Source organism: Mus caroli, unplaced genomic scaffold (genome assembly GCF_978045245.1).
Source record: "Mus caroli unplaced genomic scaffold, Mus_caroli_1 scaffold_8, whole genome shotgun sequence".
In the NCBI taxonomy this organism is placed as follows: Eukaryota; Metazoa; Chordata; class Mammalia; order Rodentia; family Muridae; genus Mus; species Mus caroli.
The window spans coordinates 42,642,609-42,714,697 of NW_028227263.1; the positions used below are offsets into that span (position 1 = coordinate 42,642,609).

Sequence of the window (72,089 nt, forward strand, 5' to 3'; positions counted from 1 at the left end):
TCGAATATTTTATTCTCTACTCAGAATCACTGCTCCCTCTCACTCTGTTCTTCTGTGTTGTCATTTCCTCTTTCTTGGTTAAGTTTTAATTTTCAGTTGCAGTTTTAAAGTGCATCTTTTATCTACTTTCTATTTTCTTTTCAAATATATCCTGGTATCTTACTCTGAGGACAAAAAGATAAATGATTCTCTGATTCTTTCCACAGTTCAAATGAATTATAGGGCAATAATTGGCTTTTAGGCTAGGACAATAAGGAAGACTATATTTTGCGGCTAAATTTTGTCTGTCATAGAATAATTATTTTTTAATTTTTTATTTATTATTTTTTCATAGAATAATTCTTATCAAAATTGACCAATAGAACCCAGCTGCCATTTTACCTATCTTTGAAGATTATAACTGTAAATTCCATTTGAAATCGGCCTTCAGCATCTTGTATTGTTGCTCTACTTCATATTGATGCCTCTTCTGTCTTCCCACAGCTCCTGGGCAATTCGATCGTGATTGTGCTGGGCCACCACCTGGGCAAGGAGTTCACCTCTGATGCACAGGCTGCCTTCCAGAAGGTGGTGGCTGGAGTGGCCACTGCCCTGGCTCACAAGTACCACTAAGCCCATTTCCTGCTATTGTCTATGCACAAAGGTTATATGTCCCCTAGAGAAAAACTGTCAATTGTGGGGAAATGATGAAGACCTTTGGGCATCTAGCTTTTATCTAATAAATGATATTTACTGTCATCTCAATTCTGTGTTTTAATTACTCGTGTTTCTTGCAAGGATTAATGTGAAATATTTATTATATAAAGCAGTTGGGGCATGCTGGAGGGATGGAAGTGAGGGTAAAAGTCATGTCATTCTATTTCAGTTAAAACCATTCAAGGATAAAATACCAAAGAAGAAGTGAGAGTTCAGAAACAAGGTATTCACTTTGACTTCCTGGTAATTGACTTCTGCAGCTTTGTGATAAGTGGTGAGATAGTAAGTGGCTATTCCGTCAGCAACCTTCCCTGACATCCATTTCTCAGAAAAAGAAGTCAAATAGGGGTTTAATTTACTGCATAGACTTATACTATGTTTTATTGTTTCTGTATTGTTCTAATTTTTCTCACAAATGCCCCTTGTTTTTCTGCTTGTTATCTAGTATCTCAGAGACTTCAGTCTAATTTCTCTTGCCTCAAGTATCCATCACTCTTTTCTTTTATCTATCTATCTATCTATCTATCTATCTATCTATCTATCTATCTATCTATCTAAAATATATATCAAATATATAATTTTTCTTTTTTATTATTTTCTTTATTTACATTTCAAATGTTATCCCCTTTCCTAGTTTCCCTCCAAAAATCCTCTATCCCCTCTCCCCTCCCCCTGCTCCCCAACCCACCCACTTCCATTCCTGGTCCTGGCATTCCCCTATATTGGGGTGTAGAGCCTTCACAGGACCAAGGGCCTTGATTACTATTCAAGGGTGTGTTCCTTGCTTGCTTTTCTGTGAACATTATCCATTTTCTCCTGACCTCTGTTATCTTAGAAACCCCACTGTGTTACAGAGATATGCTTGAAGAGGAAACCCAGGAGCTCTTGAGCCCTGGTCCCCAGCCTCTCCCATTAACAATGATAATGAATCTTCACATACTCACAACCTCAACTAGAGAACAGGAGGCATTGATGAGGGGTAAATAAGGACTATGGAAAATATGAGCAGAAATGTTTTGTTCTTTGATAGTCTTTGCAAACATAGGAAGCTTTCATGGGCTCATAGCAAAGAGAAGTTCATTTCCCCTAGTGTGTCTGTCTTGAATATCCACTAAGGAGATGGAGATTGGACTCTCTCTGGACTGGTCTCTGTTGTTTCCCCTCCTAGTTTTGTAATTGTTTGTATTATTCTTGGCAACACTTCATGTTTGCAGTTCCCCACTCTTTAAGCACTTGTCTCATGCTAAATTCTGGAGACAAAATATGAGTTTCAAGTGTTCCTTATCCTGAACTACAAGGCAATGTTGTTAGAGTGATACATATGATACATACGAGTAGTTAGAGACCAATTATGAGATTACAGGATAAAGCCATCAAAATGAAATCAAATTAAACTGTCCCCTTAAACTCAAAAAAAAAAAAAAAACCGAACCAAAGCCTTAAGATATAAAAGTGCAAAATATCTAGAATGAAAAGAAGGGCAAACTTTATTACTATTGGCTGTGAACCAGGTTTGTAGTGCATGCCTGTGTTGCCAGCCCTCGAGGACCTGAGGCACAACCATAAAGTCTGCCTAGGATACACGGTGAAAGGTTTGTTTTAATAGACAACAGCCACATTGAACATTTTAAAGAAAGATCTACCACCAAAAGCTCAGATAAGAAGGACAAAAATGGACAAGTAAAATGGGAATAATAAAGTTTCTGCATAGCATGGAGAATAATCAACAAAATGATAGTTAATTTAAAATGGGAGAAAGTATTTGTGAACTAATATCCAACAGTGGATTACTATGCAAAGTGTGTAAGGAACCCATGCAACCCACTAGAAAGAACATGGAACACAAAAAGGAATAAAAAAATATTTTTTCAAAAGAAGTCACACAAATTTCTAACACATTTATGAAAAAGAACTTAATATTAGGGCAATGCAAATCAAAACATATCAAGAGATATCACTGTATTCTTTTGGAACAGTTGTCATCAAGGAGGCAAAAGACATGTGTTAGAGCAGATGTAACTGTGTATATGAATGTTTAGTATATAGATAGACTAGCAGCTAGTAGTGCTAACATTGGCATCCTCCCAAGGTAGTTTTGTAGATGAGGCATTCTTCTGTCTTTTCTCATAGTGCATGCAATGATTATGCATGGGTATGGTGAGACATTTTAGGGTTTGTGTGTGTGTGTGTGTGTGTGTGTGTGTGTGTGTGTGAGAGAGAGAGAGAGAGAGAGAGAGAGAGAGAGAGAGAGAGAGAAAGAGGTGGGGGAGAGGGAGAGGGAGAGGGAGAGGGAGAGGGAGAGGGAGAGGGAGAGGGAGAGGGAGAGGGAGAGGGAGAGGGAGAGGGAGAGGGAGAGGGAGAGGGAGAGGGAGAGGGAGAGGGAGAGGGAGAGAGAGAGTTTTTACTGGAAGTCACCCACATTCATACAGCCCATCAAAATCCATTCAACTGCAAAAAAACTGACCTGGTAAAGTATTATGTCTTTACGTCTTTACTAAGTGCCTTTAGTAGAAAGCCCCCAGTTAAGAAGTGACTCTAAATATAAACCAGCAATCAAACTCTGCAAGCTCTTTTACAAATGGCAGAACATCACTCTAATATCAGTTAAATAAGGACAGGAACCAGCTGAACACTGGGTTAAAAATAATTCAATGACTTGATCTGCCACTCTCTCAGAAAAGAAGGGGAGAGGCAATGCAGGGAAGGGCTGTGTGAGGCGAGGACTGGAAAGGGGGTATAATTGGGATATAAAGTGAATAAATACATTAATTAATGGAAATAAATGTATTCCTACTAAGAAAGCCACACTGCATTTATAAAATGTGAACCTCCTGTGAAAGCCATACTCAGTTTTTCTGGAGGCAATGTCTTCTTGTTTCATGTGGAATTGAAGATTTTCACAACGTTCCACTAATTGACACAAGTGGACTTTCTAACCTGACAAGGAGATTAAACAACCTTCACACAGCAGCTGAGCTGTCTGGCCAAATTGTCAGGGTTCAGAAGACCACAAACAGACACAGACTGATAAGAAGTAGTTCAAGTCATTTAAGAGTGGTACCTATAGAATCCACTATTGTAAAATATATTATCTCTGGTTTTGTCAAATGGTTATTGTTAATGCTTGGGTTGATTTCATCAGAAACTCCCCACACCAGTTTTGGAAACTGAACTTTTATTCAGCACACAGAAATAGACATTCTGTTCCCTTACTTCATGTACTGTTAGGAAACACACTGAGAGGAAAACAATAACAACAACACAAAACAACTGGACCCTTATGATGAATTTTACTGCACCAAGAATATAACTGGAAACAAGTTTTTTTTCTCTCTTCCTTCCTCCCTTCCTCCCCTCCCTCTAATTATCCCATAGGTACATATACTTCAAAGCCCAAGAATGTAGGCAAGATGTGTTTTTTTCAATTGAAGTAGCAACTTCACACCAAACAGCTACTCTCTCTTATCAGCAAAGGCAGTCCTCAATGTGGTGATGTGTTGATATGAAAACACTACTCATTACAACTTCATCTTGACATAATTTGTTGATTCAGTACTCTGAAGTACTAGAGAGAATAAAGGGGAGAAATCTAAAACAGAAACACCAGTCACACAGAATAAGGGTTGGGGAACTGAAATGTTGATAACTCAGGGGATCGAAAGACTGGGTCACAAATAGAAATGAAAAGTAAGACACATAATTTCATGATCCAAGGGCACACCTTTTGGGCAAATTTTATGTAAAACATTTTAAATTAAGGAGAAGCATATTATGGGGAAAATCTGTATTTGGCATTGAACTTTAATTTTCTCTCATATTAACTCATGTTTTATTATACAAATTTTCAAATTTCCCTTTTCTTTTTGTCCATTTATAAATGTCACAAGAATTTCTAAATGTAATACCAAGAAAAGAAAATGTGCATTAAACATTGCTGATAACCTAACTAATAAGCGTTAATGAAGATCTATTTAGCCTAAAATGTTAGGGTCCTGATTTGGCAAAACCCATAGTATCCAGCTGATCATTCATTCCCATTTTGACATCATTTAGGAGAGTAAAGTAAAGAAGAAGAAAGAGCAAATTAATCATAGAAATACAAATTTTCTCTTTTATCTGAAAGCTAAGTAAAATTCACTCTTTATATGGAAATGAGTCTTGCATTTGGGCAGGCAGTCATACACTGCACCAGAGGCATAGCTATTCATAGTAATACATAATACAAACAATTAATTATATGCAGTGGCATTTAAAACAATTAGAACTTCTTAGGCAAATGGATGGATCTGGAGGATATCATCGTGAGTGAGGTAACCCAGTCACAAAAGAACACACATGATATGCACTCACTGATAAGTGGATATTAGCCCAGAAGCTGAGAATACCCAAGATACAATTCACAAAACTTATGAAACTCAAGAAGAAGGAAGACCAAAATGTGGATACTTCATTCCTTCTTAGAAGAGGGGACAAAATACCCGTGGAAGGAGTTACAGAGACAGAATGTGGAGCAGAGACTGAAGGAATGACCATCCAGAGACTGCCCCACCTTGTGATCTATCCCATATACAACCACCAAACCCAGACAGTATTGTGGATGCCAACAAGAGATTGCTGACAGGAGCCTGATATAGTTGTCTCCTGAGAGGCTCTGCCAGTGCTTGACAAATACAGAAGTGGATGCTCACAGCCATCCATTGGACTAAGCACAGGGTCCCTAATGAAGGAGCTAGAGAAAGTACCCAAGGAGCTGAAGGAGTTTGCAGCCCCATAGGAGGAACAACAATATGAACTAACAAGTTCCCCCTGAGCTCCCAAGGACTAAACCACCAGTCAAAGAAAACACACAGAAGGACTCATAGCTCCAGCTGCATATGTAGCAGAGGATGGCCTAGTTGGTCATCAATGGAAAGAGAGGCCCTTGGTCCTGTGAAGGTTCTAAACCCCACTATAGGGGAATGCCAGGGCCAGGAAGTGGGAGAGGGTGGGTTGGTGGGCAGGGGATTTTCAGGGTGTAAACCAGGAAAGGGGATAAGATTTTAAATGCAAATAAGGAAAATATCTAATAAAAAAGAAAATATCCAATAAATAAATTAGAGCAAGAATTGACCTTCAATTATTTTTACCTTGTAAATTTGTTTAATAAGCTTATCAATATTCTAGGCATCTTTAATATTTTTTGTTGTTTTGCGTGACATTAAAATAAATATAACCACTAATTTCTTATAATTAAATGAGAAAGAACATTCACACGTGGATGTCATGGGACTGGTATTGAACCTTTCACAGTTAATCTAGCTAGGTGAGTTAATAGAGAGCACACCGAGTTTCTATTTCAAGAAAAATGTCTTTCTGGGCTTTGGATGTTGTTACTGGCTGGGTTTGTCAGAGTGAAAAGTGGATATTAACTATGATAGCAGAATAGAGGGGTGAGGGATGCCTTGCCAAGATGCAAATAATAGAAAGAGTATACAGGATCATAAAACAAGCCAGGATGTGAGCTGTACAAGTTTTGAGAGCTCTGAGGCATATTCTCAGTCAACCTCAGGGGGCAGTATTGAGCTTGGAATCCAGTATTAACTCTTGGAGAGGTAGATTTTAATGGATGGGAACATTACAGAAAGTTCTTGATCTTATCTTTCTTTTAATAGACCACTCACAGATGAAGGGCATGCCTATGTACCAAACGGCTCATCTTTAATAGCTCTGCCTGATGTACAGCTGGCAGAGTTCCCCAGAGTTTGTGGGCTGCCTCTTCCCTTCATTTGCAGTCTCCATTGCTGAAGAGAAGTTGTGAAATTTCATGAGTGCTCATTTGTCAATTATTGGTCTGGAGGACCCAGAGTCTTATTCAGAATGTCTGTCTCTTGAAGTGTTTCCTCTTTCCTTTAGAGATTTCAGGGTTTCCGGGTTTACATTAAGTTGTCTGATAAATTTGAAGTTGATTTTTTTTTTCTGTATGAAAGAAAGGGTCACGTTTCGTTCTTCCATACATAGAAATCAAGTTTCCTGAAACCATTTGCTAAAGAATCTGTCTTTTCTCCAGGGAGAGATTTTGGCATTTTTCTCCATTAAAAACATCAGGAGGTTAGTTCATATTGTTGTTCCACCTATGGGGTTGCAGACCCCTTTAGCTCCTTGGGTACTTTCTCTAGCTGAGGTCCCTGTGTTCCATCTGATAGCTGACTGTGAGCATCTCCATTGGGGGCCTTGTGTTCCATCTGATAGCTGACTGTGAGCATCTCCATTGGGGGCCCTGTGTTAAATCTGATACCTGACTGTGAGCATCCACTTCTGTGTTTTCCAAGCCCCTGCGTAGCCTCACAAGAGACAGCTATATCAGTGTCCTTTCAGCAAAATCTTGCTACTGTATGCAATGGTGTCAGCGTTTGGAGACTGATTATGGGATGGATCCCTGGGTACCTCCGGAGCTCACGTCTCTCTACCTGCATATATATCAGCAGATGGCCTAGTTGGCCATCATTGGAAAGAGAGGCCCCTTGGTCTTGCAAACTTTATATGCCTCAGTACAGGGGAACACCAGGGCCAAGAAGTGGGAGTGGATAGGTAGGGGAGTGGCGGGGGGGGGGAGTATATGGGGGACTTTTGGACATTTGAAATGTAAATGAAGAAAATACCTAATTCAAAACAAACAAAAAACAACAACAAAACATCAGGTGGGTATCGACGCATGTGTTTATTTTTTGGTCGTCTATGCTAGCTAGTTGATTTGCACGTGTGTTGATGTTGGTCCTTCTCTTGTTTCTGTTATTACTGGTTTGTCCCATCAAAAACTGACACTGGCACTCAACAGAGAATTTTCTTTTTTTTTTAATTTTTATTTTTAATTTATTTTTTTAAACTCCATATTCCATTCCCTGCCCCCCATCTACCCTCCAATTGTTCCACATCCCACAACTTCACCCCAACCCATCCCACCCCATCTCCATGTGGATGTCCCCACCCCTCAACCCACTTGATCTCTAAATTTCCTGGGGCCTCCAGTCTCTTGAGAGTTAGGTGCATCATCTCTGAATGAACGCAGACCCAGCAGTCCTCTACTCTATGTTTGTTGGGGACCTCATATCAGTTGATGTATGCTGTCTGTTTGGTGGTTCAGTGTTTGAGAGATCTTGGAGGTCCAAATTAATTGAGACTGCTGGTCCTCCTACAGGATTTCCCTGCTCCTCGGCTTCTTTCAGCCTTCCCTAATTCAACAACAGGTGTCAGATGCTTCTGTCCATTGGTTAGGTGTAAATATCTGCATCTGATTCTTACAGCTGCTTGTTGTGTCTTTCGGGGCATTCTTGATAGATCCCTTTTGTGAACTCTCCATATCCTCAGTAATAGTGTCAGGCCTTGGAACCTCCCCTGGAGCTGAATCCTACCTTGGGCCTGTTGTTGGGCCTTCTTTTCCTCAGGCTCCTCTCCATTTCCATCCCTGTAATTCTTTCAGACAGAAACAATTATGGGTCAGAGGTGTGACTGTGGGATGGCAACCCCATCCCTCACTTGATGTCCTGCCTTCCTGCTGGAGGTGGGCTCTGTAATTTCCCTCTCCATACTGTCCTCCAGCTGTTCATCTAAGGTCCCTCCCTTTGAGTCCTGAGAGTCTCTCACTTCCCAGGGCTCTGGTGCACTCTGGGAGGGGGTCCCCCAACATCTTATTTCTTGAGATTGCCTAATTACATTTTTTTTCTGTTGGCCTCAGGGCTTCAGTCCTTTTCCCTTACCCAATACCAGACCAGGCTCCCCTCTCCCTCCAACTCCCCCTCCCACTCCGTCCACTATCCCTCCCATGTCCTTCCCTCCCACCATACTTGTGATTGCTTTCTTCTCTCTCCTCACTTGAGCACTTCAGCTTGTTGAGGTTTTTGGGTTCTATGGACTGTATCTTGGATATTTTGTACTTTTTATTTTTATTATTTTTATTTTTATTTATTTGCTAAGAACTACTTATTAGTGAGTACATACCATGCATGTCCTTTTGGGTCTGAGTTACCTCACTTGGGATGATATTTTCCAGTTCCATCCATTTGTTTGCAAATCTCAGGATTTCCTCATTCTTGAGAGCTGAGTAGTATTCCATTTTGTAAATGAACTACATTTTCTGTATCCATTCTTCTGTCATGGGACATCTAGGTAATTTCCAACTTCTGGCTATCACAAATAAGGCCGCTATGAACATAGTGGAACATATGCCCCTGTGGCATGGTGGGGCATCTTTTGGGTATATCCCCAAGAGTGGTATAGCTGGGTCTTCAGGTAGACCTATTTCCAATTTTCTGAGGAACCTCCAGATTGATTTCCAGGTTGTTTGTCCCAGTTTGCCATCCCACCAGCAATGGAGGAGTGTTCCTATTTCTCCACCTCCTTTCCAACATTTGCTATCACTTGAGGGTTTGGTCTTAGCCAATCTGATTGGTGTAAAGTGGAATCTCAGGGTCATTTTGATATGCATTTCTCTGATCATTTGAACATTTTCTCAAACATTCCCAATTCTTCAGTTGTGAATTCTCAGTTTAGTTCTATACCCCATTTCTTATTAGATATTTTCTTCATTTACATTTCAAATGCTATCCCCTTTTCTAGTTTCCTTTCCAAAAGTCCCCTATATCCCCCACCCCACCCTGCTCCCCAACCCACCCACTGCATTTTTTGATTGAGTTGTTTGGTTTTTTGGTGTTTAACTTCTTGAATCGGATTCAGGGTTAGTGAAGGGTTTTTTTGTTTTTTGTTTTTTGTTTTTTTTTTCCAATCTAAGTTGCCAATTTGTCTTATTGACTATGTCTTTCCCTTTCCCTTGTAGGAGGTTCTTATCTATATTTTCAGCTCTGCCAAAACCCTAGTTGACCTGACCAGTTTTAGAAGTAGGTTTGTTTCATGCATCTTTGAAGAAAGGGGGAGAAAAATCAGTGGAACACTTCTGCCCCCTACTGGTATGCAACAGGATCATTAGAGAAATGACCTTAAAACGGTGGTGATGCAGTTTATCCCAGTTAGCTTTAATTGACAACCTGAGGCTGCTTAGAGTAATCCTAGAAGATAGTCTCAATTGAGAAATGGACTAGATGAGATTGGCCTGTGCGCATAGCTCTGGAAGATTGCCTTGATGGTTAACTGATGAAGGAGAGCCCTGCACACCGAGGACCCATATTTAAGCAGGTGATCCTGGGCTTTATAAGAAAGCTAGGTAATTGGGCTAAAGTGATGCCTGGGGTTCAGTTCCCAACATCCACATTAGCCTTATAATAACCCTAAAGGTGGAATAACAATATGAACTAACCAGTACCCCCAGAGCTCATGTCTCTAGCTGCAAATGTAGCACAAGATGACCTATTGGGCCATTATTGGGAAGAGAGGCCCCTTGGTCTTGCAAACTATATATGCCCCAGAACAGGGGAAAGTCAGGGCCAAGAAGTGGGAGTGGGTGGGTAGGTGAGGAGTGGGGGGAGGGTATAAGGAACTTTCGGGATAGCACTTGAAATGTAAATGAAGAAACTATCTAATAAAAAAATGAAAAACAAAACAAAATAGAAGCTCATAATGACCTTTAACTCCTGGTTCAGAGGAAGCTGATGCCTCTTAGCTCCATGCAACATATAGTCACATACAGACACACTTTACAAAAACAAAAATTAATATCTTAATTAATTGTTAAGTAAATAATATGAAGCTAAAATAATAAAAAATATTACTCAAAAGTCAAAAGAGATTTCTACGTCATCTTTTTGCATTTTTGGACACTTCTAATCCTGAATAATTCTGTCATGTAACCTAGGGAACAGAAGGAAAGACAAAGAGACTTAAGATTTGAAGGAACATGTGATTAAAAAAAAAAAAAGAACTCATTCAGCACTTCTTCCCTAAATGATATTTAGAGCCCTGTTACAGTAGATTCCTCCAGGGCACAGGATATGATTGTGTTAGTACAAATCTCTGACATGCAAAGAAAACTGGAATATGTATTAATTTTACTGCCTGGGAATGCTAACCAGAAGCAATGTTTCTCAGACTGTGGAGGAGGAGGAGGTAAGTTCTCAAGAGAAGAGCCAGTACTGGACATTTCTTCTATGATCCAACTCAATGCTCTTGGGCTAAACGTCTAGGGCCCAAGAGATGTCTAAAAAGAGGTATAAATAAATGATCCAGATTTGTTGTTTAGGCTCATAGAATCTCCTTGCCTTTACTCTTTCTCCTGTTAAATGTCTTCAGATTTTAAACAGAAACAAGTAAGTGCAAAGTTATGCTCAAAGGAAGCTTGAAGCAGTTGACAGAAGAAACTAAAGTCATGTTTTCTGCAGTTCTGACCCGTAGACTACAACACCTAACTTAGTCAAGTTGATCTGCAATGGTGGTGCACTTCTATTTTGAGTGATTTAGTCATCAGTCACAATGACTAATTTCCATATTTATACTGTATTTATACAATGGCCTCTTATTTTTCTATCAGGATTTGAATATAGGTGTGATAAATTTCCAGTGTTTAAAATTAAGCTTAGTTGTTTAAACATTTTAGTAAAGACTAACCTTATATATTCAAGAATGAATTCAAGAACATGTTCATAAATATATAGAGCCTTAAAACATCAGGTACCAGTCCTGATGTGTATTTAAAAAAACTGAGACTTGGAGATGTTAACTCTGAAAAGTGATGATGGTCTTATATTGGTAGGAACGGCCATCTAATTTAAAGTGATGCCTCAGTCACTGGCTATTATAAACACAATTGATAATTTTAGACTATCAATTGTTATAGACAGGATAAGATAATGTATCTTGGTTTGGGGATTATGTTATAAACAAATTTAATCTGAAGCCCAGAAAGTTAACAATTGTTTAAATTAACAATGATTTTATTATTAATGTTGGTAATTTTATGTGTGCTCTTATGTCATTTGTTGCTGCAATAAATAGAGATTTATATGATTTATGTAGTTATTATCCTGAAATGCTAACCTGAGAATGGGTTTACAAGGGTGCTAAATTTTTAGGTAATTTATCAGCAAGAGAACTAAAATTCAGGTAAGTAACAGTCTCTGCACACAGCCAAGTACATCTTAGTTGATAGTGCTCAGGTCCAACTGTGTGCAGGTTCAGCTGGACTGTGCAATCAATATAGTCATAGTGCATTTTACAAAGAGCACAGACCAACATTTTAATTAATTCCAAATCTTAATCCCACAGTGCAAGACAAATTAAATAAATGATTAGTGATGGCTAAAGCTCCCCACCAACCGGGAAAATCTGAAGGGTCTGTTTGCCTCCCTTACATCTTTACACCATGATCCCCCCCCCCCCCATGGAGACTGTTCTACTTCCCAGCTAAGTCCCATTCACCAGATGGTTTATGTGAAGGGGACAGATCCATAAATGTTGATTGTTTGTAAAGAGCTTCATGCCAATTTATGCTAAAGTCATATAGGCAGATGCTGCCTGATATATTTAACTGTAATTAAATAAGAAGTGCCTAATATTTCAATCAGATAAAGGAGGCAACTTTGCATATAGTAACAAAGAAAGGTGGCGACAATACAGTGCCTTGGTGCACAGTTATGATGCCTAATTATAATGGAAAGGACACAATTGTAGTGGAATTAAAGTACAAAGAGCATCTGCTACTCTGTTAGTTATTGTTTTGGTTAAGCACACACAAATGTATTTTATTGTAACTTACCTACCTAGCTCTGCCATTATATTTAGTTCTGACTATCTATATCGTTATATGCAGCTCCATCTATATCGTTATACTTAGCATACCCACTATCCTTCCCATCCCCTGCTTCCCTGCACCCCACATAGTCAGGTCCTTTTGTCTTACCAAAAGTTTTCATATATATTCATGACATAGCTATTCCACAATCTTTTTAGCACCATTTCTGCTGTCTTTATATCACTTCCTCCTCTCTCATAATACTAACTCTATTTTTTTCTCCACCAATTTTTATTTATTTAAGTTTGGAAATAAAAATAAATTTACAATGATGCATGTTTCCTCTGATACCAATTTATCTTACAGAATTTGGACTATTTGTTAAACTCAATAGATCAACATGCATTTCATTCTCTTATCTATGAACAATACCACTATTTTGATGACCTACATATCTTAAACATATATACATCTATATGCAAATTTAAACTGATATTCTACATATGACAGGAAACATGCAATATTTGTATTTCTGAATTTGGCTTCCTTTGCTTAACATGTTAGTCACAAGTGGCATTCACTTTTCTGTGAAAGTCAAAGTATCACTTATCTGATGGAGATTCAGGGAAACCTTAAAATAGTTTCCATTTGTATTTTCTTGATGGCTTAGAATGTTGAACACTTTCTCAAACATTGTCCCTTTTCTCCTATTGATCACTGTCTATTCCGTCGAATAGCCCATATATTTAATTGAATACATTCTTTTACCATGTTTATATTCTTGAGCTCTTTACATATTCAGAGTACTAATTTCCTGTTGGATGTACAGTTGGCAAAGGGTTTTCTCTATTAAGTAGATTGATAATCATTTTGTAACTCCATGTGCCATTTTGGGAATAAAGATTTTTGCTGTCTGCATTGGGAAAATTTTGGACCTGCCTATCAATTTGCAGTCACATATTGATGTCTATGCTGTGTGTTACCTACACACACACACCATACACACACACACACACACACACACACACACACACACACATGTACGCATGCACCTAGTCTGGCAATGTATTGCCTTTTTCTTTTATTCCCTCATGTAAAACTTGTAACCAGCAAGCCACCTTTCTTCTTTTTATTAATGAACTATGCATTCTTTACTGTGATAGGATATATTTGATTTATAGCTATCACCATTTGCTTATGTTCTGAACTTGATAATATAAAGGTATATTGTCTAATTTCCAATAGAAGCTTAAGTTGCCTTTTGTAAAAGAAAATTTGACTACATAGTAGCCTTGTTCATTTCAGAGCCCAGTAAAATCTGGTATTTTAAATAGTTCAGATCTTTAAAATCTCACACAGATTTTTGAGAGTTAGGTAGTAGGCAGCCAGGGATATATTTACTTCATTTTTGTGATCTTAATGGCTAATACAAGGCTTAGCATCAATTCATTGATCATTAAACATAGAAGAGGGCATGATATGCTATAATGTTTGAAATCTACCCTATCATACTTTATTTTATGAGTAACAAATCTCAATTTCATATCTGTTTTCTTCAAGAATATGATGAGTGAGAGACTTTATGGCATACATATTCTGTGTCTAGTTTTATTTTGAAATATGGATGAAGATGACTAAGATTAGAGCTAAAATTTTCTCTGTCTGAGTTTTTGATTAAATGAGTTCTGTGGAAAGAGACTCAAAGCTTATGGACTCTTCCTTTTCTATCCATGTGAATAATAGTGTGGATGCTATAGGTTAACACAGAGACCATTCTAGTAGGTCACCATAAGAACTTTATAGGCTTATATATGTAAAGTGCTTAAGTACATATTAAATATTTATTAAATGACAACCATTTATTTCAAGAGGCAATAATTAATTGCTTGATCAACAGCGTGCATATTTAGACAATTTAATTCTCCTTAATGCTTACACACAGATGCAAATATCGGGGAAGAATATGATGAGACTTCATCAAGCCTTGGATGTATTCCTAAATCTTTAATGCTCTAGTGCCAGTGTAAAAGAGCCAAGGCTGTTGTATATAATGAAGGTGGCCTCTTCCTTTCACAATCACACCAATCCACAGGATGTGTGGTATGTTCTGATTGGAATTCCAGGACTAGAAGATCTACATTCCTGGCTAGCTATCCCCATCTGTTCTATGTACATCGTGGCTGTCATAGGCAATGTTCTCTTAATCTTCCTGATAGTGACTGAACGCAGTCTGCATGAGCCCATGTATTTTTTTCTCTCCATGCTGGCATTAGCAGACCTCCTGCTCTCCACAGCTACAGCCCCCAAGATGCTGGCTATCTTCTGGTTTCATTCCAGGGGTATATCCTTTGGTAGTTGTGTGTCTCAAATGTTCTTCATCCATTTCATCTTTGTGGCAGAGTCTGCTATTCTTCTGGCCATGGCATTTGACCGCTATGTGGCCATCTGTTACCCACTGAGATACACCACCATCCTTACTTCCTCAGTCATTGGCAAGATTGGCACAGCAGCTGTGGTCAGAAGCTTTCTCATCTGTTTTCCATTCATCTTCCTGGTATATCGACTTCTGTATTGTGGGAAACACATAATTCCCCATTCATACTGTGAGCACATGGGCATTGCCAGATTGGCATGTGACAATATCACTGTCAACATCATATATGGGCTGACAATGGCCCTCCTGTCTACTGGGCTAGATATACTACTCATCATTATTTCCTACACCATGATTCTTCGCACTGTTTTTCAAATCCCTTCCTGGGCTGCCAGATACAAGGCCCTCAACACATGTGGCTCCCACATCTGTGTTATTCTTTTGTTCTACACTCCTGCATTCTTCTCATTTTTTGCCCATCGCTTTGGAGGCAAAACAGTTCCTCGCCACATCCACATCCTAGTGGCCAACCTCTATGTGGTGGTGCCCCCAATGCTTAACCCCATCATCTATGGTGTGAAGACCAAGCAGATCCAAGATCGAGTGGTTTTCCTTTTCTCCTCAGTGAGTACATGCTAACATGACAGCAGATATTAAAGATAGCACATTCCCAAAGAAAACTCTTTTAAATGTCATCCCTGTGAGAAATAGAAATAAATGAGATTTATTTAGAGTGCTTCACTTTCAAGAGGATAATATCCATGAAAAATTTCACAATATTAACTAATACATCCAGAGAGTGGGGGAAAAATATCTTAGTGACTTTTTATTAGTGTGGACTTTTTGTCAATGCAATTCTTATACTAAACTAGTAACTCTAAAATCATTTATTTTAAGATTACCTGATATTTCATGAGTTCTATTCTTTTGAGAGTAGGTTTAATGGAGATACACCTGCCCTTTGTAACTATTGTTATTGCCTGCAGTTGTAACTATATATATTTTTTGAGGCAAATCTATATCTATATCTATATCTATATCTATATCTATATCTATATCTATATCTATATCTATATCTATATCTATATCTATATCTATATCTATATCTATATCTATATCTATATCTATATCCATCTATCTATCTATAGATACACATATATATACAATTATTTAAAGCCACTTTTAAAGTATAAACTTATATAATATATACATTAAATAAATTGTCAATAATAAGTTAAACATATTTACTAAAATAAAGCTAGCTGTCAATATCACCCTAGTTTTCTAAAAGTTGTAATTTTTCACATATGTGTTGGGGCTTTAGTTTATAGATACTAGGGAGCATGCTGGTGTCAACAGAGCTCCTGTAAGAGTAAATGACTGGAAAGTCCCATGCCCAATAGTTGAAAAGAAAATCCAAAAGAAGTTTCATTGGAATATTAGTTTAGAAATTTCCACTGAAAAAGGATTTAATCAGACAAAATACATGTGCATGAACATATTATACCAAAATTTAACTTGCTAAAAATCCTTCCCCTTTTCTGTTAAAAACCTAAAGAATTTAAGACAATGTAAAAAAACAAAAAACAAAACAAAACAAAACAAAAAAGTTCTGATATATATAAAAGTCAGCATTTAGAAGCTGGAAGTGAGCTTTATAACTTTATAGTAGAACTCAGGCAACCTGGCCAGAGGTTTTTACTATCCTATTAATATGTGTGTGTACAAACAGTTATATGTCCATATGTATGCACAAGCATTTTCATATTTCTACACCAGACTCACATATACAAAATGCTTTTAAAAGTTGGTAATGAACCTTTATGTATTATTTGCAACATAAGAAGACAGAAGACAAATAGCTCGAACCATAAAGCAATGTACTATGGGCCACACTGCTGATGAAACTCAACTCCTTTTCCCTTAATGGTCATCACCTGCCAAAAGCTCCTCACATAGGGTGAGGCCGAGCCCGTCACCTATATATACCCTATCATATTGTTCACAGACTTATCTAATTTGGCTTTTATTTTGGTGGGAAACTTTCCCTGTTTACGCAATATGTTAAGAGAGATATCATCATTAAAGGATGACAAATTTCATAAATTTCACGCATATTAATGGGAGTGCATGAGTGTATCTCTGATTTGATAAGAGTGTATTACATGAATTCATGTGTGAACATTGTTTCATCTCTACATCCTATGTATACATCCTGCTTTATCAAAGAGCACTATTCTCTTAATGCATTCTTTCATTTTGGTTGTTAGTATCTTGTTGAGGATATGGATACATCTGCATCCACAATTGTGGTATAACCATGGTTTCTGGCAGTGTCTTTCTCTCTTTTGACCTAAAAAATGAATTTGTACCATATCTTTTCTACTTTTATTTGGTTAAGAGCTTGAGAAGAATTGATATTTAAGTGCTTGATATAACTCAGCATTGAAACCAAGCCATCTAGTCTCCATTTACTTTTTTCTTTCTTTCTCCTCTTATTTTGTTTGCTTATTGAAACAAGATCTCATTCTGTGATCCACATTTTCCAGAAAGCCATGGCAATCTTCAACTCCAAGTGAACCACCATACTCAGTTCAGAACTGTCTTTCTGTCTGATGGGAGATTTTATATCTTTATGTTAATGATTCAATATTCATTTTTCTTGTCTGTTCGAGCTTTATATTGCATTATTTATCCCTAATAATTCAGGTTAAATCTGTCAGAGAAGTAATACATTTCTTTTAGATTATTCAAATGGTTGATGTATAACTTTATTGTTATTATTATCCTTTATGTGTAGTGGTGGTAATTGCAATAGCTTTTTAAAAGCCCAGGGAGTAAGGTGTTCCACACACAAAATATGGATTAGCACTTCTAAAGACTGTAGTGTAATTGGGGTCATAATGGAAATGAGATAACAATACTACTACTACTACTACTACTACTACTACTACTACTACTACTACTACATTTGATTTCAGATAAATGTATTTGTTGGTGAAGACAGGATCATTTGAAAGAAAACATGGGAGATGAGTTTCACCTGAAAAATATAAAAACATTATATAAGAGCAGCAACTTATAGTAAACTAAAATTATAAAACTGTCTAATTCTAAGTAGCAATAAAATAAAATGTGTGCTACAGGGGAACGCCAGGACCAAGAAGTGGGAGTGAGTGGGTAGGGGAGCAGGGTGGGGGGGAGGGTATAGGGAACTTTAGGGATAGCATTTGAAATGTAAATGAAGAAAATATCTAATAAAAAATAAATAAACGAAGCAATTGTTAATTCTATTACAATGTCAATTCTTTAAAAGAGGAATAAATTGTCATACACATTAAAACATTAAAATTATTTCTTTTATCTTAATGCATGTGTATATGTACACACATACAAACACACACACATTTATGGAGGTTATGAGGTAACTTTTGAACATTCATTATCATTTTCTACCATGGGTTCCAGAGACACAAATCAACTCATCAGGCCTGGCAGCAATCATCTTTGCTAGCTAAGCCATCTCTTTGGCCTTTAATTAAAACATTTTTTAAGTTTAAATTCAAAACAGTGGTTATCAGATGGCTTGTCATAAATGTGTTATATAACTTATCTACACTAACTACTAACATTGGAGTTTATGAGAATGTCATTGATATGCTGCCAAGGACATAAGGTAGCAATGTTGAGTCATATTATTTTTCACACATTTTCAGAACAAGTGACTATTTCCTCCACAAATACTTAAAAAGAGAGATAGGATGTACGCTACACATTTATACAATGTTTCAAAATGAATTTTTTTTATTTTTAAAAGTAATGAATTTGGAAACTTACTATAATAGATTTCATTCTGTTGAACACCTGAGTGTTAGACTTATATGTTTGGTATGAATGTCTGCCTCATTTTGTGGAAACATGCTGGGAACCTTGCAAGAGGAAGAGCAAAGAGCTTTAAAACTTCTAGAATTCAGCTCGTGGGTTAACCCAACTACAATGGGTGTGCCCCAGAAAAGCAGAACCCAGAGGGCTACAAGACCTGAGGACTTCATGCTGTTAGGAAATATCACTCTGCTTGTTGCCTTCACGTGCACATCTCTCATAATCTATGAGCTGTATGAAAACTCTAAGGGGCTTCAAAGCCCTCACTGGGTACTATCATTGTCATTTACAAAAGTAGTGCTTGGTCTTTTTCAAGCATCACTGCTGGAGCAGATTAATGACTTATCCATCATCCTAGGAAAGAATTTAGAGATGTACATTGTCAATAATTACCAAAACCTTTAGAAAGAATTTGGAGAAGTAGATTGCTAGTAAAGTGAGGTTAAGATTATTTTTAATGGCTCTGATATAGAAAATCTTAGAGAACAATTTGAAGTTCAGAAAGGCATACTCATAATAGTTAAGTTCAGAATTTTTAAGGTCGGGGAACAAGAACAATGGGAGCCCAACTAGCACTGGCTGGTGTGACTCTTGATGAAGCTGGGTTGGTGGCCAAGGGGATGATTAATTTCTTGTACTCACTTTTGTCCTCAGCTTTCTGATATGGTTTAGTAAGAAAATTTTAATGAGTAGATGTGCACCCTGAGGATTTAAAGTCGTAATGACTGATCTTTCATATACAAGATTAAATTTGTGATTCTCTTACAATTTTTATAAGATTACTTTTTAAGATGAATAAAGTAATTGAGCCTTTCTTTGTAGCCATAAATTGCACCCTGCCAGTAAGAGATGCTGGCTGAGAAAATTACCTTGATTACACTTTGTTAATCTATAACAAGTTGGTTAGCTATGCATGCATGTACGTTCTTGGGAATAATTTTTTCCACTTGTACATAAAACATTTATTCATGTGAGGGTATTGGAGAACATGTTTTTTCTTTTCTTTACTTATTGTAATCATTCACTAGAAGAAGAATAGAATGTAGTTACATTGTGACTTCTATATTGCACGGGAGGTTTTTCTGGGATATGTATGGTGTGTGAGAGAAAATAAAGTTGTTGAAGCTTTGCTCCATCCATCTGCACATCTCATTTGGTCAAAAATTTTGTAAACGCAAAGGACGTCTTCTGAAGAAGACAAGACGTGGTGAGACAATGAAATTTGCTGGACTTTCACTGTTATGATCTCTAAAGCAGAACTACAGAGCTCAGGGTTAGTAGTGTATTTTCTACATAAGCATAAAAAGGGAATCTTATTCATTTCATCTCATGAAACCAAACTTTGAGATCCTTTTTTTAAACACAAAGGATGTGAAAACACATTTTTAAAGTATGCAATTTATTGTGATCTATGTGTGCAGGATAGCTTGAAAATACCTATGCATTGAACATGTAAAAACCTGGTTTCTTATCAATTTAAAATACAACATGCTATTCTTGTCTTTAGTCATATTGAACTTATTGGAACTGCCAAATGAAATTTTGTGTCTTTTGACATAGATCTTCCCAATTTCTCTGTCCACCCAGCCTCTAGTAATCAATATTTTACTCTTGGTTTTGGAAGTTCTACTTTTAAAGTCCTTTTTGAAAATTCACACAATTCTTACTCTTAAGTGAATATCAGTCATGACGTTTCATTTTGCATGTATTGATAGTATAAGTGCTATGAAAGTTTGATGAAGTGCCTAATAGTAGTTAAAAAATTTGAGCAGCATGGTGAAAGCCAGATTAAATACAGAAGGGCTTCCAGTCGTCAACATTCAAATGTAAAACTTTCTGGATATAAAAAGAAATCACTATTGATTACAGAATCACATTTAAAAATGTCATATTTCTCAGTGTAATTGACACTGGCTCATTTGTCCTCGAGCTCTTTCTTGTATCTCCCCTAGAGTGTGGACAAGATTTACTTGCAAGCCTCCTTCCACAACATATTTAGCAAGGTCAAGCAGAAATTCTACTGGTTTTGGGATAGGCGGAATATACCATTCACTCCTTTGTAATTCAGGCAAGTGAGAGACCTCCATAAGGGACATAAGTGCCCCATCTCTCTGAAAACTGTTCAGCATTTTTAAGGATGACTCATAACATTTGAAATTCAACGAAGTGTGACATCCTCAAGAGGCTTTTATTTTCATGTTCAAGTTGTTATTTTGAAAATCAGGGCCTTTTTTTCTTGATGATGTCATTAAGAAACCTTGTCTTGTCATTAGCTTTCAAAATAAGGGTGATTTTAGTTCTATGATCCAAAGGGAAAGAGAAGTCAAAGAAAAACAAATAATCTGATAAGGAGCACCTGTTAGTTGATTAGTTACATAATTTATCAAATATTTTCTGTTTTTCACTGTTGGAAGTAAACCCATAGTTTCACACATGATGGGCAGCTCTCCTCCACCAAGCCTCCTGGGGTCGTGCTCTGCTTCTTTATTCACTTTTGTTGTAACTTGATGCTCAGGGACTAGAAAGACTCAGTTCCACAGAGACATACTATCATATAAAACCACAGTGATTGAACTGTCACAAAGATCCTACACTATCAGTGCTGTGTGTCTCATCACATGGCTCCAGGTAAGTCTAGGAGCTTGAGGTTCTGTACCATGGTGGAAAGTAGAAGAACAAAGCAAGATAGTAGCCTAACCAATTTCCCTATCTTCTGTAGTCATCTAATTCACTCAGTGCTAACAACAATTATAACTCTATTCCTATTCATTGCTAAACCCTAGTTCATCCTATAGAAATGTCTAAATGTACCCTTGAGTCTAACATGGTAAGTTTTCCCACAATCCCTCTTTTTTGAGGGATTTAGAGAATATAGAAAATTTCATAGATAATAGAAGTGTAATAGTCAAGACTATTATGTTTTTCTCATATCATGTAAATGTGTTCATTCTTCCTTTAACTGTTAACTATTTATTGCTAAAAGTTCTCACAGGATTGGCAGGATGTATAAAATAAATGATTAGGTTTAGGAAAACACCAATTTTTTTGCTTATTCTTTTTTATGTATTCTTATTTTATGTATTTGCATCTCAAATGTTATCTCTTTTCCTATACACTGGGGCATCAAGCATTCAAAGGACCAAGGGCTTCTCCTCTTATTTATGCCAGCCAGTGCCATCCTCAGGTACATATGTAACTGGAGCCATGGGTTCCTCCATGTGTACTCTTTGGTTGGTGGTTTAGTCCCTGGGAGCTCTAAGAGGTCTGGTTGGTTGATATTGTTGTTCTTCCTATGGGGTTGCAAACCCCTTCAGCTCCTTTAGTCCTTTCACTAACTCCTTCATTGGGAACCCTAAACACCAAATTTTGAAAAGATGAATATGAGTGCAGCTCTAGAGAGCCTTTTAATAGAGACTACCTGAGATGTCAGCAGTTGAGCTATAGACCTGAAAGATGTTCCAGAAAAAAACAAAAGATAAAACAAAAAATTCTAGCCTTCTTTTGAGAAGACTGAGAATTCTTACACTCTGGTGTATTGTCTGTGTGTAGTATAGGTGAAATCATATAATATCTTCATCCTATGAATTGCACTTAGAAATACATAATGATGCACAAAACAGATAATAAGTAAAAAATGAGAGTTTGGGGGAGAAGTTTTCTTGTGGCAGACAAAGGCCACAGAGCAATTTTGTCTTCACTAAATCGAAATGATTAAAATAATAATTAATTTAATATTTACTGGCTAATTTTTTTTAAAACGCCCTTACTGGCTAATTTTTAAATCCAGTTGGAAATGACAAAATTAAGAGAACCTGAGATAATAAAGAGAGGGTGGTTTACCTCTAACCTACTTAGATTATGTTTTGCTAATGAATTAATTTCTTTTAAATTCAATGCATCTAGTCTTAGCATGTAGCAGAAGTTGAAGCAGCAATACTGCTACAGGTTTCTGAGCTCACCATGATCAAGTTCAATGGCTCAGTCTTCATGCCTTCTGTGTTGACACTAGTGGGCATCCCTGGCCTGAAATCAGTGCAGTGCTGGATTGGAATTCCATTCTGTGTCATGTACATCATTGCTATGATTGGGAACTCCCTAATTTTAGTTATAATCAAAAGTGAAAAGAGCCTCCACATACCCATGTACATTTTCTTGGCCATTTTGGCAGTCACAGACATTGCCCTTAGCACATGCATTCTTCCCAAAATGTTGGGCATCTTCTGGTTTCACATGCCACAGATTTTCTTTGATGCCTGCCTGCTGCAGATGGAACTCATCCACTCATTCCAAGCCACAGAATCAGGCATCCTCCTGGCCATGGCTCTGGATCGCTATGTGGCTATCTGCAACCCCCTCAGACATGCTACTATCTTCTCTCCACAACTCACCACTTGCCTTGGAGCTGGTGCATTACTCAGGGCTTTCATTCTTGTATCCCCATCCATACTACTCATCAAATGTCGCCTTAAGTTCTTTAGAACTACCATTATCTCCCATTCTTACTGTGAACACATGGCCATTGTAAAACTGGCAGCTCAAGATATCACAATCAACAAGATATGTGGCCTCCTTGTTGCCTTCGCCATCTTAGGGTTTGACATAGTCTTCATTACCTTCTCCTATGTGCGAATCTTCATCACGGTCTTCCAGCTGCCCCAGAAGGAGGCTCGATTCAAAGCCTTCAATACCTGCATTGCTCACATCTGTGTTTTCCTGCAGTTCTACCTTCTGGCCTTCTTCTCTTTCTTCACACACAGGTTTGGGTCTCACATACCCCCCTATGTGCACATCCTCCTGTCAGACCTTTACCTGTTAGTCCCACCTTTTCTGAACCCCATTGTTTATGGTGTTAAAACTAAACAAATCCGTGACCAAGTCCTGAAAATGCTATTCTCCAAGAAACATTAGTGACTCCCTCGGTTGAAAAGTTGTGTGGTTTCTAATGAACAATTTTAATGAGTTAAACTGCTTATCTTCCTCCAATATAAATATATGCTGTCGCGTGTGAATTCCAGATATTCATAATTTATAGAGATTTGTGCTAAATATTATCTTTTAAATATTTAAAATCACATACAGTGGGATAATTTGATGACTTTGTGATTGAAATTTATTATTTGTTTTGTATTTTGAGATGATAATGTAATTGTATCCTTTTCCCCTTTCTTTCCTCACTCTGAGCTCCCTAATATAGCCCTTCTTGCTCTCTTTCAAATTCATGGCCTCTTTTTTAATTTTGAGTCTGTCAATTTAAATTGTCCTATTCTTGGAACAAGTTGACTCTCTAACATTAAAATTCAGTCAACTGCACATCCTTCTTACAAATCCCAAAGACAAGTTTTTATATCAGTATGCTTGAATTTCCAATCCACCAAGCACCTGCAGTTTGGGCTTTGTTCCATTTCCTAATGGTGTTGCCAATCTATAGTGTGATAGATATTTTATCTTCTTATGTACTTTATATGAATGCTTATCAATGCAAAAATAATGCATAACTAATAATGCGTGCACATTTTTCATTAATATCCCTAAACTATAAATGATACCCTGGTATTTGTATAGGAATAATGTTTAGAAAGAGATTGACTTAGCATGTCCTTAAAGTCATTTTCATAAAAACAGAAACATAGTAGACTTATGTAAAGGATACACTGGGACCACAAACATTTGTTAACTTTAATGTAATTTTAGTTTTAATTTATTTCACTAAAGTTTATAGAAGAAGGAGAAATTAAGTATGGAGGCAGCATTTAAAAAATGCCTAATGACAGCATTTGAGGACTGTGTGCTATCTGCTCTTCTGTCTGAAAAGAAAAGGATTGGTCAGACACTTTTTATAACGTGTGAAATATGTTTCCTGGTGTTAATCAAAGGTATTTTATTGAGAGGTATCAAATCAAAAGCTAATTAAAACACTGAAATCATCCATATAGAGGTGACTTTACCTCATTATTTTTAAGGTATAAGAAAAAAATGCAGCCTTGAAAAAGTAATAGGAAACCAAGCTGGAGAGGAAGGCCAACACAGAGAAAATGTATACAAAATGCAGCTGGAACGATGCTATCTCACCATCAAATAAAATAAAATAATTGCAGGATAAAGAAACAACTGGGAGCAAGCAGTTGTTTAAAGTGAAATAATATGATCAAAATGTATTGTATAAATTTCTCAAAAATAAATAAAATGTTATTAAAATAACTGTATTTAATAATAGAATACCTTTTAAATAAAAGTAGTAAGATTATATTTTGGAGTAAACTGTTATGGATGTGGGAAAGGGGTAAAGAGTAAAAAATGGGCTGGTTATTGAAAACTAAGGAGGACTATATGAAAGAAGACTTATGGAAAACCCTTAATGACTAAGCTAATATGTAGCTGGACTTGGGCTACTTTGTGAGTTCTCCTTTCTTCCCTTCTCCACTACTTTATACCATTTATTCCCCTAACCTTAGATAGGTGGAAAAAAAGAATAGAAAGGAAAGAGTGAAGTTATCATTAAACTATTAATTAGGGGAAATGAATTCCTTGGTGCAAGTTTGATCTTTTCCACCAGGAAATCTAATTTCTTCTTGTTGTTTCTTCTTTGAGTACCACTACTTAACAAACTGTGACCAAGATCACACCAACAACCCACCCCACCTCCTGGAGTCCTAGCATTTATATATCCCCTGAAAAGTCCCCAGGATTCCAGGCATCACACAATGGTAGTAACTACCACATCCCTGCTAGAGCATTAGGCAAAACATAATCAGCTGCTGTGGACAATCTGAAACAGCCACATATCCCACACCTGGGATTAAAATGTAAACATATTCTTATTTGATTTCTTTGTTTTATAAAAAACCAAAATTCCAAAAACGTCACTACATTTCCCGTCTTCTGTTTTAAGTCATTGTGTTGTGTGTAATGAGAAATTATAAACAGAGACTTTTTTTCACAAAATAAGTGCTTTTTGGCTCAGTGGCCAAATTTTTCAGTCCAATTCTAATCTTTTTCTGTTTTGATGGCATCCACAATTTTTCATTTCCTGTGGAAATATAAAGAAATCCTCGTCTCCAACTTTTGTGGGCTTCGATTCTGATTTAGTGGATTTTCAAAAGGGGGAGTATGAATTTTGTAGTGGAACTTTTCAGAGGAAAATGGAGAATTAGCAAAGTTGGAGGAAGTGAGTTGGAAGATGTTTATTTTTATACGTGCCTGAAATTCCCCAAAATAGGGAAAATTTAAAACAAAAAGTATTCTCCGTTCCTGAGGTCCAACATGAATTTAACACAATTGCTATGTGTCATTGCCCTCTGACAAGGTTCCCATAGACCACCAGAGACCACCAGGAGTCCAACTCACATGCAAATCAAAAAGTCTTTATTCAAGCTCAAGCTCAGACCCTGCAACCTCTCCTGCACAGTGGAAGGTGTGGATGGTGCTGACCTGGTAACAGCCTTGCCTTTTATGGTGGCAGGGTGAGGGACTTTCCAACTTGGCAGTTACATGATTGGTTGACATTTGCTTGGCACACTTTTATTGGCTAGTAATGATTTCAGTTTGGTGTAAACAATGGTTGCCAGCTTAATCAATTTACTTTAGTTACTAGGAATAGAGTGGGTATTTGACCTGGGGAACTGTGATTGTTACCAGAGTGACATGGTTTCCAGAACAAGTTGGTATTTTTCCAGTAGCTGAATTCATCCAGAGGGCAAATTCATCATAAAATGGAGTCTGAAAGCAAAATGGAGTTTGTAATGTTAAACTGGGCTCTTCACTATGAGCAGGGAATCTGGATCTGTTTTCACACTGTTCCTTTCTCTTTGCCTACAATTTCAGGTTTTGTTGTATGATGTACCCTTAGACATCATGTTTAAATTTTCTTCAATAAAGATAAATGTAAAATAGTAAGCACACAGAGAAAGCATTGTAGATTGGGAAGTCATCTGGATTCCACATTTTGGATAAATAAATCTTCAAATAAATAATTAATGGATTGAAGAATTTCTCTTTATCTTTCTGTCTCTCTCTTATGTATACATACATACACACATATACACACACTAACACATACATGAAACAATATTACTTAGTAGAAAGGTGTAGGCTTTAATTAAACAAAGAATTTTTGAAAGCTGAAAAAACTCACACATGTCATAAAAATAAAATTTATTGGTGTTAAAGGGATGAATCAAGATGTTTAGATTTTCCTGCACAAACATGAAGACTTGGGGATGCTCCAAGGGATCTATTTACATGCTCAGTTGGCACAGGTGTTCTGTCTATAATTTTAGCCTGGAAAGAAAGTATGAAGAACCCCCCAGTTCAAGCTGGAGAGAAAAACAAATAGACATATCACTGAGTTTTTGGTTTGATTGAGAAGGTAAGCTTTAATATGATCGAGATAGAAGAATAACGAATGATCATTACTGAAATCAATTTCATACCTCCACACTCAATGAACACACGTGTATGTACATCCACAAATTTTTTTTCACACAAGAAAGAAAATGTATACACATACACACAACTAGGACTTTTTTTTTCATTTCTTCTTCCAAAGGCACAGCAGGGTTAGATAAAGTAAATAATTTTATCTAGACGCTCTTTTAGGCAACTAATTGCCTAAGTACGCAGCAATGCTCTTTCCCTTTTTTCTTTTCTTCTTCTCTTTAATTAATCAATTAATCAATTAGTTAATTAATTGATTAATTTACACGCCATATTTTATTCCCCATGCCACCCCCAGTCTCCAAGTGGATGTTTCCATCCCCCATCCCACCTGACCTTTTAACTCCCTGAGGCCTCCAGTCTCTTGAGGGTTAGGTGCATCATCTCTGAATGAACACAGACCCAGCAGTCCTCTACTGTATGTGTGTTGGGGGCCTCATATCAGGTGGTGTATGCTGCCTGTTTTGTGGTCTAGTGTTTGAAAGATCTCCGGTGCCCAGATAATTGAGACTGCTGGTCCTCCTACAGTATTACCCTTCTCCTCAGCTTCTTTCAGCCTTCCCTAATTCAACAACAGGGGTCATCTGTTTCTCTTCATTGGGTGGGTGCAAATATCTGCATCTGACTCTTCCAGCTTTTTGTTGGGTTTTATGCAGTGCAGTCATGCTAGGTCCCTTTTTTTGAGTGCTTCACAGCCTCAGTAATAGTGTCAGGTCTTGGGACCTCCCCTTGAGCTGGATTCCACTTTGTGCCTGTCACTGGACCTTCTTTTCCTCAGGCTCCTCTCCATTCCATCTCTGTAATTCTTTCAGACAGAAACAATTACGGGTCAGAATTTCTTTTATTTTTTACAGTCCAATCATTGCCCACCTCCAGGTCCGCCCTCCCACAGTTTCTCATCCCATTCCCCCTCCCCTCTGTCTCCAAGAGGATGTTCTTCCCCTACACCCCCACCTCTGCTCAGGCCTCCCCACTCCCTGGGTCCTCAAATATCTCAAGGGTTGGGCACCTCTTCTCCCACTGAGGCCAGATCAGGCAGTCCTCTGCTGGTCCAGGCAGGGCATCAGACTAGCTCTTGTATTCTGCCTGATTGGTGGCTCCGAGTCTGAGAAATCTTAGGGCTCTGGGTTAGTTGAGACTGCTGGTCTTCCTATGGGGTTGCCCTCCTCCTAAGCTTCTTCCAGTCTTTCCTTAATTCAACCACAGAGGTCCCCTAACTTCAGTCCAATAGTTGGGTGTAAGCATATGCATCTGTCTCAGTCAGCTACATGTTGGGCCTCTCAGAGGACAGCCATGATAGGCTCCTGTCTGTAAGCACACCATAGCATCAGTGATAGCATCAGGCCTTGGATCCTCCCCTTCAGATACATCCCAAATTGGGCCTGGCACTGGATCTCCTTTCCCTCAGTCTCTTCTCCATCTTTCCCTGCAGTTCTTTTAAACAGGAAAAAAGTCTAGATCAGAGTTTTTGACTGTGGGATGGCAACCCCATCCCTCCACTTAATGCTCTCTCTTTCTACTGGAGGCGAACTTTACAAGTCCCCTCTCCCCACTGTTAGGCATTTTATCTAAGGTCCCTCCCTTTGAGTCCTGAGAGTATTTCACCCCCCAGGCCTCTAGTACTTTCTAGAGGTTCCCCTTACCCCCCCCTCCAATATTGCCTATTTCCATTCATTCTGCTGGCTCTCAGGGCTTCTCTCCTGTCCCTTCTCCCATGCCTGATCATGTTCCCCTTTTCTTTGTACCTCCCCTCTCCCACCCAGGTCTCTCCCTCTGCCTCCAGTGATTGTTTTCTTCTCCCTCCCAAGTGGGATTGAAGCTTCCTCACTTGGGCTCTTCTGCTTGTTATCCTTCTTGTGTTCTGTGTATTGTATTGTAGGTATTCTGTACATTTTTTTGGCTAATATCCACTTATTAGCGAGTACATAGCATCCATATCCTTTTGGGTCTGAGAATGATATTTTCTAGTTCCATTTATTTGCCTGTAAAACTCATGATATCCTTGTTCTTAATCACTAGATAGTATTCCATTGTGTAAATGGACCACATTTTTATATACATTCTTTTGTTTTAGGACATATGGTTTGTTTCTAGTTTCTAACTATCACAAATATGGCCACTATGAACATAGTGACTTCACAAATAACACACAGGTCTCCACCACAGAGCCACCTGCCAGCTGTGCTATACACTCTTTTCACTTTTCAGATTCTACAGGGACTGGGAATCTCTTTTCCACAGAGACACATTATGATATAAAACACTAGTCCTTTCTTGACTGAATTACCACAAAGATCCTATTCATGAGCTCTGTGAACATCTCACTAAATGGCTCCAGGTAAGTTTATGGGCTTAGGATTTTGTACTTTGGGGAGTCGGAGGTGAAGGGTTGTATCATGGAAACATGAATTTGATACACTGTGATAGTAGATGGATCAAATGAAGTTGATTGTTTTAGGTTTAGAAATATTTTCAGTGATAGGATTCTATGTACCTTGAAATATTTCAGAAACTGTTAACAAAGTATGAGATAACAAAATTAAAGCAGTATTTTTGAAACCTAGAAGACTCTGAGATAGCAATCTGAATGAAAGTGAAAAAATGGGTGGAAAACTTAACTACATGGTTATCTAATTAAGAGCTTTATCATGCTTAGACCTGATAAGAATTGCAAGAAATTATAGTGTCACCAGCAAGTATCTGCTATTTACTTATGCAGTAATGTGTTTTAAAATCATTTCTATTTGTGAACTTTGTTCAATGTGTTTGTAGATATTATTCATATGTTACCTATGTTGCAAGTGAATAACAGTTTATTAACTAGATCCAGAGCCTGAAGAATAGTCAGCAGTTTAGATTGTCTTGTCCAGCTACAGATTTTAAGAACTTCACTCTTTGCCTTATGAGAAATATCTGTGATGGAAATGTGGATTTAAAATGTTCATGGGGAATAAATAGGAGGTAATTTGAAGCCAATTGTAAAGAATATCCACTTGAGTTGAGAGTTGTTCTGCAATGTGGAAGACTGCCCCAGAAAATAACAAAGTTTACTGAGATTGGCAGAAAACACATGGTGAATATCAGAGGGGTAGTCTAGGGCAAAGAGATCCTTGAGGTGGTAGGGAATTAAAATTCGGCTTCTCAGGAGTTTGAATTTTGATTCTTAAATTCTTACAACCTTGGGCTCTGGAAAATAAGACTTAGGATAGGAGCTCTAAGTAATAGTTTTTTTTTGGGGGGGGGTGTATTTCTACATTGAAGAGCCAAATTGCTGTAGTGTATGTACTAGTTCAGATGTATCAATAGGTATCAAACAACAAAAGACTTTTCTTTCTTCTTTTAAATGTGTGTAATTTGTAACCACACAGACCGCCCCTTATCATCTTATCAGCAACCCCCAGTTATGCTTAACTTTACATTATTCCATCACTTCCTCTGTGCAGTGTGCAACTGTCAAATTTTATTTCCATTGATACCACGTTGTAGCTATGTATACTGTTCCCCCATAGGCTAGTACTTGAAAGAGACATGAGGGTTAATACAATATCTGATCAGTTTTATTTGCATAGCATGTTTTTGATCAACCATAGATATAGAGATAGACACTGTGACTTTCCCCTCACCGTCCTCAATCCCATATATCAGAGAAAATTGGTACTAATACCACAATCTTAATAAAGAAAGCAATCTAAAATATACACAATCTCTGCAGAGTAATAATATTTAAAGTATCTTTAATGGATTGTAGATGCTATTATTTGGATTTCAAACAACAAACATAACATTGATCTTTATAAAGATAGAATAAATGAACTTTTTCCCTCAAATATTTCAAAGAATATTTAGATTTCATGGAGAATGCCTGTTAATAAAATTGGTGGTATATAAAATTACAATTCATGTGTATTGACACTGCATTTACAATAAGGATAAATAGTTTAAAATACAGTGATTTAAAGAAAAATTCTGTGTAAGAAAATTCAGAAAGTAGAGTCTTCTAGAGTTGGATAAGGATGAGAGAAAGGGATGCAGACTGTTCTCTTGGGTGAGCTGAAAATGAGCCCCCTTTCCTTTCTCATAGATAAACTATATTTATAGTGAAAAAAGAGCAACAACTAACATATTTGCAGAATGGAAGGCAAAGCACATTTACCTGATGTGTCTTTTTTATTGACTTGCTGTTTTAATCCACCCTCATAGCATCCTCATAGCATTTAATGCTTAAAATCTTCTCAGGGAACAAGTGTGTGAATTGCTGAAAGGAAATAAACATCCTTTCTAAATCATTTATTACATTACATCTTTCTGGAGTGGAAAGACATCTTGAAGGAGTTATAAATACAGGTTTCAGGTAACAGTGAGGCAAGACACCGACACCCATGGACCTGTGGGTACTTGGCAAAGCAATGACCTTTTGTACAGAAGCATGTCTTTAAGCCTGACATAACGTAAGTGAGAATTATTAAAGTAAAGGAGGAGAATAAGGGGCAGAGAACTTGTACAAAAATTGTCTCACAGAAAATAGTGTAAAGGCAAAAAAAGTCATCTCCATAAAAATATTTTTCTCCTGTAGACAAAGGATATATTAAAACATTAGAAATTCCTCTCCATAGAATTTTCAGTATTAGTCAGTCACCTAGGCAGAAATGTGTGGCAGCCTTAAGTAGGTGAATTAGTTACTGATGAAGATGAATGGATAGCAGAGGCTGCAAGTGGGGGGTTGTTAAATATAAATGATGGACAAATCCAGAAAACAAGATGAGAACCGCATGTGGCCAAAATAGAAAAGATCTATGAGTAAAGGGAACTTTTGGGATAGCATTTGAAATGTAAATGAAGAAAATACCTAATTAAATAAATAAAAAAAGTAATGGATAGATAGGTTCTCAGAGAACGGGCAGGAAAAGTATAATATAAACAGTTGAGCTTGAGAAGAAATGAATATCTAGAGGGATAATTTGTATATGAACTGGTACATCCTTTTAGAGAAGGACAAGACTATAAAAAGACCCATAATAGCAGTTACGGAATGAGAAACATAGAAGACCTTCCTAACAAACATGCCCTGAGAAAACTGAGTATCCTCACAATCTGGTGAATTATTCATATCCAGATGTAGAAAAATTCAAGATCTTATACTGTCTTCATTCTGTGAATTCCAGTTGCAAAACCACAAGAGCTCATAGAGGACAAATATCAAGCGAAAGGAATTTTTGATCAAAGGCTTTTGGTCTTAGAGAAGAAGCAAGCTATCTACTGAATTTAAGTTACAGAAATGATTCAGGTAAGGCCAAAATGGGACTGGCATTTAAATACTTAGGGGGAAAAGAATGGTTTAGGGTGAAGAAAAGATGGTATGCTCCTAACTTACATAGAGTTTATTTTGCTAATGAATTAATTTCTCTTATATTTATGCATCTAGACTTAGTATAGAACAGAAGTTGAAGCAGCAATACCGCTACAGCTTTCTACTGGCAGGTTCACCATGATCAAGTTCAATGGCTCAGTCTTCATGCCTTCTGTGTTAACACTAGTGGGCATCCCTGGCCTGGAGTCAGTGCAGTGCTGGATTGGAATTCCATTCTGTGTCATGTACATCATTGCTATGATTGGGAACTCCTTAATTTTAGTTATAATCAAAAGTGAAAAGAGCCTCCACATACCCATGTACATTTTCTTGGCCATTTTGGCAGTCACAGACATTGCCCTTAGCACATGCATTCTTCCCAAAATGTTGGGCATCTTCTGGTTTCACATGCCACAGATTTTCTTTGATGCCTGCCTGCTGCAGATGGAACTCATCCACTCATTCCAGGCTACAGAATCAGGTATCCTCCTGGCCATGGCTCTGGATCGCTATGTGGCTATCTGCAACCCTCTGAGACATGCTACTATCTTCTCTCCAAAACTCACCACTTGCCTTGGAGCTGGTGCATTACTCAGGGCTTTCATTCCCACATTCCCATTGATATTGCTCCTCAAATGTCGCCTTAAGTACTTTAGAACTACCATTATCTCCCACTCTTACTGTGAACACATGGCCGTTGTGAAACTGGCAGCTCAAGATATCACAATCAACAAGATATGTGGCCTCCTTGTTGCCTTTGCCATCTTAGGGTTTGACATAGTCTTCATTACCTTCTCCTATGTGCGAATCTTCATCACGGTCTTCCAGCTGCCCCAGAAGGAGGCTCGATTCAAAGCCTTCAATACCTGCATTGCTCACATCTGTGTCTTCCTGCAGTTCTACCTTCTGGCTTTCTTCTCTTTCTTCACACACAGGTTTGGGTCTCACATACCCCCCTATGTGCACATCCTCCTGTCAGACCTTTACCTGTTAGTCCCACCTTTTCTGAACCCCATTGTTTATGGTGTTAAAACTAAACAAATCCGTGACCAAGTCCTAAAAATGTTTTTTTCCAAGAACCCCCTGTGAACATTAGTGACTCCCTCTGTTTCAATGTTATGTGGTTTCTAATTAGAACTTGAATGAGTTAAACTCTAAATCTTCTACAGATATGAAAGTGTGTGGCAGCATGTGAATTTCACATACGCAAAATTTAAGGAAGTATGGGTTAAATAAACAAAAACAACTTTGTGTATTTCTGTTTTAATTTCAAAATTTTAGAGCATGTTACTTGTTTGGAACTATGAATATAGCTTTGTATGTTCTTTCCTGACACCATGTAATTATATTTTAAAACAAAATTCAAAATTAGCATTTCCTAAAGTAAATTTCAGGGAAAGTGCTGTGAATCACCATTCTGAAACTTCTTACCCAACACGTACTCATAATTTTGGTTATGTTTTACATTCTGGTATTTTCTTCTAAACGGTATTATGGAATGGCTAATCAATTATACATACTTTTTATGAGTAAAGATACAGTGATAATATAAGGAAGAATTCACAAAAACTTATTTAGTGACCCATTATATTATATTATTCAAAACCCATTAAAGATTCCAAGCAACATGAATAGAGAAATTCCAAAGAATGAGTAAAGTAATTAGCATATTCTCAAATAAACTTTTAGAAAACTGAAGCAATAATATAATCATATATACTGATTAGACCTGCATATGTAATTATTATAATGTACACTTGTGTTTTACTTGTTTTGCACTAAAATTAGAGGGTGAAGAATAACTGAATACTGAGCTGGAACTGCTGTATTTAAAAATTGCATACCCAACTTTTGTCATGAATTTTAGGACACACTGTCTGGATCTTATTAGAACACAAATAAATTTGCATGTATGGATGTTAATGTAATATGCACAAATATCAACGATACAGAAAAATCTATACATTCTGGAGTTTATTCCATTACTATTAAGGCAAAGGAAGCACTTATATCTGAAGGGATACTTTTATTATTCTGAGCTTTATAAGAGCCACACTAGTTATGAGCAGGGAGGGACTCTGCACTTATCTTTACAATTTTCACATCCTCTTTATATCTCCATGTAAAAGTACCTTTTATCTTCCTGATGTAATTGCTGACACAGAGGCTTACTACTGAGTAAGCTCACCCTCGCTAGTTCTTTTTCAACTCTGGTTGGCTGATTCAACTGAGCTGTTCAGACTCAAATGCCTCTCCAAACTGATTTAATCCAGCTATTCTCAGCTACTGAGTTGCTCTGCTTGACCTCAAACTAATTCTAGAAATTTGTTTTAATCTTCTGGATCCATTTTATTCTCTGACTTCAGCCGCCTCTGCTGACCTGCAAGGAACTGCACGGACTCAAGTATGAACTCAACTCCACTGCACTTACTGCACTGACTCCCAAATCACTAACTCTCTTCCTGTGCTGTTCTTTAAAAGCTTTGCTTTCCTGTGCTGATCTTGTGAGACTTGGAATATCCTATCTCTGACTCATGATGTAAAATCTTTCTCTGACTTGTCATTTTGTTTGCCCCCCCCCCAATTAGACATTACTTTCAAACATGGCTGCTTCCTTCTATAAACTAATTTTACATTAAAGGCCTGTTCTAAGAGTGTGTCTGTATTCTATCCAGAGGGATTAAAGCTATGTGGCATGTTGCACTCTGGCCAGGTCACACAGACCTAGGTCTTTTTGCTGTGTTCTCTTGATACTGGATTAAAATTCCTTAAAATTTCTCTATATCTTCAACTTATTATTTTGATGTATGTATGAATATCATGACTAAATTTTGTTTAACAAAAGAACAAGTCTTAGAAATAATAAGTTGATTATTAGCACACACTAAGAAGATCATTGTAGATGGGAAAGTCATAAGGACTCCTTATTTTAGATAAAAAAAATGTTGTAATAAATAAGAGAGAAAGACAGAGAAAGAAACAGAAAGAGGCAGAGACAGATAAACACACACAGAAAGATTGATAGATATGGATAGACATATACAGAGAGAATCATTCAATAGGTAGATTTAAACAATAATTTTTGAGAAGAATTTTTCTTTTTTTTTAATTTAACTTAAATTTTTTTATATATATTTTTCAATTTATTTTTTATTAGGTATTTTCCTCGTTTACATTTTCAATGCTATCCCAAAAGTCCCCCATACCCACCCCCCCAATCCCCTACCCACCACTCCCCCTTTTTGGCCCTGGGGTTCCCCTGTACTGGGGCATATAAAGTTTGCAAGTCCAATGGGCCTCTCTTTGCAGTGATATATTTTTTACTTATTTATTTTACATTCTATTCACTGCTCCCATCCCGGTCCTCCCATATTCCTTTCCCCATTCCCTTTCCCCTTCTCCTCTGAATGGGTGGGGCTCCCCCTAGATATCCCCTTCACCCCACCCCCACCCCCAAATTTCAAGGTTCTGTGAAGCTAGGCACTTCCTCTCCCACTGAGGCCAGACTAGACTGCCCACCCAGAAGAACATGTACCATATACAGGCAACAGCTTTTGGAATAACCCCTATTCCAGTTGTTCACAACCCACATGAAGGTCAAGCTGCACATCTGCTACATATGTGTAGGGAGGCCTAGGTCCAGTGTGTGTATTTTCTTTGGTTGGCATCTAAAAGAATTAATAACAAAGTGGTCATGAATTTGAAAAAGAGCAAGGATGGATATATGGGAAGGTTTGGATGGAGGAATGGAAAAGGAGAAATGAAATTATATTATAGCATCAAAAATTTTTAAAAAGTACACATGAAATTGCAGAATATGACCCCATAGAAACTCATTTCAAAAAGAAAGTTAAGCTGATTGTTTTAAGAAATTTCAACAAATTTCAAGAAAACACATATCAGTTTAATATTTTCTCATTGCAAAGCAAAAGACAGATAATTTATGAAACTGAAGAGACATTCTCAAGCTGAAAAATCATACTAAGTGAAACTGAAGTTATGAGAGGAGGCAATAAATGCTGTAAATGTTCTAGGCAGATGAAGAATTAGTGAGATCAGATATTTGAAATGGGAATTTTTGAGCAGACAAAAATGAAGCTTTGTGAGAGTATTAAGAAAGTATGTTTTCAAGCGTTAGTTTATGAAGGACTTGAGAATACCAAAGAGGCCCAAAGTCTATTTAAAGAGATCACAACAGAAATTCTATAGTCCTAGAATCAGAAGCACATATCCATGTCAGTCAGTCAAACCTAAGTACTTCAAGTCTGCCTCAAGATACAATCTTCCCAAATTCTTCAAGTTTAGAGATAAAAATGAGTTCATCTCAAGGGAGCAAGAGAAAACGAATGAATAGCACACATGGACATCTCTTTTTGTCTGTGATTTCTTAGAAAAAATCTGATAGTTAAAAAAATGCACTGAAGAAAATAACAAATCCAAAGGCATTCAGCAAAGCCGCCAATCAGGAATACAAAGTGAACTTAGCTGACAAAGCTGAGTGAACTTAACACAATCAGACTTTTTTTTTTTTAAACTTTATGTCCATAAGACTTCTTAAAACCTGATTGAAGAAATACAAGTGATAAAGGATAAAATGCTCAGTGCTGAAAAAGTCTCACCTCACTGAGTAACTTTGTAGAAAAATTTAGAATACTCTAACATGAACATGGTAAATAAACCATTCGCAAATGTAGTGTGAAAAACAAAAGGCAAAATACTTCCAAATAATAACTATTAATATGAGGTGGGAAAAAAAATACAGAAAGTTGTATACGTGGAGATGAAAAATTCAAACTGTGTGGAGGAATTAAAGACAAGTCAATGTTTTACTGGATTTTTAAATTTTTCTTTTGAGTTTCCTTTTGCATCTTTAAATCAATGCTAAATTGCTATTATTTCAAAATAGCTTGTTATCATCCAAAGGTGCTATAATTTTCAGTCTTCATGATTAATACAGAAAATAAATCCATAAAAGACGTAACAAAATAATACAGAAGTCAAAACACTACTAGAATAAAACTTAAAAAATGAAAAATATAGTCTAAGCAAAAGGATTAAGAGTTCAATTTCAACAAAACTAGAAGATAAATAATAACATTGTTAATTGTAAAGCTCATGTGTTGAATACATCTCACATGAAGCTCTAGATGGCTGGACCCTAATGACAAGGAAGAAAATCTGGGGTACTGTGTTTCGGAGCACGAGGCTATGCCTCTTGTGTGCCCCAGTATGAGTACTGAGCAGCCCCATGGCCTGCTTCTTTGGTGTAAGCACCTCATGATGTCATTTCTGCAACAATTCTTTTTTTTAATTAGGTATTTTCTTCATTTACATTTCCAGTGCTATCCCAAAAGTCCCCCATGACCTCCCACCCACTCCCTTACCCACCCACTCCCACTTCTTTGCCCTGGCATTCCCCTGTACTGAGGCATATAAAGATTGCAAGACCAATGGGCCTCTCCACTGATGGCCGACTAAGCCTACTTCTGATACATATGCAGCTAGAGACACGAGCTCTGGGCCAAAGTGTGGACACTTTGCCCCTTCTTAGAATTGGGAACAAAACACCCATGGAAGGAGTTACAGAGACAAAGTTTGGAGCTGAGACGAAAGGATGGACCATGTAGAGACTGCCATACCTGGGGATCCATCCCATAATCAGCCTCCAAAAGCTGAAACCATTGCATACAGTAGCAAGATTTTGCTGAAAGGACCCTGATATAGCTGTCTCTTGTGAGGCTATGCCAGGCCTAGCAAACACAGAAGTGGATGCTCACAGTCAGCTATTAGATGAATCACAGGGCCCCCAATGGAGGAGGTAGAGAAAGTACCCAAGGAGCTAAAGGGATCTGCAACCCTATAGGTGGAACAACAATATGAATTAACTAGTACCCCCTCTCCCCCCGGAGCCCGTGTCTCTGCAACTATTCTTAGTAAGAATCATTCTCCTTATCTATTTACTATTCCTTCTTTTTCCTTCTTCCTTGATTAAACTGGTATTTGGTGACCTGGCAAGACCTAGTAGGAACCTGCTTTATATCTAGAGACTAGATGTTACCAATAATATTAAAATGAAATCTGTTCATGAATTCAAGAGAAATGCATGTTATGGCCACTCTCTCACTGTCGAAACGAAGGTAACCTAGAGCAGCAGGCAGAGATGAGTAAATCTGCAGCTGTTCCCCCAGGCTTAGTCTCAATTCTGTATAATAAAGACAGGACATTCTTATTACAAAACTGAGGATGGAATAACATACAGATATTTCCCAGAAGGTCAGCAGTGGGTTTCTTGGTTTCAGGGACGATGGCTGCCACCACCTCGGAATTTTCTATACAGGTTAAGTGAGGATGATTTCATAGACAGACAGATGGGGTCCTGGATGTTCGACCCAGACTGAAGATCGAAAGACTGCAGGGTCAGCAGTATGACCTCATATTTACCCTTTTATGAAACCATACTCACACCTGTCTGAAAGATTCTGACTTTGTAACCAAAATACTGTTGCCACTGACCTCACTGGAGCCTGGTGGTGGGGAGATATAAAAACATTGTGTTTGCTACAAGAATTTTATGTTTGAGATTTTATGGTTTTCTTTTTCTGTTCTACATCTGTGCTAATCTGAATCACAAGAAAATATTGCCAAAGGAAAATAGAGAAGCATTTACATACCCCCCCATAAGCTTTGTAACCCAACTTCCTTGTATGATTTCAATAAAAGACTGGGGCTGAGACAAGTCCATATGAGCATTCTCACGCCTGAGTTCAAAAAGCTATCACAGAAATGAACAACCCTGTCAGTTTCTTCAATTGATGTTTTCTTTTTGCCTACCAGGTATCCCTAGTCCTTGACAAACCCCCACTCTTGTTGATGCTGGGCCTAGGGACTCATGCATCAATAACCATAGTAAATGCAAATGAATTAAAATACCTAGTTAAAAGATACAGAAATGAAATAGATTTAAAAGAAGAAAACTGCATATTGATTATGAAAAAAAAAATTCTTAAGGAGATTTATGTACTGAATGTGACTAGGATGAAATAAGATATTCCTAGAAAATGGAATATAGCAAAAATCAGAAATAGCCATACATTTATAAGAGAAAATAATGTACAAATAAAAAGCAGTAAAAAGAGACAAAATTTTCACTATATAATGATATAGAGATTAATACAGCAGGGAAAATGTAAATGTATATTACTCAATATCATAGTAAATACATATGTGTATATATATATGTATATATAAACATATATGTGTGTGTATACATATATATACACATACATTAAGACAACCTAAAGCAACTGACAAAATACAACGTATAGTTAATAGAAGACATCAACACCTCCCTTTCAATATAATGATATAATAATATTGGATTGATGTCAGTCAGTCAAACAATTAACAGCAAAATGGAGTTAACACTTAACTCTGGACCAGCGGTTCCTGATAGACATCTGAGAGACTACATCCAGGAAATCTAAAACATACATTCTTCTTAACAGTATGAAGAAGATTCTGCAGGATGGATCATGTGGTAGATTCAAAATAAGTCATAGAAATTTTTAAAAAATATTAAATTATGTCAAGCAGCTTGCCTGACCATAATTCCATAAAAACCTGAATTAAGAGCAAAGAAAAAACACTCTGAGAACTATACAGAGATGCAATATCAGTGAGCCACCACATGGTCAAGGAAGATATATCTATATATCTATATCTGTATCTGTATCTACATCTATATCTATATCCATCTACATCTATATTATTAAATGGTAATGGATAAACAGCATACCAATACTTACTTTTGGAGCTATATCACATACAATTCTAAGAGGCCAAGAGGGAAGATTATAAAGTCAATGATCACATAAAAATAAACAATATTCTATTAAAGAATCAACATATCAATGTATCTTAAGAAATTAGATTAAAAAGACTAACCAAACTCCAGATTAACAGTAGGTAAAGAAACAGTGCATATTGTTTTTCTTTAATGAAGTACAAGTATCAGTTCATGTCTTCATTTGTCTGAGATAAAAAATTTGATGCAGGGTTCACAGAAAGTTGTTTGTGTGTATGTGCCCTTGTGTGTGGACACACACACAGGCACACACACACACACACACACACACACACATACACATGCATATTTTTATACACATGTATATTTGTACATATACAAATGTGCATATATATATATATGCACACATATGTATATATATGCACATATATTTGGCTGTTTACAGAATATGTATATATATTTATTTATGTATCTATCCATCCATCTATCTATTTCTAGATGTAAACTTGCTTGCCATTGATTGTCCTGATGTGTAGCAACAGCAAGACTATGGAAGAGGTCAGAAAGACTTCATGCGGAGAAAGTTACCTAATTACAATTTTGGAGGGAAATGAAGAAATAGTGAGCCAAAGTATGAAGTGGATGGAGGCTCAGGACATTAAGTGTTTCAATATATGTTCTTCTGTGCTCTCTCTGTTTTCCATCATTGATCTAGAGATCAACATATAAGAATATGGTCAGCTATGCAGTGATGAATTTCAGAACTAAATCAATCATACTATTCACATGTGTATCCCCTTTATTGGGTGTGTTCTTGTTAATGTCCTACTGTATCACTGTATGTAGACACCACTATATTCTCTTACCTAATGAGATATTTAAAGCTGAACTTATGGACTAAGATTACCAGATAATTTGGTAGAGATAGGATAAATAACTTATTTCTTTTTTCATGATATATTCATGAATGAATCATTCATTAGCTGAATGTATTATGTAAAGTTAGATTAAATAGACTAGATCTATTTTCTTGGTTAGAGATAAGTAGAATATTAACAAGAGTTCCATTTTGGAAAATCAGATTTCAGCCATGAAATTGGCTTTATTGCTAAATGATTTTGAAGAAGGCATTCCAAATATCTGAATCATATTATACCTGTTAGCACATAGAACTGAATTTAGGTACCTATAGCTCTCAAATATAGACTCTGTGTTTTTCCACAATCTTGACCACGTCTGAAACTTTTCACTGTTCTCATGTTCTCAGTGTAAACCCATATCTCATTACAGGTTGCATCATATCAGCTTTTCCAGACACAGAGACAACACATATTTTAAAAATCTCTAGAGAATTCATTATCATGCCATGATAGTAGAACAGAAAAGAACCCGAAATTGAAATGTTGACACTGACAGGGTTACAGCCTCTCTCCTGCATGTATGCAATTAGTCTCTAAGGACGACTACAGGGAGCCTTATTAATTCATCCTGCTTACTTTCAGAGTTAGATTCATCCTTTATAGAGAGAACAACTTTACTACAAAGTACGTGAGATTGGGAGAAAGATAAATGGGAGGATATAAGAAAACACAGGAAGGATGCTGAGAAGCAAAAGGGAGGAGGAGGGAAGGCATCAAAAAAATGAAGACAAGAGGGCCAAGAGGAAATATTAGATATTTTTTAGTGATTCTCTCTGTCTCACTCTCTCTGTCTCTGTCTGTCTCTGTTTCCCTCTCTCTGTGTGTCTCTGTATGTGTTTGTCTCTCTGTCTCTCTCTCTGCCTCTCCATCTTCCTGTCTATCGGTTTGTTTCATTATTTTCTCATGTTTTTAATATAACCCATATTTCATTTCAGGTTGCATTACATTAGGTTTTTTTATCAGACAAAAGACAACAAATACTTCAATCTCTCTCTCTCTCTCTCTCTCTCTCTCTCTCTCTCTCTCTCTCTCTCTCTCTCTCTCTCTCGTTTGTGTCTGTCTGTCTCTCTTGTATCCATTCTTGTACCATCCAACTTGAAATAGGAAAAAAAATTCAGAAAAGCAGTCCTTACTTAAGAGGCCCCAGACTTTCTCTTCAGGTAGCATCTGTCCATATCCTTGTCTACAATGAGGCAAAGGATTATCTCAGATGTAACTTCAGCAGGCAACTTTAAAACTCCCACTCCAACCCAAATGAGAGTAACATTTAAATGTTTTACATCTCAAGTCTCAAACCCACTTTGCAGTTTCCCTAGACTTTAAAATTTAAAAAGCAATAATAGTCTCCTCCCACTCTTCCTCATCCTCTTTTTCCTCTTCTTCCTCCTCTCCCCCCTCCTCCTCCTCTTCCTTCTTTTTCTTAGGAAAATGCTGAAAATGATGCTATGCCCACTTAGGTGAGTTACCTAGTCAGGATCAATAGAAATTGGACTATCAAAATAAATCAAGCACTATGAAGGATTATAGTAAAATATAAGATAAAAGAAGTAGCAGACTTTAGCAAATGTATAAAATTGGGAATATAAGATTGCTAATATGGATTCACAGTCTCACAGCTTGCAAATGTTCCTAGGGTTTCATTTGCAACCTACTTGGAGAAGTTTTTCATATCAGAATTGATACTGGATTGAATACAAAGCACATCATGTAGTCCATAGTACTAGAGGAGCTTGGTGATAGATCAAAAGATTAAAAGGTGATTTACATCTTGATATGGTGTGTGTGTGTGTGTGTTGGGTTACTATGCAAAGTAATGAATTTCATCAAGGGATCTTCAAACTTATGTGTCATTAAACCTTTCTGACATTTATTTTCCTGCTCAATCTCTTTTCCTCCGTTCAGTTTTTCCAAGCTGATTCACATTCTTTCGCAATTAATCTCAGTATTTGCTGTCATAGTGTTGTATTCTGCTGCTGCCCTTTCAGGTTCTCTCTTCCCTTAAGATCTCTTCTTTCACCCTTAAGATCAGAGAGGGCTTTAATGGGCTTGCATTTGGGAAGCTGACTGCAATGCCTTGATGGCAATAAAGTAGATATTGTGCTTTGATGTTAACTAACAATGAAATGGAGATGATGCAGTAGAGATGAAGAAAGGATTAAGGAGTGAATCTATGTAAGCACTAAAGGGTTTTTAAAAATTATTGCTGCCCTTATCATTTGCTGTTCTCTCCCTCCACCCCATTACACAGATCCTGACCTTGTCAATGCCTCCCACATTAGAGGATAACCATGGGATTGGATTGAGCTCTATCAGTAAGCCCAATGGCAACCTCAAACTCCAGCACCATTGTGTCCTCTACATTCTACCTCACAGGCATCCCTGGCTATGAGGAATTTCATCACTGGATTTCCATTCCATTTTGCTTCCTTTACCTTATTGGAATAACAGGCAACTGTATGATCCTGCACATTGTGCGGACAGACCCCAGACTCCACGAGCCCATGTATTACTTCCTGGCTATGCTTTCACTCACTGACATGGCCATGTCCCTGCCCACCATGATGTCACTTTTAAGGGTGTTGTGGTCTATTTCCCGAGAAATCCAGTTTAATATCTGCGTATTTCAAATGTTTCTGATTCATACTTTTTCCTTCACTGAATCATCTGTACTCTTGGCCATGGCCCTTGACCGTTACGTGGCTATCTGCCACCCCCTGCGATATGCTACCATTCTCACGCCGAAACTTATTGCCAAGATTGGAACTGCTGCTCTGCTCAGAAGTTCTATTTTGATAATTCCACTTATAGCCCGTCTAGCCTTCTTTCCCTTCTGTGGTTCTCATGTCCTTTCTCATTCCTATTGTTTGCACCAGGACATGATTCGCCTGGCTTGTGCTGACATCAGATTCAATGTCATATATGGACTTGTACTCATTACTTTGCTGTGGGGAATGGACTCCCTGGGCATTTTTGTATCTTATGTTTTAATCCTTCACTCAGTGTTAAAAATTGCATCCCGTGAGGGTAGGCTTAAGGCACTCAACACATGTGCATCCCATATTTGTGCTGTGCTAATTCTATATGTGCCCATGATAGGATTGTCTATTGTCCATCGTTTTGCCAAACATTCCTCTCCCCTCATTCACATCTTCATGGCTCATATCTACTTATTGGTTCCACCAGTACTTAACCCAATCATCTACAGTGTGAAGACCAAACAGATCCGCGAAGGAATCCTCCATTTGCTTTGTTCTTCAAAAATCAGTTCTAGTACAATGTAGGCATGTCATCAAGTCAAGACAGGCATCAGCACTTGCAATGTGAATCATGGAAAATTGTTGTTCCAGCAACATTGCATATAGAGATGTCAACAAAAGCAGTAACAAGTCAACAAAGCATCACAGGAAGTTGCTGGAGGAACATGCTCTGTCCATGTTTGTCTGTGTTTGGAAAGCCTGTCTCGGCATATACTTCATAAATTTTCTTCAGTTATGGATATGTTGCAGAGCAGTGTATTGGTAATCAATGCCAAGTATTCTTTCCCACTTCCATCCTCAAGCTTTATTCCAAATGATTTATCTATGAACATAGTGACCTGACATTCCTTTGCCTCTTGTTGAATCGTTCTATAATTATTATGTGTAAAAATGTGCTTAAAGTTAGTGAATTATTATCTAAAAAATGAGCATTACTATAGGTAAGAGTGGACATTTCCACTAATTATTATTCCAATAATTATTTTAATTCCAATACTCATGGAATTAAAATAATTATTTACATGTCTCTTTCCTACTAAAGATTTATTTTCCTAAGGAACACAAAGGGCAGCCTTGAATTTTTGTTGGTTAACATTTGTTTTCTTTCTTTTCTTTTTGTGATGCTTTAGACCATGCCTAGGCTGTGGTCCATGTCAAGAGATGCTATTACCAGTAAGCTAACTCGCTAGCCTAATAAGTTCAATTTTAAAGAATCTTGAGAGTGAATTTTAATATTTTCTAATTGTCATATGACCATGTGAAACTAATATAATCCATTGAATTAAATATGTCCTAATAATAATTTTAAGTAACTATTAACACAATGTAACTTTTTACAAGGTTTGTTAGCAAGAAACAGATGATATGGATCTTTAAATATTCATCTAAATTTCTCTCTAATGTTCAGAGCCATTATTTTTTGTAAACATTTTGAATTTGTTTAGTCTGTGGTCATGCATAGAGTAGGATAATAATAATTTCACTGTTAATTGGGATTTCTTAGGTCATGTGATTACACTAGCAAAAAGAGGCTTACAAACAAGAAAAGAACCAGATGGAAAGATAATTTAAAACTCAAGTCCTATGAATCAAAATTCATAATATGATAGATATGAATAAAAAATAGATACTGTGTTTTCATATACATTTTTCCTAGCTATTAAATAGAAATTGTTGCAATTGGACTGTGCTTATTAATGAGGACTTAAAGTTACTGTATGTAAAATGATTGTGAAATAAAATAGTACTTGAAAAAAGAATGACTCATTTTGTATATTCATTTTTGTATCTATAGTTGTCAAGAGGCCACATTTTATATATCTATTTTAATGATTTAAAATTAACATCTTCAAATTTTAAGCACCTGACGTTACCCAGAAAAAAAACACAAACTTTTGTTTGCACCTTGATTTTGGTTTGATTGTGTCTGTTTAACCTATTTATTCTTATTTTGGTCTTGTTTTCTATCCCATCCTGCAATTCGTTGATATTGACTACTGGTATTATAAAATAAAGCAAGAAATATAAAGATCAAAATGTAATGATTCACTTTATAATATGATACATCTTTAAAATCAAGTTGATTTCATGAAGATATTTAAAATTTTTTATGTATTTTTATTTGATGTGTATGAATGCTTGCCTGCCTGCATGCATGCATGTGCACCACATGAAAGCCTTGTGTCCACCGAGGCCAAAAGACGGGATAAAATTCTCTGGAACTGGATTTACAGATAGTTATGAGCCACTACCTGCATTCATAAAATCAAACCTGGTCCTCTGCAGAACAGTAAATACTCTTAATTGCTGAGCCCTCCCACCAGCTCCTTTAGGAATATTATTTACGAAGAATATGAGCATTATAGATGGAATCAATATTTTATAATAGACATTATAAAAGTAATGCCTTCAAAGGCAAATTTACTTTTAAATTGTGTATGTTGAGCACATAGAATATAAGGAGAAGAAGCCAAATATGACTGTATATATGGAAATTACTTCACAGTAGTAGTATAAGGTCAAAGTAACAACAGAGAGAAGCTTAAACGTACTCTGAGTTTCAAAATCTTGGTGAAATTATTATTTTCTTTCATGGAGATTAGAACTGAATGTTTCTGGTCTTGTAAAAAGTCTGGGCTATCCTGTTGACTTTAAGATGTGTATTTCTACTAAACTTATCTTTTAGGTTCATATAACATTGTATATAGTTTAAATCTTTAATTTATATTCTACTACAGTTGATCAGCATTGCACTGTCTCTAAAGAGTGTACATTACGAAATGGGATCTGATTAGTTCAATTGTTCAATTTCCTTTCTTTTCTTATCTTTCCTTTTCTTTTCTTTTCTTTATGTGTGTGTGTGTGTGTGTGTGTGTGTGTGTGTGTGTGTGTTTCGAGACAGGGTATCTTTGTATAGCCCTGGCTGTTCTGGAACTCACTTTGTAGACCAGGCTGGCCTCGAACTCAGAAATCTGCCTGCCTCTGCCCCCCGAGTGCTGGGATTAAAGGTGTGCACCACCACACCCGGCTTAATTCAATTTTCATATCAGCACTGGGGAATCTATAGCGCCATGTGTGTGCTTTTACGTCCAGATATTTGCACATAACTGTAACTGCTTTTTCTCCATGTTCTTAGACATGAGATCTTTGTGTCATCCAAAGAGCCGTAACACAACTACCCATCAGTATAACTATGGACCTCCCATAACAACCAACTTATCTACCTAAGATTTGGTGTTCCAAAGCCACAGCTCTTGTGTATTTCAACCATTCCCAGGTCAATGGCTTTGAGTCAACACTACAGTAGTCATCTAAAGATTTGTGTAGAATACAAATTATTTTAGTTACTATGTGAGGTACATACATGACAATGTAGTTGAAAGACATGTGAGAAAAATAAATTTGTAGATACAAAATTACCACTCTGTGCTTTAAAAGTATTGTTAAGTATTCACCAAATTTAAGAAACTAATCTAATAAATTTGTTAATTAATTCTTGTGGTAGAGATCCATATCTGTATTTAGCACTATCAGATTTATTAAAAATATGGACACTTTTAAGACTAAGAGCTGATGTGTAAAATTGCCACTTACAATGATAGCAAGCACTGAGTAAGTGCTTACTTCCGGCTATGTGTCCCACAAAACATTTTATCACAGCAAACTCTGTAGGTGTTTGAAAAAAGTTGTTTTTAGGTTTACATTGTTTTATTATTATTATTATTAATTTTTCTCACAGTCTAGTTGCTATGCCCCTCCTGTTTTGCCGTTCAATAGTTCCCCAGCCCATATTTCTCCCTGTCTCCAAGAGGATGTCCCCACACACCACACACCCCCTTACCCCACCAGCCACCCTCCCCATCCTTGTGGCCCCAAGTCTCTCCAGGGCTAGGTGCATCTTCTCTCACTGAGACCAGACAAGGCAGTCCTTTCTGTACATGTGTTGGGGCCTCAGACCAGCCAGTGTATGCTGCCTGGTTGGTGGCTCCGAGTCTAAGAGTTACTGACTGTGGGATGGCAATCCCATTGCTCTACCTAATAATGCCTTATCTTTTTTACTGGAGGTGGACTCTACAAGTTCCCTCTGCCCACTGTAGGGCATTTCATCTAAGGTCCCTCCATTTGAGTCCTGTGAGTCTCTCACCTCCCAGGCCTCTGGTACATTCTAGAGGATCATCCCACCTCCTACCTACTGAGGTTGGATATTTCCATTAATTCTGCTGGCCCTTAGGGCTTGACTCCTGTTCCCCCTCCAATCCCATAACTAATCATGTTCTCCTTTCCCCTTCACCTCCCCCTTTTCTCTCCGACCAAGTTCCCCCCCTTTCTCTCCCCTCAGCTTTCTCCTCCTTCTCAAATGGGATTAAAGTATCCTCTCTTGGGCCCCCTTGACTGTCTGTGGATTGTGTCCTGAGTATTCTGTACTTTTTTTAAAGCTAATATCAACTTATTAGTGAATACATACTATGCATGTCTTTTTGGATCTGTTACCTTACTCAGGATGGTATTTTCTAGTTCCATCCATTTGCCTGCAAAACTCAGAGTGTCCTCATTTTTAGTGGCTGAGTAGTATTCCATTGTGGAAATGAACCACGTTTTCTGTCTACATTCTTCTGTTGTGGAACACCTGGGTTGTTTGCATCTTCAGGCTATCACAAACAAGGCTGCTATGGACAGAGTGGAACACGTGTCCTTGTGGGCATCTTTTGGATATATGCTCAGGAGTGATATAATTTGGGTCTTCAGGTAGATCTATTTCGAATTTTGTGAGGAAACTCCAGATGGATTTCCAGATTGGTTGTACCAGTTTGCAATCCCACCATCAATGGAGGAATGTTCCTCTTTCTCCATATCCTCACCAACATGTGCTGTCACCTGAGTTTTTGATCTTAGCCATTCTGATTGTTGTAAGGTGGAATCTGAGGGTTGTTTTGATTTGCATTTCCTTCATCACTAAGGACTTTGAACATTTCTTTAAGTGCTTCTCAGCCATTCAAGATTCCTCTGTTGTGAATTCTGTTTAGTTCATTTTTTTAACATTTAAATTATTAATTTATTGACAATTCTTACCTCAAACTGGTATGATACCATTAACAGCATATTTGGTTTCATATCTACATTGTCATCTTGTGTTTTAAGTAGTATATATCAAGGTTTTTGAAAATTTATCTACTTTTTTATTATTGGAATACTTTTCTTTTTTTTCTTTTTTTTATTACGTATTTTCCTCAATTACATTTCCAATGCTATCCCAAAAGTCCCCCACACCCCCCCACCTTCCTTACCCACCCATTCCCATTCTTTTGGCCCTGGCATTCCCCTGTATTGGGGCATATAAAGTTTGCAAGTCCAATGGACCTCTCCTTCCAGTGATGGCGGACTAGGAGACAAGAGCTCCGGGGTACTGGTTAGTTCATCATGTTGTTCCAACTATAGGGTTGCAGATCCCTTTAGATCCTTGGGTAGTTTCTCTAGCTTCTCCATTGGGATCCCTGTGATCCATCCAATAGCTGACAGTGAACATCCACTTCTGGGTTTGTTTGGTCCCCGCATAGTTTCACAAGAGAGAGCTCTATATCTGGGTCCTTTCAGCAAAATCTTGCTAGTGTATGCAATGGTGTCAGCATTTGGAAGCTGATTATGGGATGGATCCCTGGATATGGCAGTCTCTAGATGGTCCATCCTTTCATCAGAACTCCAAACTTTGTCTCTGTAACTCCTTCGATGGGTTTTTTGTTCCCACTTCTAAGAAGGGGCACAGTGTCCACACTTTGGTCTTCATTCTTCTTGAGTTTCATGCGTTTAGGAAATTGTATTTTATATGTTGGGTATCCTAAGTTTTGGGCTAATATCCACTTATCAGTGAATACATATTGTGTGAGTTCCTTTGTGATTGTCTTACCTCACTCAAGATGATGCCCTCCAGGTCCATCCATTTGGCTAGGAATTTCATAACTTCATTCTTTTTAATAGCTGAGTAGTACTCCATTGTGTAAATGTACCACATTTTCTGTATCCATTCCTCTGTTGAGAGGCATCTGTGTTCTTTCCAGCTTCTGGCTATTATAAATAAGGCTGCTATGAACATAGTGGAGCATGTGTCCTTCTTACCGGTTGGGACATCTTCTGGATATATGCCCAGGAGAGGTATTGCTGGATCCTCCGGTAGTACTATGTCCAATTTTCTGAGGAACCGCCAGACTGATTTCCAGAGTGGTTGTACAAGCTTGCAATCCCACCAACAATGGAGGAGTGTTCCTCTTTCTCCACATCCTCGCCAGCATCTGCTGTCACCTGAATTTTTGATCTTAGCCATTCTGACTGGTGTGAGGTGGAATCTCAGGGTTGTTTTGATTTGCATTTCCCTGATGATTAAGGATGTTGAACATTTTTTCTGGTGATTCTCTGCCATTCGGTATTCCTCAGGTGAGAATTCTTTGTTCAGTTCTGAGCCCCATTTTCTAATGGGGTTATTTGATTTTTTTTTGCCTTGCAGAAGCTTTGCAGTTTCATGAGGTCCCATTTGTCAATTCTGGATCATACAGCACAAGCCATTGCTATTCTATTCAGGAATTTTCCCCCTGTGCCCATATCTTCATGGCTTTTCCCCACTTTATCCTCTATAAGTTTCAGTGTCTCTGGTTTTATGTGAAGTTCCTTGATCCACTTAGATTTGACCTTAGTACAAGGAGATAGGAATGGATCAATTTGCATTTTTCTACATGATAACAACCAGTTGTGCGAGCACCATTTGTTGAAAATGCTGTCTTTCTTCCACTGGATGGTTTTAGCTCCCTTGTCGAAGATCAAGTGACCATAGGTGTGTGGCTTCATTTCTGGGTCTTCAATTCTATTCCATTGGTCTACTTGTCTGTCACTATACCAGTACCATGCAGTTTTTATCACAATTGCTCTGTGGTAAAGCTTTAGGTCAGGCATGGTGATTCCACCCGAGGTTCTTTTATCCTTGAGAAGAGTTTTTGCTATCCTAGGTTTTTTGTTATTCCAGATGAATTTGCAGATTGCACTTTCTAATTCGTTGAAGAATTGAGTTGGAATTTTGATGGGGATTGCATTGAATCTGTAGATTGCTTTTGGCAAGAAAGCCATTTTTACAATGTTGATCCTGCCAATCCATGAGCATGGGAGATCTTTCCATCTTCTGAGATCTTCTATAATTTCTTTCTTCAGAGACTTGAAGTTTTTATTATACAGATCTTTCACTTCCTTAGTTAGAGTCACGCCAAGATGTTTTATATTATGTGTGACTATTGAGAAGGGTGTTGTTTCCCTAATTTCTTTCTCAGCCTGTTTATTCTTTGTGTAGAGAAATGCCATTGACTTGTTTGAGTTAATTTTATATCCAGCTACTTCACCGAAGCTGTTTATCAGGTTTAGGAGCTCTCTGGTGGAATTTTTAGGGTCACTTATATATACTATCATATCATCTTCAAAAAGTGATATTTTATAGGTTGCCATTTTGTCCTATTGACTAAGTCCTTTGCCTTACAGATGCTATTTATTTTCATGAGGTTCTATTTATCAACTTATTTGATATTATAGTTTTTTTTAGATGTTTTCTTCATTTACATTTCAAATGCTATCCCCTTTCCTAGTTTCCTCTTTGAAAATCCCCTATACCCTCTCCCCTCCCCATGTTTCCCAACCCACCCACTCCTACTTCCTGGCCCTGGCATTCCCCTATACTGGGTCATAGAATCTTTGCAAGACCAAGGGCCTCTCCTCTTATTGATGGCTGACTAGGCCAGTCTCTGCTACAATGCAGCTAGAGACACAAGCTCTGGGGGTGCTGGTTAGCTCATATTGTTGTTCTTCCTTTATCAATTCTTAATCTTAGAGCCTGAGCTATTGGAGTTCTGTTTAGAAAATCCTACCCCACTCCTATGCCCATGAGTTTGAGGTTCTTTCCCACTGTCTCTTCTATTATATTCAGTATATCTGGTTTTATGTTGAGGTCTTTGATCCACTTGGACTTGAGCTTTGTGCAAGTTGACAAATATGGATCTATTTTCATTTTTCTCCATACAGACAGCAAGGTAGCCCTGCCACACCCACTTCAGTGAAGACTGCATGGAAGGTCCAAAAGCTTTGATGCAGTCTGGATGTAAAAAAACAACCAACCAACCAACCAACCAACCAAACAAACAAACAAACAACCAAAATACCAAACCCTTCCAGAAACTTAGCCTCATGAATCCTTGGCATTTCCATAGCACAAATGCTCCAAATTTGCCCATACAATAGTGTGGAGCGTTTTGCATGCTTTCTTGCATTATTTTACTGGATAGGAGCTAAAAATCTGAGGGCAAGCTTAGCAAAGTATACTTAGAATCTTCATTACAGCCATGTATGACAGATTACATTATATATTAGAAGAAAGTTAGTGAGTTCTTCTGACAAATGTAGATTCCCTACAGACTCTTAAAAGAGCAGCCAAGTTACTTCCAAATGCAAGAATTTACCATGGCCTAGGAAGAAGGAAGGTTTTGGTTTAAGGGAGAACTACAGAAATACATTATTCATGAAAAGGTTGGCTAGAGCAGAACCCCCAGGTGCAAGATTTCACAAGGCTCAGAGGAATAGCATAAATTGTGACTAGGGTGTGAAATCCTCACCTGGCCCCCATTAATAGCTGACTCTAGATAGGAATGATCTTATCTCAATTGTAAACAGTGCCTGGTTCCTACAGTCTTTTTTATGCATTTCTCTGTTTTGTGTCAGATAACTTCAATGTACCATGGCTGATGTGTCACCTAACTTCTGTTTTCTTCTGTAATCCATAAGTCTGATGTTCATTTTGAGAAATTACATTCAGATCAACATTCCCTTGTGCTTGCCTCTGTTTGTCACTTTTCTCCGACTCCCTGACCACCTGTACTGGGATCCTGATTCTCCCGAGGATTTAGGGACCAACTGAGGCCAGTCCGTGGCATAGACCAACACAACTTATTGAAGTTGCTTTCTTTTTCCACTGTATAATTTATGCTTCTTTGTCACAAATCATGTGTCCATAGGTGTGTGGTTTCATTTTTTATCTTCAATTCTATCATTTGATCAACCTGTCTGTCTCTGTACCAATACCTTGCAGTTTTATTACTATTGCTTTGAAGTATAGCTTGAAGTCAGAGATGATGATTCCCTCAGTTCTTTTATTGTTAAGTGTTGTTTTTGCTATTCTGTTTTTGTTTGTTTGTTTTTCCATATGAAATTGAGAATGGTTCTTCCCATGTCTTTGAAGAATTGTTTTGAGAATTTGATGGGGATTGCATTGAATCTGTAGATTTCTTTTGGTAGGATGACCATTTTTATTATGTTAATTCTGACAATCCATGAGCATGGGAAATCTCTCAATTTTCTGAGGTCTTATCCAATTTCTTTCTTCATAGATTTGTCACACAGCTTTTTCACTCTTTTGGTTAGAGTTACCCCAAGGTATTTAATATTATTTGTGGATATTGTGAAGGGATTTGTTTCCCTATTTTCTTTCTTAGCCTGTTTATCATTTGTATAAAGGAAGGCTAATGATTTGTTTGAGCTAATTTTATGTCCATATACTTTGCTGAAGTTGTTGATCAGCTGTAGAAGTTCTCTGATAGAATTTTGGGGTCCCTTATATATACTATCATATCATCTGCAAATAGTGATCCCAGGACTTCTTTGCCAATTCATATCTCCCTGATCTCCTTTTGTTGTTTTATTGCTCTGACTAGAACTTTGAGTACTAAATTGAATAGATATAGGGAAAGTGAGCAGCCTTGTCTTGTCCCCGAAGTTTTTTTTTTTTTTTTTACACAGAATAGTAAGCTGTTCATATTTTGTCAAAAATATTGTACAAATATAAGCAAATATCTTGTGCTTATTCTCTTTCTTTTTTTTATTAACTGCATTTTTCACTTGCTGTAACCCTTAATTAGTGCTTGTTTTTTTTTTAATATTTTTATTACATATTTTCCTCAATTACATTTCCAATACTACCCCAAAAGTCCCCCATAGCGCCCCCTACTTCCCTACCCACCCATTCCCATTCTTTTGGCCCTGGCATTCCCCTATATTGGGGCATATAAAGTTTGCAAGTCCAATGGGCCTCTCTTTCCATTGATGGCCGACTAGGCCATCTTTCGATACATATGCAGCTAGAGACAAGAGCTCCAGGATTCTGGTTAGTACATCATGTTGTTCCAACAATAGGGTTGCAGATCCCTTTAGCTCCTTGGGTACTTTCTCTAGCTTCTCCATTGGGAGCCCTGTGATACATCCAATAGCTGACTGTGAACATCCACTCCTGTGTTTGCTAGGCCCCAGCATCGTCTCACAAGAGACAGCTATATTAGGGTCCTTTCAGCAAAATCTTGCTAGTGTATGCAATGGTGTCAGCGTTTAGAAGCTGATTATGGGACGGATCACTGGATACAGCAGTCTCTAAATGGTCCATCCTTTCATCACAGCTACGAACTTTGTCTCTGTAACTCCTTCCCTGGGTGTTTTGTTCCCAATTCTAAGAAGGTGCACAGTGTCCACACTTTGGTCTTCATTCTTCTTGAGTTTCATGCGTTTATCAAATTGTATCTTATATCTTGGGTATCCTAAGTTTTGGGCTAATATCCACTTATCAATGAATACATATTGTGTGAGTTCTTTTGTGATTGTGTTACTTCACTCAAGATGATGCCCTCCAGGTCCATCCATTTGGCTAGGAATTTCATAAATTCATTCTTTTTAATAGCTGAGTAGTACTCCATTGTGTAAATGTACCATAATTTCTGTATCCATTCTTCTGTTGAGGGACATCTGGGTTCTTTCCAGCTTCTGGCTATTATAAATAGGGCTGCTATGAACATAGTGGAGCATGTGTCCTTTTTACCGGTTGGGACATCTTCTGGATATATGCCCAGGAGAGTTATTGCTGGATCCTCCGGTAGTACTATGTCCAATTTTCTGAGGAACCGCCAGACTGATTTCCAGAGTGGTTGTACAAGCTTGCAATCCCACCAACAATGGAGGAGTGTTCCTCTTTCTCCACATCCTCGCCAGCATCTGCTGTCACCTGAATTTTTGATCTTAGCCATTCTGACTGGTGTGAGGTGGAATCTCAGGGTTGTTTTGATTTGCATTTCCCTGATGATTAAGGATGTTGAACATTTTTTCAGGTGCTTCTCTGCCATTCGGTATTCCTCAGGTGAGAATTCTTTGTTCAGTTCTGAGCCCCATTTTTTAATGGGGTTATTTGACTTTCTGGAGTCCACCTTCTTGAGTTCTTTATATATATTGGATATTAGTCCCTTATCTGATTTAGGATAGGTGAAGATCCTTTCCCAATCTGTTGGTGGTTTTTTTGTCTTATTGATGGTGTCTTTAGCCTTGCAGAAGCTTTGTAGTTTCATGAGGTCCCACTTGTCAATTATCGATCTTACAGCACAATCCATTACTGTTCTATTCAAGAATTTTTCCCCTGTGCCCATATCTTCATGGCTTTTCCCCACTTTCTCCTCTATAAGTTTCAGTGTCTCTGGTTTTATGTGAAGTTCCTTGATCCACTTAGACTTGACCTTAGTACAAGGAGATAGGAATGTATGATTCGCATTCTTCTACATGTTAACAACCAGTTGTGCCAGCACCATTTGTTGAAAATGCTGTCTTTCTTCCACTGGATGTTTTTAGCTCCCTTGTCGAAGATCAAGTGACCATAGGTGTGTGGGTTCATTTCTGGGTCTTCAATTCTATTCCATTGGTCTATTTGTCTGTCACTATACCAGTACCATGCAGTTTTTATCACAATTGCTCTGTAGTAGAGCTTTAGGTCCGGCATGGTGATTCCACCAGAGGTTCTTTTATCCTTGAGAAGAGTTTTTGCTATCCTAGGTTTTTTGTTATTCCAGATGAATTTGCAGATTGCACTTTCTAATTCGTTGAAGAATTGATTTGGAATTTTGATGGGGATTGCATTGAATCTGTAGATTGCTTTTGGCAAGATAGCCATTTTTACAATGTTGATCCTGCCAATCCATGAGCATGGGAGATCTTTCCATCTTCTGAGATCTTCTATAATTTCTTTCTTCAGAGACTTGAAGTTTTTATTATACAGATCTTTCACTTCCTTAGTTAGAGTCACGCCAAGATATTTTATATTATTTGTGACTATTGAGAAGGGTGTTGTTTCCCTAATTTCTTTCTCAGCCTGTTTATTCTTTGTGTAGAGAAAGGCCATTGATTTGTTTGAGTTAATTTTATATCCAGCTACTTCACCGAAGCTGTTTATTAGGCTTAGGAGTTCTCTGGTGGAATTTTTAGGGTCACTTATATATACTATCATATCATCTGCAAAAAGTGATATTTTGACTTCATCTTTTCCAATTTGTATCCCTTTGATCTCCTTTTGTTGTCGAATTGCTCTGGCTAGGACTTCAAGTACAATGTTGAATAGGTATGGAGAAAGTGGACAGCCTTGTCTAGTCCCTGATTTTAGAGGGATTGCTTCAAGCTTCTCACCATTTACTTTGATGTTGGCTACTGGTTTGCTGTAGATTGCTTTTATCATGTTTAGGTATGGGCCTTGAATTCCTGATCTTTCCAAGACTTTTATCATGAATGGGTGTTGGATCTTGTCAAATGCTTTTTCCGCATCTAAGGAGATGACCATGTGGTTTTTGTCTTTGAGTTTGTTTATATACTGGATTACGTTGATGGATTTCCTTATATTGAACCATCCCTGCATCCCTGGGATGAAACCTACTTGGTCAGGATGGATGATTGTTTTGATGTGTTCTTGGATTCGGTTAGCAAGAACTTTATTGAGGATTTTTGCATCAATATTCATAAGGGATATTGGTCTGAAGTTTTCTATCTTTGTTGGGTCTTTTTGTGGTTTAGGTATCAGAGTAATTGTGGCTTCATAGAATGAGTTGGGTAGAGTACCTTCTGTTTCTATTTTGTGGAATAGTTTGTGAAGAACTGGGATTAGATCTTCTTTGAAGGTCTGATAGAACTCTGCACTAAACCCATCTGGTCCTGGGCTTTTTTTAGTTGGGAGACTATTAATGACTGCTTCTATTTCTTTGGGGGATATAGGGCTGTTTAGATCATTAACCTGATCTTGATTCAACTTTGGTACCTGGTATCTGTCTAGGAACTTCTCCATTTCATCCAGGTTCTCCAGTTTTGTTGAGTATAGCCTTTGGTAGAAGGATCTGATGGTGTTTTGGATGTCTTCAGGATCTGTTGTTATGTCTCCTTTTTCATTTCTGATTTTGTTAATTAGGATGCTTTCCCTGTGCCCTCTAGTGAGTCTGGCTAAGGGTTTATCTATCTTGTTGATTTTCTCAAAGAACCAGCTCCTTGATTGGTTGATTCTTTGAATAGTTTTTCTTGTTTCCACTTGGTTGATTTCACCCCTGAGTTTGATTATTTCCTGCCGTCTACTCCTCTTGGGTGAATTTGCTTCCTTTTGTTCTAGTGCTTTTAGGTGTGTTGTCAAGCTGCTAATGTGTGCTCTCTCTAGTTTCCTTTTGGAGGCACTCAGAGCTATGAGTTTTCCTCTTAGAAATGCTTTCATTGCATCCCATAAGTTTGGGTATGTTGTGGCTTCATTATCATTGAACTCTAAAAAGTCCTTAATTTCTTTCTTTATTCCTTCCTTGACCAAGGTATCATTGAGAAGAGTGTTGTTCAGTTTCCACGTGAAGGTTGGCTTTCTATTATTTATTTTGTTATTGTAGATCAGCCTTAGTCCATGGTGATCTGATAGGATGCATGGGACAATTTCAATATTTTTATATCTGTTGAGGCCTGCTTTGTGACCAATTATGTGGTCAATTTTGGAGAAGGTACCATGAGGTGCTGAGAAGAAGGTATATCCTTTTGTTTTAGGATAGAATGTTCTGTAGATATCTGCCAGATCCATTTGATTCATAATTTCTGTTAGTTTCACTGTGTCCCTGTTTAGTTTCTGTTTCCATGATCTGTCCATTGGTGAAAGTGGTGTGTTGAAGTCTCCCACTATTATTGTATGAGGTGCAATGTGTGCTTTGAGATTTACTAAAGTTTCTTTAATGAATGTGGCTGCCTTTGTATTTGGAGCATAGATATTCAGGATTGATAGTTCCTCTTGGAGGATTTTATCTTTGATGAGTATGAAGTGTCCCTCCCTGTCTTTTTTAATGACTTTGGGTTGGAAGTCAATCTTATCAGATATTAGAATGGCTACTCCAGCTTGTTTCTTCATGCCATTTGCTTGGAAAATTGTTTTCCAGCCTTTCATTCTGAGGTAGTGTCTATCCTTTTCTCTGAGATGAGTTTCCTGTAAGCAGCAAAGTGTTGGGTCTTGTTTGTGTAGCCAGTTTGTTAGTCTATGTCTTTTTATCGGGGAGTTGAGTCCATTGATATTAAGAGATATTAAGGAAAAGTAATTGTTGTTTCCTGTTATTTTTGTTGTTAAAGTTGGCATTTTGTTCTTGTGGCTGTCTTCTTTTAGGTTTGTTGAGGGATTACCTTCTTGTTGTTTCTAGGGCGTGGTTCCTGTCTTTGTATTGGTTTTTTTCTGTTATTATCCTTTGAAGGGCTGGATTCGTGGAGAGATAATGTGTGAATTTGGTTTTGTCGTGGAATACTTTGGTTTCTCCATCTATGTTAATTGAGAGTTTGGCTGGGTATAGTAGCCTGGGCTGGAATTTGTGTTCTTTTAGTGTCTGTATAACATCCGTCCAGGATCTTCTGGCTTTCATAGTCTCTGGTGAAAAATCTGGTGTAATTCTGATAGGCTTGCCTTTATATGTTACTTGGCCTTTTTCTCTTACTGCTTTTAGTATTCTATCTTTATTTAGAGCATTTGTTGCTCTGATTATTATGTGTCGGGAGGTATTTCTTTTCTGGTCCAGTCTATTTGGAATTCTGTAGGCTTCTTGTATGTTCATGGGCATCTCTTTCTTTAGATTTGGGAAGTTTTCTTCTATAATTTTGTTGAAGATGTTTGCTGGTCCTTTGAGTTGAAAATCTTCATTCTCATCCACTCCTATTATCCGTAGGTTTGGTCTTCTCATTGCGTCCTGTATTTCTTGGATGTTTTGAGTTAGGATCTTTTTGCATTTTACATTTTCCTTGATTGTTGTGCCGATGTTCTCTATGGAATCTTCTGCATCTGAGATTCTCTCTTCCATCTCTTGTATTCTGTTGCTGATGCTCGTATCTATGGTTCCAGATTTCTTTCCTAGGGTTTCTATCTCCAGTGTTGCCTCATTTTGGGTTTTCTTTATTGTGTCTACTTCCCTTTTTAGGTCTAGTATGGTTTTGTTCATTTCCATCATCTGTTTGGATGTGTTTTCCTGTTTTTCTGTAAGGACTTCTACCTGTTTGAATATGTTATCGTGTTTTTCTTTAAGGATTTGTAACTCTTTAGCAGTGTTCTCCTGCAATTCTTTAAGGGATTTTTGTGCTTCCTCTTTATTTTCTTCTGCCTGTTTAGCAGTGTTCTCCTGCATTTCTTTAAGTGTGTTATTAAAGTCCTTCTTGAAGTCCTCTATCATCATCAGGAGATATGCTTTTAAATCCATGTCTAGCTTTTCCGGTGTGTTGGGGTGCCCTGGACTGGGCGAAGTGGGGGTGCTGGGTTCTGATGATGGTGAGTGGTCTTGGTTTCTGTTAGTAAGATTATTACGTTTACCTTTCGCCATCTGGTAATCTCTGGGGTTAGTTGTTATCGTTGTCACTGTTTAAAGATTGGAGCAGAAGCTGTGTTCCACTCACCAGCAGTCTCTTTTTCCTGCGGCGGGGGTCGTGGGTAGCTGACGGTACCCCGGTGCTGGTCCAGCCGGAAGAGGCCTGTGGTCCTACTCAGGCCATTTTTCTGCTTCCCTAACTAATGCAGTCTCTGGTCCCGCGTGCAATTGGATTGGAGCAGAAGCTGTGTTCCACTCTCCAGAAGTCTTAAGATCCTGTGGTGGGTGTTGTGGGTAGCTGGTGAGTGTCAGCCGACCCTGCGCCCCAGCTGCCCCGGTGCTTTTCTGACCAGAAGAGGGTTGTGGCCCTATGTAGGCCGGATTTCTCTCTCCCCAACCAGAGCAGTCTCAGGTCCCGCGTGATTGGACTGGAGCAGAAGCTGTGTTCCACTCACCAGCAGTCCCAAAATCCTGCGGCGGGGATCGTGGGTAGCTGGCGGGTGTCAGGCAACCCTGCGCTCCCGCTACCCCGGCGCTGATCCGGCCGGATGAGGCCTGTGGCCCTACTCAGGCCGGTTTCTGCTTCCCTAACTAATGCAGTCTCAGGTCCCGCGCAATTGGATTGGAGCAGAAGCTGTGTTCCACTCACCAGCAGTCCCAAAATCCTGCGGCGGGGGTCGTGGGTAGCTGGCGGGTGTCAGGCAACCCTGCGCTCCCACTACCCCGGTGCTGATCCGGCCGGATGAGGCCTGTGGCCCTACTCAGGCCGGTTTCTGCTTCCCTAACTAATGCAGTCTCAGGTCCCGCGCAATTGGATTGGAGCAGAAGCTGTGCTCCACTCACCAGAAGTCTTAAGATCTTGTGGTGGGTGTTGTGGGTAGCTGGCGAGTGTCAGCAGACCCTGCGCCCCAGCTGCCCTGGTGCTTTTTTCTCGTCCCTGAAGTTTTTAAATGTAAAATGTTGTTCTCTGTTATCTTTTTTTTCCTTTTTAAAACTTTAATTAATTACTTAATTATCCTTACATCTCAACCACGTTTTCTCTCCCTCTACTTCTCCCAGTCTTTCTCCCCACCTTTCCTTAACCTCATGTATTTCTCTTCCCTTTCTCTTCAGAAAAAGGTAGGCCTTCCTTGGCATATCAACTTGCAGTAAGACTAGACACATCCTCTCTTATTGAGGCAGCACAGTAGGAGGAAAGGGTCTCAAAGGCACATAACAGAGTTAGAGAAGGTTACTGCTCCTGCTGTTAGTAGTCCTACTGGAAGATCAATATATGGACAGAGAGCCTAGGTCAGACACATGCTCTGCTCTTGTAATATGTTGGTATATTCTAATTTATTACATTTGGTATTCATCCATGAAAGCAAATCATGAAGTAATGATTTCAGTTCCCTTAGGTACTTACATGCTTACACACACACACACACACACACACACACACACAAAACATAAATGTAAGAGTAAAAGTCCCCTAAAAAATAAGAGAAAAATAAAAGAAGCAGAGAGCTAAATCTGAAAAAATGACGAGAATACAAACCTCAGAGTCTGGAGATGCACATCAACCAGCAAGACTCCAGTTCTACAGACACTCAGAACAGTGACAGCCTCTGACTAACCTCTCAAACACATTGCCTGAGGGGGACATATTTTATCCAAACCATAATATACTCATAAAAGGAAAAATTAAGCAAAAATTCATAATTTATAGGATTGAAGAAAGGGAAATAGGGGTACATTGTCTTAAAAACATGTTAATTTTTCCTAATAAAACTATAATAAGTGGAAAAATTGGAGGGTAGATGGGGGAATAAAATATAAAGTATAAAATATTAATTAATTAATTAAAAACAAAAATACATAAATAAATGATTAAATAAAAAAGAAAAAACCTATAATGCATAAAAACAATTAGCATGGTATTATGAAGATTATAGAATGAAATAAATACTCATATACTGAACTTTTAATTTCCATTTTTAAGAATTTTAGAAATAAGATCATATTTAATAAAAATTGACTTTTATTCCTACGTATGTGAATGCATGCCATATGTATGCAGGTACCTGTACTGGTCAGAAGAGGGTATTGGCTCTCCTAGTTCTGGAGTTGTAGATTGTTGTGAGACTCTCTATGTAGATGCTGGGAATCAATTGCCAGTCTTCTGAAATAACAGTAAGCGCTCTCAGTTTTTGAGCACTTCCATGCCTCAGATTATATTTAGTAAAAGTGAATGCATGGGGGCTGGTGAGATGGCTCAGCGGTTAAGAGCGCCGACTGCTCTTCCAAAGGTACTGAGTTCAAATCCCAGCAACCACATGGTGGCTCACAACCATTCGTAACGAAATCTGATGCCATCTTCTGGAGTGTCTGAAGACAGCTACAGCGTACTTACATATAATAAATAAATAAATACTAAAAAAATACATATATAAAAAAAAGTGAATGCATGAAGTGACAGGAAATAAACTAAAATTTTAGTTTTGTGGGTTTAAATTTAAAGACTGAAATGATATCTGCTACGTAAAGTGATTATTGAGTCTTATTATAGACTTATTCAGACTATTGTTTGATTAACATCTTAGAGCTTCATTGACTGAACAACCTCTTAAAACCATGATCTCTAAAGGAAAAGGACATAAACACACTTCCCATCAGAGCCTGGGCGGGGTGGGGGAAGGATTACAAGTTTCACATAACTATGCCTAAAATCATTACCTCTACCTCTGTTGGGCTCTGTCCTAGGTCTCCAGTTCTTTGCTCGTAGGCCATGTCAGAGAATGAGCAGCTGAAGAGGCCAACAACAGAGAGGCCAACACATATAGCCACACTTACTGCACACACAACACTTCTGAGATCATGTGACAACCTAGGATAATAACTGTCTTCTTCATTCTAAGCTAAAACTGCTGTCTTTGTTCCTCTACTTCATGTGCATACCTTCTCACCTCAAGGGCTTTCTTTTCCATTTTAGTCAGTCTTATCTTCTCTGCTCTTCATTAGTTGCTCACGGGTAGCATAAGAATGAAAGTAAACAGTGAATATAATTTTATTATTTACTTTTTCCAAAATAATACTTTCTGTACCAGTATTAGAGATATAAAGTTGAATGAGTCAGTGACCCTTTCTAATTTACAATGGCCAAGGTATAATCACATAGGAATTATAATGAGTAGACTTTATTTATTTTCCTCCCTACCCATATCCTCCTTAAAAAATCCTATCTCAATAGTATAACATAGGGAACAAAAATCAGTGAGTTACAAGAAAAATACATGAAAAAAGGGTGTAAATACCAGATTATGGTTTACTAACTTACAATGACATTTGTATGTTCATATAGCATATTTTAAATGTATCTACTTTTAATAAAATCATGTTTTTATTCTGTGTACGATGGTTTTACCTGCAGGCATATTGGCATGCTGCATGCATGCCAGAGGCCTAAAGAAGCCTGAAAGAGTGTTATATCGCTGCAACTGGAGTTACAGATGGCTGTGAGTCTCCATATGGGTGCTGAGAACTGAACCCAGGTCTGATTTCAGCCATTGCTCTTAGGTATTGAGCATCTCCCCGGACCTTGAATGTATAGAAGTGAATGAAGCAGCCAAAACCCAAGAAGAATCAAACCTCTCTGTCTGTGAGAAGTGGCTCAAAAATATAAGTCCAGTTTTGGGACTGATATTCATTAATAACCTATGAGCTTTGTGGAATTCACAGAGATAATATGGTGGTGCAGAGGGGCATTGTTATGTCCTGTGTTTTCTCCTGTCCATTCTGCTTTCTTTGATCTTTTGTCTCTAAGGATCAACAGCTCTCCAAATCCAAGATGTCTCCTGGGAGGTGTACAACAATATTAGAAAGCAACCATAGCGAGCAATCTGACTCAGAGTCTGCACTGTATTATGAATCAGTTCTTTCTAAATATCTTCTGCATCATAGAAATTAAAGCAGTCTTCAAGATAGAGACAAGTGGAATAGAAAGGAAAGAACCACACTCACTAAAGGGCTCACATACAGAGCTTAATAATTTGGCTTGGCAGAGGAGTATTATTTAATATGATATTGGTAACAGAAGGACAAAAGAACTTGGTTAATTTGTCATAACACTATATCAGTTCATTACTTTGTGATAGAAATGATTTGGAAGAACATATTCCAAGAAGACATTTGAAGTGAATGGTGTTTAAACAATAACTGTGAATGAATGGGTTGTTTATAGAAAAGCAGAAAATTTAAATGTAGTTAAAATATCCATGAAATTATTATCAGAGTATATAAGATGCAGAGATTTTCCTTGAGACTTTATTTTGACTTTGTTCAATTTCTGTAAATCCTTTTGGTGTATAAATCTGAAGATTGAGACTGAAAGCAGACAGAAATCAAAAGGTAAGAGCCAAGCAAAGAGTTGGAGGGATTCATGGTTCTAGATACATATGTAGCAGAGGATGGCCTTATCTGGCATCAGTGAGAGAGAGGCCCTTGATCCTGTGGAGGCTTGATGCCCCAGTGTAGGAGTAAGGTGGGAGTAGGGGAGTGGGTGGAGGATCACCCTCATAGAGACAGAAGGGAGAGGGGAGAGGGGATGGAATGGAAGTTTTGGGGATGGATAACTAAGAAGAGAATATCAGTTGAAATGTAAATGAATAAAATGATTTAAAAAAAAAACAAATGAATTCTAAGAGAAATAGTGTTAGTAGCTGCTGAGGAGGAGCTGGTGTCAAGTAAACCCAGAGATAACTTTCTGAGTAGCTTGTTCTGCCATGGAAGAAAATATGATGTACAGTTAGGAATATGAGATTTATGGAAATCAGTAAGGGTTATGTATGTTACAATACATTGAGATAATATATATGCATATATATGTATATATAATATTAGATTAAAAATATGCTTTTGTCTTTCAATTGACTCTTAAGAAAAAGTTCTACAGAAGGAATTTGATTCAGTGACTGAGTAACTGCAAATTGTGGGTGCTGGGAACTTGGTGTGAAAGTAGTTCATGTGTTTGTGTTCCAGTAACAGAGAGAGAGAGAGAGTATGGATTTGGATGAGTGTGTTAGTGGGAAGAGTAAGGTAACGAAAACTAACCACAATGTATTGTAAGAAAAATTTATTTTCAGTAAAACCAAGATTGTAGAAAATGGGAAATAGTTGAGTAACTGTGTGAGCAAAAATTTAGAGGTGAGGGCAGTCCATGCAACACCCTGTCTGTTGCTGCTGCCGCTGATTTGAATGACCCTCCCAGAGGAAATGTCCAGATTTCATTTGAAGGAAGCTTGGGTGACAGAGATAATTCCTGAGGAGGAGAATGTTGGTCAAAGCAGATCATATCTAAGTTTGTAAAGACACTTATCCTAGTGGGAATCCCTTTTATTTTTAAATGTATTGCACATATTGTCTTCATGCAGGTAATATTATCAGAAAGATAATAATTTTTTATTGTAACAACATGTATTTGCCAAAGATACTTATTCATATTTTAGCAAAGTTTCCTCACTACTTTGTATGGCTAAATTTCTAGGTAAGCTAATTTTCTTCTCAGCATCACGAAGCATCGTGTATTTGCTTATCATGTTCTGTCTACTACCATTAGCCTCATGATTGTTTGATTCTTTCAGAGGCAATTAGCCAAGTTGACCATGGCTTAACAATTCTCTCAGAGGACTATATCATATTCAGGCTTACAAATTAGAAACTGGTTAGTGAAAATAGAGTAATCCTATTGTGGTGTGACTTATATATTTGCATTTACTTCTTTATGTGTTGCTATAAGCTTTACCTGATGTGTGATAGTTTTAAAAACTGTTTTCCTATTATGATGAGTTTTTGATGTGTTTGATATGTCCCTGATAATTTTTCAATTACTCCCCAAAATACCTCAGATAATAATTTACATTGGTCCTGAGAAGCAAATTATTAAGTACAGAATGCAGATACCATGTTATATTTTTCCTCATAAAACTATTATTTGGATATACAGACATGAATACTTCCCTTTGAGAATATGTGAAAAAAAAGTGTTATGAAGACTTCTAATTAATATTTCACAGTTTGACTGGTAGGCGGAAACTAGAATTCAAGAGTGACAGACAACTATGCTAGAAACGTCAGGATATAATCAGGAAAAGAGCCTTAAACCGTTAGTATTATTGCAGAAAATAACACTGAATTGCTGGGTCTTTGATCCCCACTGACACTATGAAAGTTAAATCCCAGAGCTGGAGGAAGGGCCTGTGCCTAGAAAGGAGATTGATTAATTTATTTTGGCTAACTAATATGCTTATAAACAATAATTTGAGACCAACTCACTGCACAAAAAGAAATAATTGTTTCTTAATTTTATATTTTTATAGTAGCTTGTCCATCAGGAGATTGTCCTATGGAGTTAATACTGTTAGGGAAAAATTTTTATCAGGTTACTATTTGAAATCAAGAATTTCCTGTGCTCCAATCCTAGATTGACAATCCCAGGGTATCTCTTATGATAAACTTCCATGTCATCAAAATGAATGCAAAACTATGTAGATATGAGACCTTCAAGAAATATGTACTAGTTAGAAGGCTCAGGGGGGAAAGGTTCCTACTCTTAAACCAAATGAACTACATCAATCCCAGGGAACACATAGAGAGGAATGATTTCTGAAACCAGTCTTCCACATGTGTGCCATGGCATATGTGTGCACACTACACAGATTAAATTACTTATAGTAAATGCTTTTCAAAAAGAACAAAGTAGCAAATAACAATCAAAATTTTCAGATGAGAGTCTTGTGATCAGCATTAGTCATTCCAAAAATGTCAGACTGGTGTGACCTAATGCCAACTAATGAGTGATCTCTCTTCTTGTCTTCATCTTCTAAGGAAAATAATGTTGCAATAACCAATCTAATTTGTTTCTGTTTCTTTCTTCTTCCCTTTCTCAGCATAAAATGAGCCTCCTCTGCTGATGGAATATTCATTCTTTTCATATAATGAAGCATCATCCAGATCTGAAGCAGAAAATGAAATAAAGAGGAACTTTAAATCTTCATAGTGGTCACTTTTGACAACCTAAAATACATCTAAATTTACCTTTGGTGGATTGTAAAGCACCTACTTTTATAATTGAATTTTTTTTATACTTATAATATGTTTTTGCATTTCAACAATTGAGCTAGGTTTCCTCAGGATAAAAATGTCCTCTTATAAGTGATATCATGAAATATCTGCTGATTGCTGGTGTGTTTGCATTCTATGCTTACGCTTATGACTAGTCTATTAACTGCCTGTGTAATAGCAAATGAAATACCTGTAATAAGATTTAATTACATGATAATATCAGGAAAAAATCTGAGTAAATGTAACATCTTCCTTTGCAAATGCAGATCCTGTGCCTCCAAATGTAGTTTCCATGCTACTAAAGGTTAAAAAAAAAATTCCTGAGGATTTACAAAGGTTTTGATAGCCGTCTAGTATTCAAGGTGCATTATATAAAGTGACTCTACATTACCCAAGAAAAACAATTAAAATTAACTTAGCACTCATATTTTCTGCCTTGGCATTTTTCCGGTTACCATATTATCAAACTTGCAACATCTCTAGGTTTTTTGTTTTTTGTTTTTTGTTTTTTGGGTTTTGGGTTTTGTTCATTTGTTTGTTTGTTTTCATCCCTAGTTTTAATATGGCAGGCAATGCTACACATCATATTGCATCTTTCTTCCTGGTTGGTATTCCTGGGTTGGAAAACTTTCACTGCTGGATTGGCATCCCTGTCTGTCTTCTCTTTGCACTGACCCTGCTGGGGAACAGCATAATCCTTACTACTGTCAAGCTGGAGCCAAGTCTCTACCAGCCTATGTATTTCTTCCTTTGCATGCTGGCAATGAATGACATGTGTCTTACCGGTTCTACAGCTCTAAAGATGCTTGGCATCTTCTGGTTTGATGAACATTGGATCAACTTTGATGCCTGTCTAACACAAATGTTTTTTATACATACACTGTGCATCATGGAGTCAGCCATCCTAGTAGCCATGGCATTTGATCGCTTTGTGGCCATTTGCATCCCACTGCACTATACATCAATCCTGACAACACCTATGGTGATTAAAATAGGTCTAGTTGGCCTAAGCCGAGCTATACTTATGATTATGCCATGTCCGCTTCTCATTAAAAGGCTGTTGTACTACACCAAATATGTCATCCATCATGCATACTGTGAGCACATGGCTGTGGTGAAGATGGCTACTGGTAACACTCAGGTGAACAGAATATATGGAATCTTGGTGGCCCTTTCAGTGACAATATTTGACCTTGGGCTCATAGTCACATCCTACATAAAAATTCTCCAGGCAGTATTTCGGCTCTCTTCCCAGAATGCCCACTCTAAAGCTTTGGGTACCTGTGTTGCCCATGTGTGCACCATTCTTGCCTTCTATACACCTGCATTGTTCAGTTTCCTAACTCATCGTTTTGGCAAGAATGTGCCTGCAAGTATCCACATAATCTTTGCAATCCTCTACCTGTTAGTGTCCCCCACTGTCAATCCCTTGGTGTATGGTGCTAAGACCAAACAGATTCGTGAACGAGTGGTGAGTCTTCTTTTTTCTCAAAAACAAAAATTTTGAATACTAAAATATTTCAATACAATTTTTGTTGGAGGAACGCTGTTTTAATGTAGTAGTGTAATAGCCTTATTTGCCACTTTTCCCTCAATGTGCTAATTAATAGAAGATATTTAATTACACATATATCATCCTTCTGTATCTATCTTCAATATTTAATTTTATCAAAACTGCTGATAAAATTATTTAATATTTCATTGGGTATCTTCAAATTTCATAGTCTGGTTTCTTTTTGAGACAGGGTCTTGCTATGTAGAATGTCCTTGCTATGTTGAATGTCCTTCAATTTGGAGAAATCCATTTGCCTCTGCCTCCAAAGTGCTTGGACCCAAGGTGTGTGATACTATGCCTGGGTATATTCATCCATTGTTATCATCTTCTTGTTTATTTCACTACGTCTATAAATATAGATAAATGTATATATATTCACGATGATATTTCAGAGTAAAAAAATGTAGCAATGGAAATTTTGATTGCAGTGTATTAAAATTTGTCAAATGTCATCTGTAATGTTATGAAAATGTAAAAGAAAACCCACACAAAATAAAAATTAATATTTTTTTCATTTATCAAAAAAAATGAGGTTACATGGAAAATTGCAACTCCAAAATGTGGGAAGAGGAAACATAGAATTGCAGTTGGTATGAATTGAGCTAAAATAGAATGCTGGCCTTAGACGAATGTTCAGAACAATGCTTCTGAGATGTGGAAATTAACATAGGCCAAAGATACATATCTATATAAAGAATGTCAATCAGAAAGGAACATAGCTAAAATATTGATTTCATTAATGTGTACTACACTGTCGAAAGAACTAGTGCTATTGAGGCAATATGTAGCTATCGATATGATGAGCTAGCAAAAGAAAGACATGCCTTGTGCATAAATTGTGATAGCTGGTTTTAAAAAGAGGTACAAATGAAGGCACAGACATATTTTTAAATTGAATTTTATTTATTAATAAAAAATGATGAGCACCTTTGTGAAGGAAATTCAATTAAAATACAGAAAATTATCTTATAAAATAGACACTAAATTTGTTTTACTTTTGAATTCATATGCATATATATATATGTATATGTGTATATGTATTTGAATATGTATATATATATGCATATGTATATATATATATTCTTGGTTTTATTGCTCTGGATAAGAACTCCAGAAGAGAAAATAAACATCTTTTCTACAGTTATAATTTTATTTTTTTTTTTGTTTTTTTGTTTTTTTTGTTTTTTCGAGACAGGGTTTCTCTGTATAGCCCTGGCTGTCCTGGAACTCACTTTGTAGACCAGGCTGGCCTCGAACTCAGAAATCTGCCTGCCTCTGCCTCCCGAGTGCTGGGATTAAAGGCGTGCGCCACCACGCCCGGCTCTCAGTTATAATTTTAGAGGAAATAATTTTAGTTTTTGTTTTTCCCATTAAGCATAATATTTGCAACATTGACTATACATATCTTTTCCTATGTTAATATAAGATCCTTCAACTCATAGTTTCAACAGGAATTTTGTCACGAAAAAGTTTGAGTTATGTTAAAATATTTTTTCATCTTTAGAGATGAAATTATGCTTAATTTATCATTGCTTTCAGAATTTTACACATGTATACTCTGATATAAGCTTCTCAGCCAGGAGAAAGAAATTGTCTCAAATGGAGAGGGGAAAGTCTCACCCAAGGGAAAGAGCCCTAAAATGAGGGTTATGGCAGGACAGAGGGAGCTCCAAGCTCAAGAACTCTTCCCTGGGACAATGCAGTTGGCTGTTACTCTGACCAGTGGGGGATGGGGGCTAGAGATACCTGGGTTAGAGATAGCTGGGGTGGGATGAAAACCTGCATTGTTTCTAAATCTGAGTCCTGCTATCATATGATGTGTTTATGAAAAGATGAGGGGAGAAGGAATATGTTCTATGGGGGTGTGGTCAGGTATAGGGGAAGGGGATGTCCCAGCAGACCCATACCAGGGCATCCCTTACCCGAAGGGATTGGACACATGACAGTATAATATAGAATAGAGTTTATTTATTGGGAGGGGAGTCAAGAGGGTAGTAGAGGGAGAGAGATAGAGAGAGAGAGAGAGAGAGAGAGAGAGAGAGAGAGAGAGAGAGAGAGAGAGAGAGAGAGACCATGAGCACATGGAGGGGGGAAGGGAATGGGGAAGGAGTGAGGGGACAAAGTGGGAGCAAGAAGTCAAGATAACAATAGAAAATGAGAGAAGAGCAAGAGAGGGAGGAGGAGGCAAACAGCCCCTTTTATACTGAGTCAGGCCTACTTGGCTGTTGCCAGGTAACTGTGGGGTGGACCTCAGACAGAATGCTAACAATGATACTCAATATCTTGCAATAGCAGATGTTCAAAGAAGTTTTAATATTTTATGCCAATATAAACAATCACATCCTTCTTAAATAAGTAATTTTATCTTACTCTTTATCAACTAGTAAATTTATGGGAATCCAGAAAGTTGTGTTCAAATAAATTTCTTTAAGACTTATTACATTAATTTTAATTAATAAGCTTACAATATATACCTATGTGAAGGTAGTCTAAAAGTATGTGAAAGAAAATGGTTAACAAATAGAGAACCTTAAGAAGAACTGCTCTAGGGAATAAATATAGCCAATTAGCCAATGTATAGTTCTTGAGAGTGTGCTCAGAACTCAAGTGAAGAACAGTTTTTAGGGCAGTCTACAAGCCCTGTGACACAACTTGAAAATCTGTATCAGTTGGAGGCAGTAGAGTTATTTAAAATCTTGTGCTGTATAGTGTTTACAGTGTAAGTCATCAAAGGCTCATGGATGGGACAGTGAGGACCGGAATTATACAGATTAAGCAGATCTTACCCCACCATAAAAACAGTTCCTAATTAGAGAAGAAAAATATAGACATTAAAATGTGCATAATATGAATACCTTACATCTAAAATTGAAAGTAATCTATAAAGTACATTCAAGGTCACTGAAGTGGACTTTGAGTAGAGGATTCAGAATTCAGGTTTCTTCGTCTCAGTGACATTGACAACATGGCAGAGGAGGATAGGAAATCTTATTTGTGAACCTGTAATAGAATCCCTGGTCAGAAAAGATGGTAAACTTGTGAGTCCACAATTCCATAGATTCATACACACAGTAATGCCCACCACAAATGCATCATATCTGAATTTATTTTCCTAGAGGTTAAATCATTATCAAAACCTAGAGCATTCACTGATATCTTCTTAGATGCTAATTTTTCAGCTACAAGTTTTTTCCTATTTGATGTCTGTGACTTCTGTCCTCAAGGGGAAATCCAGGCATTCCAAATATCAGTTTGTATTTTCATCAGATTTATTATTCATTAGAAACCTTCAATGGTAGTATAAAATTTAATGAAATTTTATTTCCTAATTAAATGCATTATTTCTATATAGCTGTTGAATGAAAATGAGGGCATGACCATTCCTAGGTATGGTAGAAGAGAGTATTTTGATTGTATATATGAAGGACTGAATACCGAGAGGCATCTGGAAAGTACAGATTATATATGGCCAGCAGAGTATGCCAGGATGTAAGTAAAGGGACAGGAAGAAGAGGGAAGGACAAGAGAAAGAGCAGAAGGAAAGAGGTAAAAGAAGATAAAAGAGTAGAGAAAAAAGAGCCCATGGTTAGAATGGCTGGATTATTTAGGGAAGAGCATGGGGGAAGAGAATGAAATGCAGGAGCTACAGAAGTTTAAGGTAAGGTGCTGGGATGAGAAATGCTGAGAAGAGCTAGGATGCTGTAAAAGGTACCTGCAATGCTGGGAGATGCTGGGAGAACCTAGCAGCCAGCATCCACTTTGATATGTTAATAGATCCCTCACTTAGCTTTTGTCTTGATTTCCTCAGGATTTAACAGCTTGAGATACAAGGATGAATGCCTGCCTGATTCCCATTTCTTGTTTTTTGTTTGTTTGTTTTTGTTTTTTTGTTTTCAACAGTCA

At 37.5% G+C, this 72,089-nt stretch overlaps 6 protein-coding genes across 6 annotated transcripts in view; all 6 read left to right on the plus strand.

Annotated features, from left to right (window-relative positions):
• The window catches only part of LOC110297385 (hemoglobin subunit beta-2), a 1,347-nt gene extending 609 nt beyond the window's left edge, over nucleotides 1-738 (plus strand). The window contains exon 3 of the mRNA XM_029479627.2: nucleotides 484-738. Coding sequence (XP_029335487.1) covers nucleotides 484-612 — 129 coding nt within the window. The 3' untranslated portion in view covers nucleotides 613-738. The remainder of the gene's footprint in view (nucleotides 1-483) is intronic.
• Nucleotides 739-14,399: 13,661 nt separating this feature from the next.
• Nucleotides 14,400-15,362, plus strand: LOC110298541 (olfactory receptor 52Z1P-like). Its single transcript, XM_021167855.2, has one exon. It carries the CDS (start codon nucleotides 14,400-14,402, stop codon nucleotides 15,360-15,362), a length of 963 nt encoding a protein of 320 aa, XP_021023514.1.
• A 7,203-nt stretch (nucleotides 15,363-22,565) lies between these two features.
• LOC147002911 (olfactory receptor 52A5-like) lies at nucleotides 22,566-23,513 on the plus strand. Its single transcript, XM_085842536.1, has one exon. The coding sequence runs from the start codon at nucleotides 22,566-22,568 to the stop codon at nucleotides 23,511-23,513; it is 948 nt and encodes a 315-aa protein (XP_085698662.1).
• Nucleotides 23,514-32,523: 9,010 nt separating this feature from the next.
• LOC147002912 (olfactory receptor 52A5-like) lies at nucleotides 32,524-33,474 on the plus strand. Its single transcript, XM_085842537.1, has one exon. The coding sequence runs from the start codon at nucleotides 32,524-32,526 to the stop codon at nucleotides 33,472-33,474; it is 951 nt and encodes a 316-aa protein (XP_085698663.1).
• Nucleotides 33,475-43,430: 9,956 nt separating this feature from the next.
• Nucleotides 43,431-44,390, plus strand: LOC110298717 (olfactory receptor 51G2-like). Its single transcript, XM_021168119.2, has one exon. The coding sequence runs from the start codon at nucleotides 43,431-43,433 to the stop codon at nucleotides 44,388-44,390; it is 960 nt and encodes a 319-aa protein (XP_021023778.2).
• A 22,803-nt stretch (nucleotides 44,391-67,193) lies between these two features.
• LOC110299394 (olfactory receptor 52K1-like) lies at nucleotides 67,194-68,138 on the plus strand. Its single transcript, XM_021169064.2, has one exon. The coding sequence runs from the start codon at nucleotides 67,194-67,196 to the stop codon at nucleotides 68,136-68,138; it is 945 nt and encodes a 314-aa protein (XP_021024723.2).
• The last annotated feature ends 3,951 nt before the right edge of the window (nucleotides 68,139-72,089 follow it).

Bases quoted from the DNA above. Each gene is read 5' to 3' on its own strand.
- LOC110298717 (XM_021168119.2), top strand. From the start codon at position 43,431: ATGGCAACCTCAAACTCCAGCACCATTGTGTCCTCTACATTCTACCTC.
- LOC147002911 (XM_085842536.1), top strand. From the start codon at position 22,566: ATGATCAAGTTCAATGGCTCAGTCTTCATGCCTTCTGTGTTGACACTA.
- LOC110299394 (XM_021169064.2), top strand. From the start codon at position 67,194: ATGGCAGGCAATGCTACACATCATATTGCATCTTTCTTCCTGGTTGGT.
- LOC147002912 (XM_085842537.1), top strand. From the start codon at position 32,524: ATGATCAAGTTCAATGGCTCAGTCTTCATGCCTTCTGTGTTAACACTA.
- LOC110298541 (XM_021167855.2), top strand. From the start codon at position 14,400: ATGAAGGTGGCCTCTTCCTTTCACAATCACACCAATCCACAGGATGTG.